The 72,089-nt window shown below is 44.2% G+C and overlaps 3 protein-coding genes across 4 annotated transcripts; 1 reads left to right on the forward strand and 2 right to left on the reverse strand.

Moving 5' to 3' along the window:
• Positions 1-2,208: 2,208 nt before the first annotated feature.
• On the forward strand, positions 2,209-27,331 carry ptprbl (protein tyrosine phosphatase receptor type B, like). Of its 2 annotated transcripts, none has more exons than XM_080842489.1 (33): positions 2,209-2,773; positions 5,968-6,241; positions 8,326-8,601; positions 9,638-9,898; positions 10,284-10,544; positions 12,380-12,643; positions 12,856-13,119; positions 13,346-13,606; positions 13,964-14,230; positions 15,101-15,364; positions 15,700-15,963; positions 16,376-16,639; positions 17,557-17,820; positions 18,007-18,276; positions 18,716-18,979; positions 19,230-19,496; positions 19,881-20,165; positions 20,514-20,792; positions 21,015-21,164; positions 21,307-21,553; positions 21,711-21,808; positions 21,978-22,083; positions 23,461-23,538; positions 23,722-23,739; positions 23,848-23,929; positions 24,147-24,237; positions 24,442-24,518; positions 24,609-24,743; positions 24,883-25,005; positions 25,183-25,346; positions 25,616-25,751; positions 25,870-25,990; positions 26,295-27,331. In XM_080842489.1, exons 1-33 carry the CDS (start codon positions 2,486-2,488, stop codon positions 26,315-26,317), a joined length of 6,486 nt encoding a protein of 2,161 aa, XP_080698615.1. In that variant the 5' UTR covers positions 2,209-2,485; the 3' UTR covers positions 26,318-27,331. The 2 variants fall into 2 exon arrangements, with proteins under 2 accessions (XP_080698615.1, XP_080698616.1); XM_080842490.1 differs by lacking the exon at positions 2,209-2,773 and adding an exon at positions 5,429-5,884.
• A 1,871-nt stretch (positions 27,332-29,202) lies between these two features.
• On the reverse strand, positions 29,203-33,912 carry LOC308368676 (metallophosphoesterase MPPED2-like). The gene is made up of 7 exons (XM_080842910.1): positions 33,829-33,912; positions 32,574-32,769; positions 31,758-31,939; positions 30,994-31,210; positions 30,580-30,695; positions 30,192-30,305; positions 29,203-30,038 (listed from the first exon to the last, which is right to left on the reverse strand). The coding sequence occupies exons 2-7, from the start codon at positions 32,735-32,737 to the stop codon at positions 29,920-29,922; spliced, it is 912 nt and encodes a 303-aa protein (XP_080699036.1). The 5' UTR covers positions 32,738-32,769; positions 33,829-33,912; the 3' UTR covers positions 29,203-29,919.
• A 6,545-nt stretch (positions 33,913-40,457) lies between these two features.
• LOC308368677 (metallophosphoesterase MPPED2-like) lies at positions 40,458-57,125 on the reverse strand. The gene is made up of 7 exons (XM_080842911.1): positions 56,988-57,125; positions 55,437-55,661; positions 52,949-53,130; positions 51,467-51,692; positions 42,902-43,017; positions 41,454-41,567; positions 40,458-41,235 (listed from the first exon to the last, which is right to left on the reverse strand). The coding sequence occupies exons 2-7, from the start codon at positions 55,562-55,564 to the stop codon at positions 41,117-41,119; spliced, it is 885 nt and encodes a 294-aa protein (XP_080699037.1). The 5' UTR covers positions 55,565-55,661; positions 56,988-57,125; the 3' UTR covers positions 40,458-41,116.
• Positions 57,126-72,089: the final 14,964 nt, after the last annotated feature.

Consider the following 72,089-nt stretch of genomic DNA (forward strand, 5'->3'; position numbering starts at 1 on the left):
ATACGTTTCATCTAGTTTTCAAGTATTTTTTAAAAAAAAAATGATTCTGGGCTCACTAAGGCTGAAAATTCATGATCACGGTTATTAACTGGTATATAACACGTGTAAGTCTGATTGATTTGATGGTTGATGGTAGCTTAACTGGAGCGTTTGTTTTCGTTTTTGCACCCAGTGAGTTTTCTTATTGCACACACAACGAAAGGATTGTGCTTGTCCAGGCTAAACAAGGGCAAAATTGTCTACCTCGGCGTGTGTGACAGTACTAGCCCCGCTCAGCAATGGAGGTGGACAGACGACATGAAGCTTTCCCATAAAAGTTCTTCCAAGTGTCTATGGGCAGACACAAACGGGGCGCAGTATGAGGCTCGCCTGGTCGTTCTCAACGACTGTGGCAGAGCACCTGCATGGAAATGCTACGATGAATGGGGGATCTTTGGGTTAGTGGACAAGCCACTGTACCTAAAGAAACAAGGCATACGAGTTGTTCTTCAGAGGGACCCTAGGTATTCTAACTGGACCAGAACCAAAATCGATGAAACAGGAAAACGGCAAATGACATCCCTTTGCCAAATCAAAGGTGAGTGAAGCCAAACGTTTACTCATGCAGAACATCTCACAACATTTCTGCTACAACTACTCTGTTAGAGTAAATTAGTGATAATTGAGCATACCCTAGAAATAGGCTACACGTTTCTGTTAAACACTCAATTTAAAACCACTTTAAATTAGTGTATGATGACCGGGGAACAGAAAAGGACAAAATCTCAGCATAGGAAAGCAGAGGATGACACTCCGGGTGTCAATTTCCTTGCACATTGTGTTCAAGGCCTCTGTCAGCCGTCACAGGAATGTCGTAAGCAGAGGTCTTTCCTGTATACTCTCTAGCATGCAACGATTGATCGCACTATGTTTAAACGAGCTTAAAAATTCAAAACATGATCTTCTTTGCGTAAAAGTTAAGGTTTATTGACTCTATGATGATGCGACCCATCACCAAAATGTCACCTGATACAAATTTCTTCTTTGGATCTTAGACCTGGTGAAAACCACCATATAGGCTAGGGTCTTTGGTAACTTAAATGTAGAAAAGGCATTACATTCGCCATAGAAACATTTCAAAACACACACACACACACACACACACACACACACACACACACACACACACACACACACACACACACACACACACACACACACACACACACACACACACACACACACACACACACACACACACACACACACACACATTTGGAAACTTTCAAAGCAACATATTACATATGCCCCAAGTAGTCAGACTGTTTAATTTGATGTCACTCCTAAGAATACCATCCATGAACTAATATCCATAAACATAATGTATTTCATATATTCAGAATATGCAGTTCAGTCCAATTATCATAATAATGTATAGGAAATGTAAAGCAAAATGACACTCTATTTTAAATAATTTCGCATACAGTATATCCAGTTGTGTCAGAACAGATTAATACATTCAGTCCCTAATACTTTTTTCTTTATAGGTCCCACAACAATCTCAACATCCACATTCTCATCAACATATAAATCTACTGCTTATACTGGCACATCTTCAGAAAGCTCCGAAACATCCCTCGACCCATTATTTATTACAAATACAAATCATGTTCAGAGAACTCACATATCCACACAGCAAATCACAACATTAAGAGCCCCTGTGACTGTTCAGGCCAGAGCGGTCACACACTCCAGTGACATGGCGAGGCCTCGGACTAGGAGGACTGTGACCAGTGCTGTCAAACCTGTGTCTGTGCCAATAACCCCTGATGCACTTAATGGAAGTGATATCACCACAACGGGATCTGATGCTTCATTTACTGAAGCTGTCAATACAGGTGACAAAACTGACTTCTCCACAAGCTCTGCAACTGTATTGCACCGTGGGTTTGCGGATGAAACAGTCTCGTCCGAGGCCTTTGCCTCCGAAACCCAATCTGCTGGTGTTCAGGAGCTGTCAGTTGCAGCTAGTACCTTCACAGCAGGTGTCCCCACCACACATCTTCCCATGGATGACATAGAAATGTCTCCCCTCACAGAATCAAAGTCTGATCCTGTTCCCTTCAGTCACACCGCAGGGACCACTTCTGCTACAGACTCCGTAACCACTAAAGCTCTGACAACAATGACACCTGAAAGCATCCCGCATACTGATGCAAGCACACAAACTGAGGAGGCATCTGCATCCGCTGCCACTTCTACCACAGTCTCAGAGACAACCACAGGAATATTCACCACACCAGTTCAGTCTACCATTACACCCAAATCCACTCTGACCACCAGCAGAGTGCCTCTGGTCAGAACTAGAGGTACTACACCCATATCAAGTCCATCTACCAGTACAGTTACTTCAGGTCCTCCAACCACTGCTTCAGCTCTTAGCACCAGTAGTCCACCTGCATCCAGCACTACTCGTTTCCTAATTCAAACTACTGAAACAACTGGGATGCCAACAAGCACTGTTGGTCTCATCAGCAGTATTCAGACAACCACAGCTGCTACTGAAACAACTACAACCACCGCTAAGCTAACCTCAACCACTGTTTTGACAACCACAACCACAGCGGCAACAACTAGCCTAGACAGAACGACCACCACAGATAAAACCACTCCTGAGTTAACTACACCCATTACTACCCTGGCCACAACTACCACACCGCCAACTACTACTACTGCTGCTACTACAACTCAGAGGAGCACAACGTATCCTACAACCACAGCCACAACAAAGCTGGTGAGTATGTCGAAATGCATAGCTAAGTAATAAAAGTTACCTGAGGTCTATTCAATGAAATCACAACTGACTTGTGGATAAATTGAGTTTAACATTGTTTTGAACCGCAATGCCCCCAAATTGGCTGTGTTGATTTAATACATTTCCATAGTGAATAGCAGTCTTGTATGGTTTTGGGTGGACTTGGCATGTCTGACTCTGTAGATAGGAGCACCATAACAGACCTATAATATCTTCACAAAAACAAATGTTCTTACATTATCCCAACAACATTAATAAATGACAATACCTATTAATATTGTAACATCATAATATTGAAAGCCTTCATGTGTAAAGCAAGTTGGGTTAGTTTGTTAGAGGCTTTGTAGCTAAATCAACCACAACGATTCTGGGCCTCGTTTCCCGAACGCTAAAAAGGACTTGAAATCGGTCGTAAGAGGGATCCTACGTTGCAGAGCGGTTTCCCGACGCCGCACTTAGCTTAAGTTTATCTTTCGTTGAGAAGAATTCTACGTGTGGTCAGGACCAGTAGTAACTTCACACTTAGCGATGCAATCCACCAGGGGCGTCGTTCGGCCTATTATAGAAGAAATCCAAACGATGTTTCTGTGTATAGCACATCATGAGAATGTCATTGTTTTACCTGCCTATTCCCATCAAAATAGAAATAAAGAATATTGAGTATTTGAAAATAAAGATTATACAAAATAATATGTTATTGAACTAAGGAGATGGCTTTTCTGACTGTGTAGTTAGGCTGCAATATTAGGAAATTGACATGTGATTGAGCCGGGCTGGAAATCAATCAAGAGGGTGGCACCCGCTAGCCTTTATATATTTATTGAGGTATTGTTCTTATGTCGACACTTGTTATATTGGAACTTCATTCATGAGCCTATACATGGGTTTCTTGTATACAAACATTGAAGGCTGATCCGCGCAGAAAGCCATCTACCCTAATACAAATGAATACAGAAAGCCCAGTTTAAATGTATTGTTTATTACTTATTTAGCCTATCGTTCCCTATTCTGTTGCCATGAATGCTTGCACACACCCTCAACATATTCCCAAACGTAACCTTGTACATTGTTGAGCCTTTTTCTATATTTGATTTGATTTGATATTTTATTTTTCCTGGCAAACGGATGCTTCCTCCTGGGTATACTGAACATCTTACCAACTCTGTTAGAGCAGTTCACCACACAACAACTCCCTGTCATGTTGCCTTCCTCCACAGCTTTCTCATCCACTTCAACGTTATCTTGCTTCTTTCTGCCGCGAGATTGCGCACGCAACCAGTGATGACGTAGCCAAGAAACCCATGTATACACAAGTGAGAAAATCGACTCGTCTGACATCGATGAACAGGCGACCTTCACCCTAAGAGATACTTAAGAACTCGTGCACGTGGCGCTCGTGCACCTGACTTTAAGATGATGTTCGGGAAACGCTCGTAAATAGAAAGTGTTACTGAGTCTACTATGTCGCCACAATCCACGTAGGCCGTTAAAATACGTCGTTATCGGGAAACGAGGCCCTGTTGGATTTTGGTTTTCAAAGATGGTCACTCAAAGGAGCTTTGAAGGAGTTGTCTGAGGTTGCTGAAAAAGCGAGCCAGAGGTTATGGCTGAGGCACTCACAGACTATTTGGGGACATGTGAAGTAACCGTATTATATGAAGAAACCTGTTGCTACATAATGTTTGGGAGCCAAAGGTGACCAGAGTTTGTACCCCATATTATTCCTCTACCCTAGAATCTGGGTTTGTATTCCGGGGGGGGGGGGGCTCTCCCACAACCGACCCCTTTCCTCATCCTATACCTGGGTTCGTACTCCCTAGGGGCTCATCCACCAGCCCTTCCAGCCCTTACCCTGGATAGCATGTGGTATGCCATAGTAGAGTGAGATTGAGGTTTACATAATTAGTCAGGGCATCATTCAGACACTGAGATGTGCGTGTGAAATCGTTTCAAAGTGTATCTTGAGGTGTATCTGTGGTTGTCCCTGGTATTGACATGTGTCCTCAACCATTGTGAGTATGGAGGGGGTGGGCCTGGGACACCAGGCACCACTGTTCAGTCTTCTGGATGTGCCGTGGGCTTAAGTCAATGAAACACTGATGAAGGAAGATGCCCATTTAACAAACCCCAGTGAAATGCTTACAAAGGCATCCTGTTGCTGTTTTTGTTGTTGTTGTTAGGTTTTGTTAAGTATCTGTATGATGATTGTAGTGCACCTTTTTGTTATAGTACTTATTGGGTATGAGTCCTTCTATGTGACAGTGAGAGGTTTGGCCACTGTGGGATTTTAACACTTTTTCTTGCATTTCAACAGATGTCATACAACAGAATGCAGGGTTCACATCACATACTTAAGATTTTGTGAAAAAATTGAGAAAACATTATTTGAATGTTTATAAACTTTACTTTTTGAACACAAAATTAGTTTTCACATAACCTTGCAGTCCGGCTTGCAGCCAAGCCCAAGACATTGTGTATCAGAGAAAGTCCACATCAGGAAGGAAAGAAGGGTGGGGTGACAGGAACGAGAGGGACTGCTGTAGGTGCTGGTGTCATAGAGTCAAGTGAAAGTTTGGGACCATGAACCTTTGGGAAACATGGATTTATCTCTTTGTAATTAACCCTTGACGAAGTCATGACTGCCATGAAAAAAAATGCTCCTGAGAAAGGATGTTTTGCACGCAGCAGGAATGTTCTCCCCCCACGAATGATTCTAATTGCAGCATAATTGAATACTTTTAAGATATCGTGATCGAAATTTTGGATACCGTTCAGGACTTTGTCATTGTCCAGGAAGTGTGAAACTAGGGCTTTGTTAAAAGTGGAGGACGAGCCGAATGACGATGTCGGAATCAGAGGATGGAAGGTTACAATCTGATCTCAGATGCGCAGTCATTTTTTTGTATATACGTAAGAAAATCAGCAACAGCTAAAATAATTTGGAACAAATACAAAATATGTAAACCAATTTTGAACTACTGATCGCTTATGCTATGCTGCGAACGCGAATAAACCAACGAAATGTTGACATGGGACGTATTATATTTATTTATGTTGCATTTTATTGTATGCATATGGAGTCAAGTCAAGGTTAGTCAAACATTTTTAAAAGCTTTACTCGGTGTTTGCATTTCGAACACGAACGGTAATGTGTAACTCTGTTTTACTTGCAGCCCGAAACGACGGAGGCAATCAGATGTTGGATAAATAGCACGGAGATCAGTGCCCGCACCGATATAATTGAGTTAAAATTAACCACCATACGAGAAGCCTGCAATTTCAGCGTGATTGATAGCAGCGTGTCTTCTGAAACGAACTGCCATTCAACGGGGGATGACAGTAAATATTTTCAGTGTCTAATTAAGGATCTGAATCCTGGCTCTTTTTACCAACTGGAAATAATTTCAACGACTGACGGAGAGAGAAAAAATGTTTCAGTGCAAACAGGTAAGACAAAACTTAATATTTGAAATTTGTATTATATGCTATCAGTTGAATCATTACTCTGACAGATTTTTGGCACTGATGTGCAGTAGAGACGCATTTTAACCAGAGTTATTTAGGGACTACTTGACCCTCAATAGCCTCAATCGAACGAATAGTCTTTTTGTGACATAGAATAGGACAACAATTTTAAAGGTTTTGCGCTATTCTTCTAGGCTAAAGAAAAACAACTGAAGTCTCCTTCGGTTCCAGTGACACTTATTATAATGTTTTCATTTGTCTTTGCTTTTTTGTAATTTAAATACCAAATGGTCATGCAAAGTCGCAGAATTAAGCTTTCAAACCGCCAGTTTACTTATACTATCAAAATCTACATTCTGTAATTAATATAGAATAAACTGCACATTGACAGAAGTGCACTAACAATGCCATGGCTTTTGCCTTTGTATATTGCCTTTTTGGCCCTGTTACAGAGTAACTTAAGTCCCATATAATGCATTAAGTAGCATACCTTACGTTCTTAAGTATTAAGTAAAAAAGTATTTTTAAAAAAATATGAAGTATTGAATATTGACTGCTAGGTTTCGAAACTCTGCACATAATGTTTACTGGAGTCATGAGTTCCACTTCCCATGTTGGATTGCATAATGAATTTAGAGATAACCTGTACAAGAACAAACTTATCCTATTTACATGTAAAAGGGTTGAATAACTATAGATGGATTCATTAGTCCATACATTGTCCTTTCAGTATGCATTCAAATGAGGTGGTTTACTGTGTTATTGCACTTTAAATGAACCAATTTCATGTATTCATCTATATAGATATTGTTGTTATGAAAAACACCCTTTCTCGTCCTTGTATAGAGGAAAGGGGAGGCAGAAGGAGATAAAGAAAGAGGGGTAGAGAGAGAGAGAGAGAGAGAGAGAGAGAGAGAGAGAGAGAGAGAGAGAGGGAGAAAGGTGCCTTGGAACCTGGTGATGTGCTTCTAGTGTTGGTAGAAATCAGCAACAATCCTGGGCATCTAATCTGAAGTGTTTGTTTCCAGAAAGATCTCCTTTTCCCCAGTCATTTCCCCCTTCTCATTGTTACCTCGTTCTAACGGATGCTTTGTTTTGTTTTGTGAGGCACATAGATTAGATAAAGTGAGCGGGTGTGAAATGTCCATTCCTGGCAGGTCACCTCTTTCTCCATTCTTCCTTTAGTACACCTCAGAATCAACCCAGCAACAGCAGACTGAGACGCCTTAGTGGCTATTCATGATAAAAAACAATGAAACATGAATAGAGATAGTCTCTAGTAACAAACCCTCTATATAACACTCTATATATTATGGGCATATACTGTATGTGAAACATATAAATAACTGAAGTTTGTTAATTCAATCACAGACAAATACAGAAAGACTGGTGAGCAAAAAAACAACAACTAAGTCTCTCTTTCTTCTAGGGTTTAATACTCCATATTGTTCTTGCTGTTTATGATAGCATTGGTAGGGCTGCTCTGTTGCTTTCTCAGGTCCCTGGAGAGGAAGCCGTTAGGGAAAGGTAGGGTCCAGCAGCCAAGGGATGATAGCCGCCTCTCTCCCCCTCTACCCAAGCTCTGTCCAAGGGTCAGGGCTCGATGTCCACTTCCTGCAAGACTCCCCTCTGGCTAGAGATGCACGCAGCCCCCCCCCCCCCCCCCCCCCCCCATGCACCTCCCCACAGAAGCACTCTCCATTCTCTGCAGCGGCCACACAATCTTATCTTTCTGAGCAATCTCAGCCAGTGCAGCCCCACGGCCCAGCACAAAGAGAGGAAACTCTTGAACCGCGTATTGTTGTGTAACATCATGAAGTCTACACTCACAAAGATTTACATTACTCCATAGTGACACATTGACTCTCACATTTATTAGAGTTTGTATTGCTGGACTCCGATTCCTTTTGTGGCTATTTGTTGGATTTTCTCATAGGCATGTTTGAAATTACAGCCTATACTGTCCTCTATTCATTGGTTCAATTTTTCCCTTTAACACGTCCACAAGTTTTATACTAATCTGACAAAGTGGGTAATCTTAAACCTTTCCCCTGTTCCTCTGACAGACCCAGAGCCGCCCACAGATGTGGTGGTCGAGCCTGACAGCAATTCCACGTCTGGGCTGCGTGTGCACTGGTCTCACCCGCGTGGCAGAGTGGATTGGTATGAGCTCAGTCTGGAAGACGCAGGCACAGGGGACCGCCGGAGCACCAGGCTGATGGGCTCAGCAGCCCCACAGTTAGGCTTTACGGCCCTCACGCCTGGGACCCTCTACACCCTGCATCTGCAGGCCACCGCAGGGAACAGAGTCTCTGCTCCAGCACTGAGCACCGCAGCCACAGGTACAGGCACCCAGAACTCGTGACAGCTGGTTTCAGCCAGTAGTTTTTAACCTGTCACCGGATATAAGTTTGTTTTCATTGATTCAAAATGTAAAGCCATACATGCTCTCAGACGCAGAATCAGCCTTGTCTTTAAAAATTACTAGTGCTGTCAGTTTAACGCGTTATTAACGGCGTTAACGCAAACCCATTTTACCGCCGTCAATTGTTTTATCGCGCGACTAACGCAATGTTTTTTTTTCTAGATTTACGTTCTTTTTGGCCTCGCAAACTGTGTAGTAGGCTAACGTTATGTTTGAGTGAATGGTGAGCGCAATACGGAGAAATGGATGATAAAAAGCTTCTGAATATAAAGTTTACCTTTGAAAGTTGTGTTGTGTTAAAGAAGCGAGCTTCACTGTTGTCTGAAAAAATCAACAGGCAGCTGGCTGAAAGCACAGAAGAAGTAGGCTTACCTTGTATTGGTATCTGACTGTTACGGTTCATTGTTTTTTAAATAAGAGGCCTGACCTCTATGTTCACAGCAAACTTGAAAAAAATGTTAAGCCATGGTCTAACTGCACTATAGGCTGAGTCTTTGTTTATCTGAAATGTGGACTTTATAATTTTATTTTGTACCGCAAGCCAATCCACTTTTCCATGTTGATAAGAGCATTAAAATTAAATAAAAATGATGGAAAAAAAATTCAAGGGACACTTAGAATAGATAAAAATGTGCGATTAATCGTGATTAAATATTTTAATCGTTTGACAGCACTAAAAATTACCCGTTAATGTTTATTATTTGTAATGACTGTACACATGTACACTCACACTGTCTACTGAGCCACCTATAAAGAGGCCAGAGCAGTGCTTTCACTATTTAACATATATACCTATAGAACAAATATAATTATGATTATACAGTATATTATGATGAAATGATGTTTCCTTATAAGATCACACATGGTGTCAAGAACTTCTCTTTCTTGACATTATTCATATTCCTTTATTTTGACTCCTGTTTTCATTTATATCCCTTTGTTCACCTCTTCAGCTCCATCTGCCATCAGGGGCCTGAAGCTCTCTGCATCCTCCAGAAACCTCAGCGTGTCCTGGCAGCCCGGTCCTGGCCGGACAGAGAACTTCTGGGTGCTGCTGATGGAGCAGGAGAGCCTGGTGCAGAATGTCACTCTGGGGAGTAGGGTCACCTCCCATAGCTTCACTGGTGTGACTCCAGGAACTCTGCACAGAGTAGTGGTGGTGGCAGAGTCTATGGGCATCCAAAGCAGTCCAGTGTCTAAAGAGGTTCTCGCAGGTAAGACATAATTACAGGAGGCTGCTTTCAGGTCTGTCAAATTAAAGGGTTTTGTTTAGCATAAGTAAATATTCTTATCTAAGTTTAGATCCACTACCTCTCCAGAGTCTCCTCAGCTTCTCAGACAGACCTTATATACACCTACAAAACTTCTTCAGCATTTGGCTCTGAGTTGAAAGCAAACGATATTCACATATTCACCTAAGGCATTAAATATGCCAGTTTCTAGTATATTAGATGGCATTTTGTCATAATGTAAAGCAATTGTATAGCTTTGGACCAATCAACTCAATGATACACATTAGACTTCACAAATGTACAAAGTTCAGTTTATGACATTATGCACATTCAAATAATCAGAGTATGCCTCTGTTCACCTCTTCAGCTCCATCTGCCATCAGGGGCCTGAAGCTCTCTGCATCCTCCAGAAACCTCAGCGTGTCCTGGCAGCCCGGTCCTGGCCGGACAGAGAACTTCTGGGTGCTGCTGATGGAGCAGGAGAGCCTGGTGCAGAATGTCACTCTGGGGAGTAGGGTCACCTCCCATAGCTTCACTGGTGTGACTCCAGGAACTCTGCACAGAGTAGTGGTGGTGGCAGAGTCTATGGGCATCCAAAGCAGTCCAGTGGCCAAGGATGTGTACACAGGTAAGACTTAAGCCATCTCGGGTGCGGTCAGATTCTTTCTTGATATGTAATGAGTGAACCATTTGTCTTTGGACATAAAGTTCGCATTTTGCCATGAGGCATCACATTTACTTTTCCGTTCTACAAATGACAGTGGGAATTATAAAGCAAAACTAAGACAAAAACACACACACATACAGGATAACACATACAGGAAAACATCATTCCAGCTGTTGCTTGGGATCTATGGCACCGCACCGAACATACTGCAATTCAGCAGTGTTTCAATTTGAAGTTTACTGTAGAATTCTGTAGAAAAGTTTGAAGGTTTCAGAGTTACAAGGTGTTAAGAATGAATGACTGCTGTAAATGCTAAAGAGTGTAATACTTTTGGTGTTTGTGTAAAATCACGGCAATTCTAGATTTCTCATTGTGGACACTGGCCTGCACTCTCACTCCATATGGGCTTGTGGGCCATTGTTCTCACTGACCTCATCAAAGCTGGCCATGAAAGCATAGAAAGGAGAATAAGTAAAGTGTATTGTCTCCCTTTTAATGTCCAACATCCTGTGTTGTGACATTCGAAGGGGAAGCTGGCAGACCTTGCCCACCCTCGCTAGCCCTCAGCGGGTCAGGTGCAGGTGTCAGGCCCTGCTGGACACAAACGGAGCGTGTCTCGCCAAACCCTTTGCTCTTTTGTTTGACTTTCCACCGCACCTCGCCACCAACGAGCACCCCCCCAGCAAGTGCCGCCATTTTTATCATTCTTTCCAGGATATTTTCAGCCCTCGGCCTCCTCCCTTCCTCAGCTGCAGTATCTGGCAGTGTTCAGGCAGCGTCATCACCCCCCCTCTGAGATAGTTACCCTCCCCCACCCATCTTCCCCATCCAGCTTTCTTATCATCTGTTCTTTTAAGGAAGCCCTTTAAGAATGACATGTGTACGTGACACATTCAAGTCACAGCTGTTCCTCCCTTGCCGAAGTCAGTATAGCTTGGGTGACATTTAAATGATCACAGCTCCTCTTATGCTTCAGGTTGTTTTTGTTTTAAGATTTAGCAAAAAGAGCTGGCAAAAACGGCGGTTGCACATGGTCAGAGGTCTGTGCAATTTGCATAATGGAACACATTTGCAAAGGAGCTGGGTACTGAAACAAGAAATGTACAGCTTACATCTTTGCTAAAATGTTAAATGTTTAAGCAGCCTTTCGGGCCTTTGTGAGCAGGCGAGCTCGCTATAATTTCTAGTAAAAGTTTTGAGGTTTTCTGAGGTAAGGGATAATCCCACGGGTGGTGTTCGGCCGTAGGCAACAACACCCATGGGATTATCCCTTACCTACCCCACTCCCACGAGTGCTATATTGCTTTTATAAAACAATTCTACCGTCAACAAATTAACATTTCAACACAAAGTTATTGATTAAAAATGGTTTATTTCGCCATTGTTTCTCCGCAACAAAAAATTGTTCCATTGTCAACGTCTTGGTTTGGAATTTTAAGAATTTTGAATAAACGGTTATCATCAATGCGAATTTTTCATTGCGGAGTGATTTATTATTAGCTGTGAAAAGTCCCGTAACTGTTGGTATGTTGACAAATACACCTATAGCATGGAACGTCTCTCGTCCAATCAGAAACAGCTAAATTACGCGATTGTTTTATAAGTAAAGATATAGGCCTATGCTAGGGCCCATAATCCTGACAAAGTATTTTGATGAAATTGATGTGACATTCTATAGAAGAATTTGAATTTGTACCAGACCTGTATTAAGAACAAGGGTTATGTAAGCTTGCATAGCACCAAAGCCATCCCATGACTTAAATGTTAAATGTAGCATTTCTTGGATTCCCTCTCAGCACCTGCTACTGTGTCAAACCTGAGGCTCCAGAATAACGGCAGCCAGGACAGCCTAAGAGCCTCCTGGGAGACAGCGCCAGGGAACGGGGAATCCTACACGGTCACCCTGTCCAGCGGCAGCATAGTGAAACAAATACCTAACGTCTCTTTCACCAACACTGATTGGCTTTTCACTGGACTGATCCCTGGGAAGACCTATGATGTCTCAGTCAAAACCCAGGGCAGAAAGTTGACCAGTGAGATCAAAGCCAGTGGCCAAACTGGTGAGTTATTTTTGCCGGTGATTGACTTGTTGTTCCAGAACATTCTAAGGAACACAGATGATGCTAAAAGCTTAGAGTAAACAAGTTAACTTTTTCGTTTGGCTATTTCTCCACTCTAGCATTTTAGTATTCATTTTATATTTGATGCTTGATTTGTTTGCTTCAGTAGAACACTTGAATGAATGGATAAATATATCTTTACCCCTCCCTAGTACCAGGCAAAGCTACCCAGCTGGTGATGCAGAAGGTCAGTGATCAGAGAAGCCTGAAGCTGTCATGGTTGCCCCCTAGAGGAGAATGGGAGCGCTATCGCATCCTGCTGCTCAACGGCTCGTCTGTGCTGGTGAACAGGACCGAGGGGAAGACTGTGCGGCAGTGTGTGTTCCCTAGCCTCACCCCAGGCAGGCTCTACAGAGCTGCGGTCGCTGTGGAGAGTGGCCTCCTGTCCTCTACTGCATTCACAGAAGGAAGACTGGGTATATAATATGAGCATTAGTTCAGTCAGTAACTGCTAGACTGGATTGTAGACATCTGATGAAACTGAATTAATAAAACCTGTCAAATTAGTAACCTGATATTATTGTTTTGGTCTTTCAGATTCAATCTTTGAATTATATTCCTTCCCATAGATGAAGTGGAAGTTTTATATTACCTGCTTTCTTGTGCTGATTGAAACCCAAACCTCTCCTTTCTCCATATCAGCACCGAGGTCTGTTCAGAAGCTGACCATCCACCACAGTGATGAGACGTCCTTGGGGGCTCGGTGGAGCCCTCCTGTGGGAGAGTGGGAGAACTACACTGTGCTGCTGAAGTTCCAGGGCTCTGAGGTGACCAGGCGGACACTACAGGCTGCCTTGACAGAGAGCACCTTCAGTGGGCTGACACCTGGAAGACGATACGCCATTGTGGTGATAACCAAGAGTGGAGAGCTAAGCAGCACTGCATCAGTGACAGGACAAACCAGTGAGTCATGTTATTACACGTGTTAGTGGATGTTGTTAAAAGTGCAAGATACTGCCAGACATGCAACTAAACACTAGACTTACTACTACTAACGACTTACTGCAGGTGGACATTTCCTCTGTATGAGACTTTGATTCATATTTTTTTCAGTACTTCCACACCATGCAGTGTAGTTAGGACCATGACAGCGTAGGCATGGTATCTCATGGGCTGGGCTGATTTATAATGTTGTTATTTCCATACTCTTTAACTAACGTAAACAATAATTATATTGTCTTTGTCTGTGTGTGTGTGTGTGCGTGTGTGTGTGTGTGTGTGTGTGTGTGTGTGTGTGTGTGTGTGTGTGTGTGTCTCCAGTGCCAGCTGAGGTAACCAGCCTGCAGGTGAGCAGCGAGGGCAGCACAGACAGCCTTCTGACCAGCTGGGAGCGTGCGGCAGGAGAGATCGACTCGTACCGAGTGCTCCTCATCCACGACAGCATCGTCATCAAGAACGAGAGCGTGCCTGCAGACACCTCATCCTACCACTTCCAGACCCTCAAGCCTGGCGCCCTCTACAGGGTGGTGGTGACTACTGTCAGGAATGGCCAGTCCTCCAGACAGAAAGTTGCAGAAGGGCGCACAGGTATGAAATGTTCTGCATATTGTTGAACACATCTATTTCTGCATTTTTTTCTACTTGTTTTTTACTGTTAGATTCAGCAGTGATTTTAAATTATCTCTAGATTTATATTTGTATATACATTTAGAATGTTCTGTGAATATTAGCTTTCAGCTCTGTGGTATTTTGAAAATAGTGTAGTGGAAAGAGAAGTTACAGAAGTTTGGTGCACATATTTTAAATAGATTTTAGTAGTTCCATTTTTGTAGGTCATTGTAACAATCTGTACAAAATACTTTCAAGGATACATAGCTGATTGGAAGGTCTTTATTTCTTCCTCTATCCAAGAGATCTCTCTAACCGACCAACTCTTGATTTCAAGAGAACCCCTGAAAGAATACCGCAATATAAAGACTCTTTGGAAATCTTTGGAAAATGGGGGGAAAGTTGAATGACACAGTTAAGGAATGTGTTTGCCTTTTCAGAATTGGAGTAGAGAGAAACAGGAAGAAACCATAGGGTAGCCTTCACAACTTAAATGCCTTTAGACTGTGGAGTTCACAACGGTCATGTTTTCTCTGGGGTGAAAAGGAGTTTGTTGAATGCCACTGGAATGCTGCCGGAATTTTCAGGAAGCACAAAGTACGTGTCACAAAATGCCAAGGTCTTTTTGTCGAGGCTTCCTGTTGGGTCTATTGTTTTTTTTCCCTTTGAGGAAGGATGTTATACTATTTTGAGTTGCATGCAGGAGTCTGTTGAAAGTTTGTTAGAGGACCTCATCTTTCTCACTCTAGGTCTCAATCTTTCTTTCTGCTCTCTGTCAGTTTATTTCTCTTTAGTATTTGTCTCTATCTCACAACACTTTCTCTCTTTGACCTTCTATCTCCCCCTCAGTGCCTGCTGCTGTTCAGGCGGTTACAGTGAGCAACAATGGCCGAACTGACTTCCTCAGCGTTTCCTGGTCTCCATCGCAAGGGGAGGTGGATAGCTACCTCGTCGCCTTGAAGGACCGAGACAGGACGATACACTCTGCTGTGGTGTCCAAGTCTAGTCCTGAATGTGTCTTCAAGTCGCTTGTGCCTGGACGTCTCTACAACATCTCCATCACATCACGCAGTGGCAAATATGAGAATCACACCATGGTGCAGGAACGCACACGTAGGTTATACCATCAGGGTCAAAAAGATGCTTTGTGTCACTTCATACTGCCCTTTGTTTGGCCTTTGGGTCATTCTAATTCTGTTTGTTAGGAAACTTGAACATTTTTGCATTTTATTTCCTTAAAAGACATAGTTCATATTAGCCATTCAAAAATGGCTTGTGTTTTAAACAGGCAGTCTAGGTAGACTATGTGGACTAATGACTAGTCATCATCTTTTAAATAGTCTGATCACATAAAAAGTCACAAGACATTGGTTCCTGCAGTCTATGGACAGGCAAGCTGTACTCTTTACTAAATCATTCTCTTGTTGCTCCCATGATCTCAACCTCAGAGCCTTCCAGTGTGCAGATGCCATCTGCCATCCACGGTGCCCGTGACGACTACCTGAGAGTATACTGGGGCCATGCGGCTGGGGACTTTGACTTTTACCAGGTGGGCATCAAGCACAACAACAACCTCATCCAGAACAGGACAGTGTCCAGGATCCAGAACGAGTGTATCTTCACTGGGTTGGAGCCGGGCCGCCTCTACACTGTGATCGTTAGCACCTGGAGCGGAAAATATGTGTCCAGTGCATCCACAGATGGGAGGACATGTGAGGCCACCATTTTATTTTCTCTGAATCTGTTTTTAATAGATGCAATATAACAACAAATTGTAGATGCAAAACACGTAAACAAACACACTTACCTGTATTGCATTTCCCTCTCTTTTACACAACACACACACAAATACACAATACACAGACACAGACACACACACACACACACACACACACACACACACACACACACACACACACACACACACACACACACACACACACACACTTTTCATTGTTCAAATGGAACAACATATAGCAAAGAGAAATATTGTACATTGAGGAAAGAGAGCACATTACCTCACATACAATACCAACATTGAATGAAAGCTGATTGATATTCAGTTGATATTTTTTTCTGGCATTTGTCACCTTACTCACTGACCTCTTCTTCCCCCTCCTTCAGTCCCTGCGGTAGTGAGGTCTCTGACTCTAGCTGGCCAAGGCACCGAGGAGCTGCGCGTGACATGGGCCTCGGCCCTCGGTGACGTGGACCACTATGAGGTGCAACTGCTCTTCAACGACATCAAGGTGTTCCCCCCCCTAACACTCAGCAGCACCACAGCCGAGTGCCTCCTCCCCTCCCTCACACCGGGCCGCCTCTACAAGATCGTGGTGTCCACCTTCAGCGGCCCCAACCAGAAAGCCAAGTTCATCGAAGGCAGGACAGGTAAGGCAGTCAGGAGAACCTGTCCACAAAGCACTTAGTTTATGGCTCAATACTGGGCTTGTTTGTGTCATTTTTCCTCACACTCCTCAGAAAAGAATAGCTTGGGTACTTGACTTGTGAGAAATTCTATCCAGTAAGTCGTTAATGGTAAATACTTACTTACAATAATTACTGTAGTTAAATCTTAAATCTTCAGGTAAATGGAGGTACAGTAGAACGCTAGTATCCAGAGTTTTGTCTATCTGCAGTTACTGCGGCTCAAAAATATGAGGTGCAAAATTACCAAAATGAACGATTCTTAGGTTTGAATTCTGCAGCCTGACTGCATCTTTGCACTTAATACATGGTGTACTGTATGTCTTTAAGCGCATCTCATCTCTTTTAAAGTGTGTCTGTCCTTGATTCTTCCATCCTTGTTGCATTCCGTCTTCATTTCTTTCATGTTTTTGTCAAAGTGAAGGGCTAGGATGTAACAAAATGAAGGAAGGGAGGAAGATGGAAAAGTTTACAAAGTCTTGTTAAAGATATTTTTCATTGCTCCATCGTTTGTTGAAGGTTTAACGTCAGAAAGCCATTCATTTCAGAGAGCAAGACTATATTCACATAACCTTTTATTACAGTTTATTGTTATAATTGTTTTACATTATTATCCGATTTTCTTGTTTTTGATGTCTGTGTCTAATTTATAAAAGTTCATCATAGGTATGAATGTACCTATTATCAGCACTTTTGGCTACCTGTGGTAAGTCTTGGGCCGTATACCCGCTGATACAGGGGCACTATTGTAAATGCCTCATACTATTTGTGTCCATTTAAGAAATATCCTAAAGAGCAGCACTGCTCATTCCACCGGGAGCTCTGCATGCTTATAGCTATGAGGAGCTAGTGTGAGTACTGACCATGAACGTCTCCCTCAGTGCCCAGTAAGGTGAAGAGCATTCACATCAGTAACGAGGGCCAGAGCACCAGCCTTAAACTCAACTGGACCCCCGGGCAGGGTGATGTGGACAGCTATAACGTGTCGCTGTGGGGCCCTGGCCGGCCAACTGACACCAGGCACCTGCCCAAGCACGTCAACCAGCTCAGCTTCAAGGACCTGCAGCCGGGCCAGAAGTACTCCATCACTGTCCAGTCTATCAGTGGCTCCCTGCTCAATAACAACACAGCCACCGGGCGCACCAGTGAGTGTTTAGCAGTCTTTATTTGCTAATCGATGATGATGAAAATTTTAGAATTTTTTAGATTATTTGTCATGGACAGGGCAGATAATTGGAATCTCTTCAACTGTTTAGATGTAATACACTAGTTATAAAGTTACCCTTTCTCTCTCTGTCTCTATCTCTCTCGCCTGTCTCTCTCTCCCCTAGTCCCCTCCTCTGTTACAGCCTTACAGGTGGATAATAAGCACACCACCGGTAGCTTGCTGGTGTTGTGGCAGGCGGGGTGGGGAGTGTTTGACGGCTACAGCCTGCAGCTGCTGGACGAGAGGGGCTTGCTGGTCACCAACAGCTCCGAAGACGCCAGCTCCACCCAGCACCGCTTCGGCCGCCTCACCCCGGGGAAGAAGTACCGCGTCCTGGTCCACACCCTCAGCGGCGGCATCCTAAGCACGGGCATCTCTGCTGAGGGAAGAACCCGTACGTGGTCATCCGCTAAATATCCCTAATGTGTCCATGAGTTCAGACGAGAGCAGTTTAAACAAAGGTCTACCTAATCATCAAGTTATCAAGTTATAATAATTATAATAATAATATCATTATTCATTTAATTAACTTTAATACTTTCAAAGAGCTCGCCATGTCTTTGCATGCTAACTTAAGTTGTTGGCTTGATGAGACAAAATTAAACTACTGCGACATCATATGTCAAGGAGCTTGTGCGCTCATTGACATATAGATGTGATGGGGATGCATACTGAGAAACTTTCTTGCTAATCAATAGCATGTGATGCATCATTTAACTTTGCTTTTTGATAAAAATGGTTTCTAAAGTGAGCAAGGGTAATTGTTTTGAGTTGATATGGTAGCCTACATGTACATTGTGCATGATAATTAAAGACCATTTGTGTGGTTCCAGGTCCTTCGGCTGTCAACGATATCCTCATCAAGGCCAATAGCACCAGCAGCCTGTCCTTCCGTTGGTCTCCACCAGAGGGCGAGTTTGATGGCTATGACATCTACCTGTACAGCAGTGATGAGGTCCTACATGACCGCAAGAATGCAGAGGCCAAGACGCTTGAGTGCTCCTTCCAAAACCTCAGTCCTGGGGCACTGTACAAGATGGTGGTCCTGACCAGGAGTGGAGACCAGAAAAATGATTCCTCTATCTGGGCCAGGACGGGTGGGTTATCCATAGTTGGTTAGTGTGATGTGGTCAGTGTCAACATAGACACTGGCCAATACTGCCTAAAGAGTAAACAAGATAAAAAACACTGAAAACTTGAAAAACTACACAAACTACACAAGAGTAAGTAAAGGTGCCCGTGCATCTTTCATAACAGCCATTGAAAAGCGCTATATAAATGTAATGTATTATTATTATTATTATTAATAATATTAATAATTCTCTGCTTTGTGTGGTGTGTGTTCAGTCCCTGCTGCGGTGACAGCCCTGCAGGCGGCCAGCGGGAACCAGACCCAGGGCCTGTGGTTGGGCTGGGAGAGAGCCGCCGGTGAGCTCAGTGGCTACGTGCTGTCCATCTACAACCCCGACGGCTCCCAGCATGCCGAGCAGCAGCTGGAGCCCGAAAGCCACGAGCACACCTTCCAGGAGCTGGTGCCAGGGCGACTGTACGCCGTCGTCATGCTCACCCGCAGCGGAGAGCTCACCAACCAGGCGTCCACAGAGGGCAGGACAGGTGAGAGGAGAGAGACATGGTGGAGCGGTGGGCGCTATCAACGTGTACAGTTTTGCAGAGAATCATAAGCTCATATAATCATAGCAGAATCATATTTTTGTAATCTATGTGCAGAGGAGACAGTTACTAACACAAGGCTAGACCCTCCTGTCCATCTCTCAGGATATCAAATGCTGAAGTGAAATTCAAGGACGTTGATAGAGAACACATTTCCACATAACCTAACAAAGGATTGTTTCACCATGAATGTCATGGTTACATATTTTATACATTCTTCTTTTCTTTGAAGTCAACTTCATCCACAGGATATGTGATATTACTATGATAAATACTGTGCCAGAAAAGCCAGTGCCATTTGTTCTAAATGTCCTCCAACCTCCACAGCGCCCATGTCTCCAACATCCTATACCTTTGGAGGCATCACCAACACCTCGCTGGAGATCACCTGGAGTGGCCCAGTCAACACCGACTACGATGACTTTGACCTGCAGTGGACTCCCAAGGACCAGCTGTCCGTATTCAACCCCTACCACATGCGCACCTCTGGCAGCCGCATCCTGAAAGGGCTATACCCTGGTCGCCTGTACACCTTTAACCTGCGCACTGTCAGTGGGTCTGGGGCGGAACAAACCACCTACAGTGCAGCTATCTACAAGAGCATCAGAACCAGTATGTGGTGGTAATGGGGCTAGCTGGGGGGGTTTGAAGGTGCAATGTTAAAGATACAAATCATAGTTTCTGCTCAACCATACGCTTTTTTTTTTCAAGCTTGTGTGATTTCCCTACTGTAGTCTGTAGGTTTGCAACTGTGATTGTGACATTTGAAGATTTGACATTCATGGTATTCTAAGGAGATTAAATGTCATATTATCAAGGGATAATTTCTCACTCTCCTTGCCAAAAAAAGTTATCTTGTAGAATATTACTGTGGTGTAGTACAGGTGTTACATACAGTATGTAGACCTCATCATATGCCATAATATCCCTCCCTGAGGTTGTACCCTCTCTCTCCTGCAGAGCCTCAGCGGATCCAGAGCCTGCACTGCCGGCCCCAGAGCTCCACGGCCATCTCCTGCTCCTGGAGCCCCCCGGAGGCCGACTTCGACTCCTACACCATCGAGTGCCTGCGGCAGGACTCCCGCCGCCTGGTCTACTCCCGCCGCACCGGCCGCGACAGCACCGTCTACCACATCGTCCAGCTGGAGCCGCACAGGCGCTACATCGTCTCCATCAAAGCCGTCTCAGACAGCATGACCAGCGAGGCAGCTGAGGAGAGCGTGGTCACCATGATCGACCGTAAGAACGCCTTCCTTAATATTACAGTCCTTTTAAAGCACCTGGCTTTAGATAATGTTCATAATAATCTATCATGTTCTGAAGTGTGTCTGTTACATCTTCTTAGCAATATTTTATGCAATGTATGTATTCAGTTTGTAGTGGGATTCGAAGGTGGTAGGATGTGGTGTTACTATGGATTGACATGACTTCCATCCAATGATTGAATCCAATGTTTCTTAGGGCCTCCTGTTCCTCCACTAACCACTCGAGTCAGCGAGAGGTCAGACCACATCACAAAGTCCACCATCTTCTTCAAGTTTAACTGCAGCTGGTTTAGTGACGTAAATGGAGCTGTGAAGGTCTTCACGGTGGTTGTGACCGAGTCTGATGGTAAGCACTGTTAAAATAAACAATATATAATCATATATATAATGATATTTAGTTTGATTACTATCAAATAATGCAGTGAGCTGAGATGGTGTGTGATTATTACAGTACAGGTGCTTGAGTTTCTCTGCATTATATCTTTCAGACAATGAAAACGTGCAGCCTTGGCAGCAGCATCCTCTGCCCTCTTACAAAGAGTACAGATTCAACAGCTCTGTGAAGACCTACCAGACCAGTTACTTCCCCAGCCACTGTGTGGAGGGCCCTGACAGCTCCCAGGGTTTCGAGATCAACCTGGGCTCAGGAATGCAGAACCTTGGTGGGAGCTGCTCCCCAGAGCAGGATCCAAGCGTCTTCTGTGACGGACCACTCAAACCAAAGACCGCATACAGGTAACTGAGACAATGTACCTACGCTGTGCAGATGACCTGAGCCAAAATGGTGGATTCAGCCACTCTGATACTCATAAGGGAGTTCTCCCAGAACACTGAGTTTCTGAGTTAAGTTCACTTTTTTTCTGTTTTGTCTCTTTGTGTCTGTTTGTCTCAGGGTCAGTGTGCGTGCCTTCACTCAGCTCTTTGATGTGGAGTTCTCCCCTCCACTCTACACAGACACTTATCTGTCCCTGCCATTTGTGACAGAAGCAGGTGAGTGAAGCGCTCAGGATTTCCATCAGTTGTCACAAATCACAGATATGATGAGTATTTAGCATAAGTTTCCAGAGTTTCGTAATGATGTATGTTAAAATGTTTGATATTATGATATGATATGTGTGCTGGTTCAGTGGTGTACATTCATGTTTGTCTCTGCCCGCAGAGCCTCTCAGTGGGGTTATTGAGGGCGTGAGTGCTGGATTGTTCCTCATTGCCACCATGGTCGGAGTGGCTGCCCTGCTCATATGCAGACAGAAGGCCCGTAAAGTGTGAGTGTCCTCCACTGGTTATCTGCGCCAAGAAAACCTAGAATGATGGAAGTTCATGAAAGAGTCCAGCTTGTTTGAAATTCAGTAAATTTGGATAAAGTATATTTTATTGTATTATTTTATGGATAAATGCGAGTCTCAAAATATGAACTACTACTCCCATTGCAAAGTGTGGGTAGATAAACTGTGGGGAGAAAAACGATTTTATAAAATCTTGTTTCTTTATCCATGAAGCTTAAGTCTGAGCTCCTCCCTCCAAAGCCTTCACCACGGTCTGCATTTTAAATAATAGTTGAATTAAAAGATTTGTGTCAGACAGATAGAGAGACAGGTTACTTTTGTGTTTAAACCGCTCAATAGCAGTGTTATAATCTATTATGAATATAACATACCAACATAATAACCCTTGATGCTAATACTGCTACTAATAATGAAAAAGCACTGAGCAACAACACTTCCAGGGGAAACACTGTTGTATTTGTAGGTTGTAGTTACTGTTGTATTTCTAATTTCTGCAGCGTGATACAGCTTCCACTTGGATTTGACATATGAACTAGCCAGTCCAGTCCAGTAATGGACACAATGTTGTATATGTGTAGGGTGTGAAAGGTCATGGGAAGGTCCTTGAATAGTCAGTTTGAGAAATGTTCTCAACAAAAATGGGTGGGAACCCTGCATGAAGGTTTGTGCAGTTCAAATGCCTTCATCAGCGTCATTTGCCCTGCCCATCGTGCGTTTTATGTGGGTGGAAAGGCTGTTCTGAAGAAGGAGGGTTCAGCTAAATTATCTGAAACAGGTTGGGAGGGTGAGGTGAGGTGTAGGCATGCCATGAGTAAAACAGTAGCGCTGCACAAGTTATGCAATATGCAACCGCAATAGAGCACAAGGTTATTCAATATGCAACCACAAAAGAGCACAAGGTTGTTCAATATGCAACCACAAAAGAGCACAAGGTTATGCAATATGCAACCACAATAGGGCGCAAGGTTGTTCATTTTAAAGGGAGGGACAAACCTGTGAGGGCAAACAGGAGCAACTGCATTCCTATCCCTGACTGGGTGGCAGGCAGGACAAGGGGTGGGGACAGTACTGTATAATAGCCCTTACCTTACCGCCACACACTTCCATATTAGTGTGTGTTACCTGGACTTGTGTTGTCTTGCAAAGCTTCATGCCTACTTCCACCTCTGCTCAGTCACCGCATTTCTATAACTTTAAGCCGAGGAACAGATTTTTTACATGGGGCAAATCTACTGCCAAACACCTATGGTTTGTAGAAGTCAACTTTTTAATCGCGATTTAGAAAAATGTTCCTCTGTATAAGTGAATGATCATTTATTTAGTGTACTAATTTAGTGTACTTGTGTGTTGTGACAGGAGTGTGCAGGAGCCAGTGGTGAGGATGAGCATGAGGAGAGAGCGGCCAGCCCCTGGAACACATGTAGCCAACCGAGGGTAAGGTCATGTCCTTCATTCTCCTGTGACGACTATCTCAAGGTCACAAGACGTTATTCGGTAGTCAGTACAGACAGTTGGTTGGTCAGTGAGTGTGGGTACAGGGATATTTTTTCCATGTGGTTGAGCATTGTGTGGAGGTAAATGGCGGATAGTGAAAAATGTTTTCCATCTCTATTTCAGGAATCGACGTATTTCAAGGTACGGTTTTTATGATTTGATTTATTCTCATTGGTTTTGTGCGACTGGTTTCATTTTATTTGACTAATACCAGTGTGAGTGTTAAATCTCTGTTAATCCTTTTTACAGCCCAATCAAAGTTTTGAACTTTGAGATACATCTTACCAAGTTACAAGCAGACTCCAATTACCTCCTCTCAGAAGAATTTGAGGTAGGAGCGCACTGAAAATGCAAACATTACCTTGGCGTAAACATCCATTTATGTATGTCCTCTGAACACCTAACGTTATCTCAAGTCACTCGTGGCACAGCTAATACATACAGATTATGAAGCAGTCCTGACTGAAGTCTGAGTCCTGACCCTGACACCCCATTGCTCCATCAACAGTTACTAATCCTGTGTCTCTCTCATGCCTTCTCTCCTTCAGGATCTGAAAGATGTTGGCCGCAATCAGCCAATGGACACAGCCTTACTGCCTGAAAACAGAGGGAAAAACAGATACAATAACATACTACCCTGTAAGTCCACATACAGTGTTATTACGCGTGGGGATAGGGTAAAGAGAGCTAACGCTTTAGTACACTTTGGAAAGTGGGTCAAAATCAATGTGAAATGAATAAAATACCAGGACATTGGAGCTTTGCTCTGCATCTTAGTGATGTGCTATAGCAGAGGTTGCATGTTAGCTGGACTTTGCTGAACCTGTTATGTATCTTGAATAGATGACTCAACAAGGGTGAAGCTCTCCTATGTGGACGATGACCCGTGTTCTGACTACATCAATGCCAGCTACATTCCTGTAAGATCAAATTGCAATTACTGTGCTTGACTGTGTATGTGTGAGATGTGCTGGGACCTATCCATTTCACATGTCATGTTTCTGTTTTAGGGCAATAACTTCAGACGTGAGTATATCGCCACCCAGGGACCGCTGCCTGGCACAAAGGATGACTTCTGGAAGATGGTGTGGGAACATAATGTACACAATGTTGTCATGGTGACACAATGTGTGGAGAAAGGAAGGGTGAGGGAAAGATTCTCTGTACCCTTCTCTTTCTTTAAGCTCTCTCTCTCTCTCTCTTTTATCTCTCTCTCTCTTTTCTTTCTGCCTTTCATGGCACCAGCCTGATTTAAATGTTCTGTTCATGTCTGTTTTTTAACAGGTCAAGTGTGATCACTATTGGCCTTTTGACCAGGACCCTCTCTATTATGGAGATCTTATTGTTCAGATGTTGTCAGAATCAGTTCTTCCTGAATGGACAATCCGAGAGTTTAAGATATGCAGTGTAAGTAATGCCACATGACCTACACAACTGTTTGCCTTTCAAACATATTTCTGGCAGAATCCTCTTGTGCATTGTCACTGAAAATGACAGTCTGTCACTGATATACACCATTAGTCATAATCATCCTCATCATCATGTTGGTATACTGTTAATCCTGAGTGGTGATTGCCTGATTAGGAGGACCAGCTGAACTTCACCAGGGTGGTCCGTCAGTTTCACTACACTGTCTGGCCAGACCACGGCGTCCCTGAAACCACGCAGTCCCTCATTCAGTTTGTGAGAACGGTCCGGGACTACATCAACAGAACTCCTGGCTCCGGGGCCACAGTGGTCCACTGCAGGTTGGTTTAGAACACTAATGATCATCTGAGGAGAACACTCCTCTTCCTGTGCCCACAATAGCATAAGCAGTTTAGTATTAGTATCATGAACTTTAATGTTATATAATTTCAGAATATGTTAGAGATTATATGGGTGTGTTAAACATTAAAAGGAGATAAATGTTGACGGTTCTATATTGTCTTTGAGTGTAGAATAAGTTCTCCAATTTGCTTCGATCTGAAAATTACCTCAGAAACATTTTGTTGATTGTGTTGTTGCCTCATTGCAGTGCTGGGGTTGGCCGAACTGGAACCTTCATCACCCTGGACAGGCTTCTTCAGCAGCTGGACTCCAGAGACTGTGTTGACCTCTATGGGTCAGTGTTTGACCTGAGGGTTCACCGCTCTCACATGGTGCAGACAGAGGTGAGTTCATGCATTACAACACAACACAGTACAGCATAGTACGGCAAACTATTACATTTTTTAAAGATATTACAATTTCAAATTTGTGAATTTGTGTGTGTGTGTTTTTGCTTTTTAGTGTCAGTATGCATACCTCCACCAGTGTGTGCGGGATGTGCTTCGGGCTCGTAAGCTGAGGAACGAACAGGAGAACCCTCTGTACCCCATCTATGAGAATGTGAACCCAGACTACCACCGAGGTGAGCATGTTCTCTAGCTCAGGCTAATTTGTGCCTGCAAAATAGGAAATATCCCACACAAGACAAGAGGGAGTTTAACTGAACCAGTCAATGTTGAAAAAACACAAACCTGCATGATACAGACTCACAAGTTACAAATAGAATTACAATAGAAAATACATTATTATTATATATTTTATTTTTGAATAGTGTGTTTCAGTTTGTGTCATACCTTATCAAATCTTTATCAAAACATAACAATCCAGGAGGATGGCAAACTGGAATGTATTAATATTCTTTTTTCTTTTCTTTTCCTTGTGAACAGATAAGGTGTCCACCAGACGTTAAGGATTGTAAAGACTACTGGAAGAGGAAGAGAAAGGAAGAAGAGGAAGAGAAGGCAAAGTCCATGCAAATACTTAATATGCAAAGCACTAAAAAAGCTATCAATTCTATTTTTATACTATGTGTATGATTTTTGTAATCAGTATTAATTATGAAGGCAATTTATTGATATTTAAATAGATCTTTGTATATACTTGTTTTCCTTAAATGTATATACAAATGTACCAGTTCCTCTTGCACAATATATTGGTGATAGCTTGGGAGTAATTTCTTGTAGAGACTTTTATACTGTTATAAAAAATCTTTTCCAGTTGAATACATTAGAATAATCTAATAATAATGACAGATGGTTTAAACTGCTATGGACAGGATTTTGCTGTCTATCCTTAAATTACAGATTGTGATGGGTAGCTTTGCATTTGAGAATTAAACCATCATTTTCAACTGTCAATTGAGTTTCCTACCAACGTCCATTATTTTATCCCGTGGATAGTGATGGGATATCATTTATCGTATCTCATTTCAGTTATTCAGGGTTTATTCAGGGATTTATTTGGCAATTTTGATGAAAGAAGTGAACTCCTGTCAACTCCTAAAGTTTAGTGTTATATCAACTGGATAGTGTCATTTGAGAATTTAGTGGAGGAGAGATCAGAGCCATATGATTGTATTTTACACTGTTGTTGTTTATCAACTAATTATTGACTTTTTGGTAAATACTCTCTTTATATCTAATACATATGTATTTATATTTATATTATTATTTTACACCGCCTGGCTAGACTGCTGCCAATTCATTGAAAAGAAAGGAGCATAAGACATTTTTCATCCATTTGTCATTACAGGCTAAGTAAATATTGCACATGTCACTGAATATGTTTTGCATTGAATAGTAATACCAACAGTGTTGTCTTGCAGTAACTGAGAATGTACTTTCATTATTAATAAACCTGTGTTCTTTACATGACTTTTAGGATGCCATCATACCACATACACTGTATGAGCAGATCCTTTGGACAGGACCCTATAGCAACAAATTCCTTTGGCATTTGTAAGATGATAAAGAATGACTGTGCATCACAGCCAAACTGTTTCACCAAATAAATATGGTGCTTTGGAGCCTGGATTGCTCACATTTGTCAGATGTAGCCAGGAGGAAATGTTTTGATAGAATATTTTGATGATGGATTAGGTATGTAATTTTAGATTTAAATTTGACTTTAAATTACATGGGTTGGGTAGTCTCAATCATTGTCTTGCAGACAGACATAGAGAGAGCTAAATACTTGGTGACTTCCTTTTTTAACTGAGCTTACGACATGAAAACTTATAGTAGTCATTGTTCACTGCAGAGGTGTGTGAAGGACATGTTGATGGATATGCCATGTCGTCTGATAGGCTTGTAAAAGTGTCTGGCATACCCCTGAATGTGGTGCATTCATCCCACTGACAAACATAAGTGATAAATGATTCATATGATTCAACTGGACAATAAAGCACAAGAATTAAATGATTCATGTGATTCCACTGTCTCCGGCTCTGAGGAGATGCAGTGAAGTGACAGCTTCAGCCTGCAGGCTGGGCTCTGCCCTGAATTTGTCCTTTAACTCACCTGGCTGTGACACCACCACAGGGAAGACTGTGACACTCTATGCCCGAGGAGCTTTAAGTGGTGAATCATTGCCGCAAGACAGGAGGACCAGTTGTGCCCCTACAAACAGACAAACATTTGTCTCTCTCAAATCCCCTCATTTTAGGGGAGTTCATTGGCTGGTCAGCTAAAGTAGTATACAAATTATTCTGGGTCTAAATGAGATTGAGATATTGTCTGGGAATTCCCCGCCCCTTCACTGCATTTCATTTGCTCAGTTAGTCTGGCGAACTACGCAATGGCGGTCCACTTCAGTCACGTAATTTGACACTTCTTAACCAATCAGACCAACGAAAAGCCGGTCGGTAATAAAGCCAAAAGCCGATCGGTAATAAAGCAAACACATCTTTTTTTCTGTATAAATTGTTCCAGGGCAAGTTTCTGTTCTGTTTTCAAAGAAAACTTGCCTTTGAAATCATCCAAGACAGCCGCGAGAGTATCGAAGTTTTGCTGTGCTTCGGAGGCCTCCATGTGGAATGTTTTCAAACTCTGTTTGCCGTCGCTTTTGTTACGTAGTTGTGGTTAGTTTAAATCCACCAATGGCGCGCCAGGTCATAGCCAGGTAGCCAATAGCCAGTTTGTGATTGCTTCCAAGGATCCTTGCAGTTCCCCATAAACCTGGCATATAAAATTTGCCAGACCGATACTGGAGGCAAAATCAAATTGGCCGGAAGTAGAGGGGCGGGACTTCCCAGACAAATTAAGATAGGTAAACAGATTTTTTTTTGTTGCAATAGACAAACTCTTTGTCAAAACCTTGCTAATTGAAAATGTTGCTTTGACCCAGAACTCCATGAACCGCTAAGGTTTGAATTTCAGGGAGTCATACATCTATAAAAAGTTGTGAGAAGGATACAGAGGAGAGGGTGGGTGTCTGTTCAGTGTCTACTCTCTAGTCTCTATCTAGTGAGTCCCTTGGTGACTCTCTTCCTCTCAGTAGGGCAACGATCGGCCATTATTTTCCCGTCCCTCACATATCTTTTCATCTAAATACAAATGCTCATCAAACCGTTTTTTGATTCCCTTTTAGGTTGAGGTGAGGATATAATGGAGTTTTTAACCACACAAGGCAGGCATTACAACACCAATTTATTTTACCACAATAAATAAACTAAACTAAAACCAATGAGAAAGTATGTGGATGAGCAGAGGATGGCTTCGGGGAATATTGCAGCAGTGACAACCGTTTTTTCCAAGTAAATGTTTTTATTTTTTATAACAATCTTTATTTTTTATAACCAATTATCAAACCAGTAGTGATCAAGTCCAGGGACTGATAAGCAATAGCTATTAAGGCACAAATGGTAAGTCTGAGGTAAGGAAATTAATATAAGACTGGAGTGAGATATGGAGTCGGGGGCAGAGGGGGGGAAGCAAAGAGAAGGAAAGTGTGTTTGTGTGTGTGTGTGTTTGTGTGTGTTTGTGTGTGTGTGAGGTGTGAGTGTTGTCGGTGTAAGGGTTAGGTGCCCACAAGAGTGGGTCGTGTGCAAATTGAGAGCGTGCCCATGGGTGAGTGAGACAAAAGCTTATACGAGGCCCTAACTCTCTACCCACACATAAGATACAGTGTGCAACTATACGTCAAGCATGAAATACAGTAGAACAACTACCTCATATGAACTAACACACAACTCTCAGGCTAACTTTACCCAAAGGCCAGCCTTACTTGAGACTGCTCTAGCATGGCCTCCAGAGGTGTGTGTCTACTGGTGTCCACACTACCATGTGCATGTCTGGCCCAGAGAACACTTCTCTGTCCTTCGTCTTTTTCCAGCTCGTCAAATTTCCAATCTTCAGTTTACCATCCAACTGGACATATGGAGTTATGCAAATGTTTATCAATATTGAACGACTTCTGGGTCCAGAGGTTACTTCTCCATTGCTTCACTCTCCATTGACATGACGTTATTATTGAGTTTATGTTCATGTAGACCAAAGACAGGGTGGTGGCATCTCAGGAGCACTGTGGGTGGGGCAGGTCAAAGACAACTGGGGGGTTGGTTGGCTTGTACTTGATTGTACATGTGGAGGAGTTGATGAATGTTGTGTAACCGTCTGACAGGATACCATATCCTGGTGTGAAAAGGGAAGGAGATGAATAGAGATATACATTCATAGCGAAAGAGGGAGAGAGAGAGAGAAACATAAGTATGAAATATGAAGGGCATGTTCCCTAGGTCAGTAACTCCCACAATCAGTATTAGCGTCACAAGATGAGCTGCTCACCCTCGTGGATGTGGCCGAATGCGTGCACCTTTGGACGAACTCTCCTCTGCACCGTGTTGAGGAGTTCCACACAACCCACTCTCTGCAGATTCATCCAGATACAGTCCCCAAAACCTAAGGACATAAATATGGCATGGAGATAAGTGATTCATAATTAAAACAGCAGTTTTGGTCTAGGCCAAAATTAACAAGCTAACTATACAAAAGACTAAATCATTGAGAACAGCGGCCACTAATAAACACTCACTAGAACACTAACTGGTGCCTTCTAGTGATATAGTTGGAGACATACAGTACTGTATATAGTTTGTACTGTCAAAGCTTTCCTTACAATTGTATATAATGTCAAGCATTATGACGCTTTATGACTACCTAATGAATAACTTACCAAGGGGGGGCCCATGAGTCAGGAGGATGTCGATGCCTACAGGGATCTGGTTCCACTTGTCCAGCAGAGCCTGGCCGCGTGACAAGTTGAAGCCCCATTGGCAAAACCAGGGAGTCCTATGGAAACACAATTGGAAAAAAGGTGGGTGGTAGATAAAGGTTATAGTGTAATTTCTACTGCTACTGCTACTACTTCTACTACTACTACTTCTACTACTAGGCTTACTGATGAGCGTGGGGAAATGAGTGGAGTTGCTGGAGAACCAGTTACTTAACTACAAAACCATCCTGTTCAAAAGCATTACACATGTGTAATTAACCTGCTATGCCTCAGCTAGTTCAGCTAAAGCAGTGGGGTGATTGCAGGTGTCCCTTTACCTTATGGTATTGGAACCAACAGCTTTGATCTACTCACCAAGGAGTACCGTATATCCGGAAACCTTTGACTGTGACTTCTGAGTCTTGGAGGTAAATACAGTCTGTGAGCAGAGACTGCACATTTTCACAGTCCTCAAGCCTCAACTTGGGAAAGCGTGAGTGATTCTGCTTGACCATCTCAGTCATCAAGTCCTTATCAAAGGTCAGCTCGTGGTTCCCAGCGATGATGATCTTGGTCTCATATGGTAGACTGCCTGCAGGCCATTTGAGACCGAAAAGGTAGAATATTTCAAAATGATTTTGAATGTTATTTTTGAACAAGCCAGTGCCCCTTGCGTAAATATACCCGGAGTTAAAAGCCATGTCTGTGGCCAGAAAAGCCCTCTTAATCCATAGCGAATACTACAGCTGCAGTGGCAAGACTGAGTCATATAACCTGATTATGAAATAGATTATAATTAGAACCCTGGTTTTGTGCAGTGGTTCAGAAACTCTAGACAGCCCTCCCTGTGAGCAGAATAAGGACATAGGATTATATATTACAAAGAGGACTAGAGTAGGCTACACTTCTTTTGTAGGAGCCATGGGGAATGGAAAAGTACAGTTATGACACAGATCTGTTGAGTCCTTCATTTAAGAAACACTTGGTCAAACACACTATACATTCCAGTGGAGCAATACCAATGGACCAGTATTACATCAAAACATTACAGACAACATTAAATCATACAAAAACATTCAGTCCTCTGCAGATTGATGGTTATCAGGTGAGCATGAAGCAGAGAAGATGGAAGTCCTTACCTAGCCAGTCATTAAACTTCTTAACCTCAGATGGTAGGCCCAGCTCTGTGAAGTCGCCCGTGTGGAGCAGGACGTCACCGTACGGCATCTGGATGCCATCTGTCCTTGAGTGTGTGTCCGAGACACAGACAAAACGAGTGTGACCTGCAGGTTTGGGGGCATCGTAGGGGATGGGCTCCACCCTAGTGTAGACCAAACAAACAAAGACCAACAACTTAACATCATGACTGATTTTCTATTTCCACAGGACTTTCCAGCTTCCTCAGTTTTAGACCCATGTGGTACAAGAGCTATAGATTAATGATGTCTGAACAATATCGATTTTTACACCTGCTGGCTTACCATGGACACCTTTTCATTTAAAGTTTCCTTTGGCCAAGCTGAATTACACAGTGATTCTACCTCATCCTCCATAGATAACCTGCTTATATTTCAATTGTAGCAGGCTGCTAGTGTAGATCTATGTACCTTACATACTAACAGAGCAGGTGGCCAATACCTCACAATTGACTGGTGATCCCACAGGTCAGGGACACTGTTGAGAGGCTAATCAACTGCAGTTCCCTCTGACCTCCGTAAGTGCGACAGAACATAGAGTTGCACTTGTTGCTTGCTGAAGCCATACAGCATTAGGCCAGAGATGTAAAGCGTTTACCAGTTCTGAGGGTCACATACTATACAGGGATATCATATGCTGTCAGACAAACACAAAGCTGGCTTTGCAAAGATGTTCAGGTAGGCTTTGCACTGGCAGTCTGTGTGAAAGACACACAGAGAAAGAGAGGGGGGGAGATAGATACACCATTTCAAACGTACACATTGACATGTGGCGGCAGGAAACGGCTTTGTTTGTTGTTGTAGTGGGTGAAAGCTTGTGTTGGGCTGGTGCTGTACTCATGCACCAAGATCGTATTGCTTGGCGAGGTGATCCTTTGACCCATAGCTTGGTTGAGCTGGTCCAGCTTCCAGCAGAATATCATCCAGTAGGGCTACTCCGTCTGCAAAACCACACCTGTCCACAATGGAGACATCAATGTCAAACAAGATAACTACAAAGAGGACTGTCTTAACTCTTAACTAAATTTCAAAGCATCCAGTTATCTCTTAAGTATCAAGTCATCATCAAGGCATTAAATGGCTTAACTGATGTAGGCTAGATTGTTCACTTGTTTCATAATACAAATGAGTAAAAAGACTCTAAACAGGTGTTCAATTCACACACACACACACACACACACACACACACACACACACACACACACACACACACACACACACACACACAGCCAGCTTTCACTGACTCGTCTGACAGCACATCTGAACTTAAACTCATCTTGCGTGCATTCAGCGGTTAACCACATAACACTATTCCCATTTGCATGATCACTGCTCAATTTTACCAGGCTGTACCCTATCGCCCAAATAACAGTAGCGTAGTTGCGTAATCTTGTCACCCATTACTTTTTCCGAGTTTTTGCCGAGACAAGGTCAAACACTTCAACTAATTGAAAGACACTGTAGGACTCCACTATTTCGAGGTGCCTACTCCGAGCAGTGCCCTGAACTCGCGTCGATTTAGGTTTCATCACAGGAGGGACAACTGTTTAGTTATTTTAACTCTCTTCACTGACAAACACCATGTTCCCTAATGGTACAGAAGGGGAATAAACCACAAGGAAAGACATTTACGGAAAATTCCTCCGTGGCAACAGTGTAGCTACTATTGACATAGGAAAACCATTACAGACCGAAAATATTCAAGCTTCCGTAGCAATAGTGGACTTATTTTAGTTCCGGTTCCGTTACCGTAGCCAGTTCCTTTGAAAAACCACAACTGAACCCCGAGATAAATATGTTTATTGCAGACACTACGCAACTGCCGACAGACGTGAAAAACTAGTCTCTGTAGTCTTCCTTCTAGATAGCCTAGTGCTACTTCACAAACCATTTAAAACTTATCAGTATACGATTTCAACCGCTAAGTGCAACCTTACAACCATTTCCCCCCCTCTGAAACGGTTGGATACCCACTTATGCAATACGAAATATTTATAATAACATATTTTGATACCTTGACAGGTCATTCCAACAAAGAAAAACTTTCAATCCCTCTCTTTTGTCTGGCCATGGTCTATCAACAACACATCATGACATGTGACCCTTCCAATAACTTTGAGGGAGCGTCAGACTTATCTTTAGTTTGGGTCTTGGGAGGAGGTGCAGCCGGAGGAGTCGTTTTAAGTGAAAGTGAAACAAAATACAATGAAAACAAGGGTATGCATGAGTTTACCACTTTTAAAGTATGTTTATGTTGACAACTACTTTTGGTTTCATCTTCAGATCAATTTGGTGAATTTGATCATTTCAAGGAAACAGACCTGTCCACGAACTGCCCAGGACCATCCAAAAATGGAAAAAAGGCTAAGAGGAATAGTTAGCATGATATTTACCAGTGCCAATTGTGCTGTAATTTGCAAGTTTATTGAATGTATTTAGGGAGCTCGGTAGTTTTAGGCTCCTTAGCCTACTGCTAATTTAAGTGTCATTACAGTTTTCTACACACATCAATCCGTAGGCTACAAACACAACGTCCAGGTCAAAATCAAACGTTGCTTCATACAATACACACAATACACTAAAACACACTGCAAAGCCTATACCGTAACTGTATCACAGGGATATTATTTAAAAAAAAAAAAAACATCAACCACATTGTTATGTTTTTTTTTCTCTCTCTGAAATGTAAGTTGTTTTGAACTTCCTTCCAGGCCTCTTTCTTTGCCTCTAGATATTTTCCCTTATTGAAGGCTTCTGTCGTTAACCCTCCACCACCATGCAGGACTTGTAAACCTGGGATAGGATAGTCACTAAACCGGATGTAAACCAGAGCAGCCTAGTTAAAACAAAATGTTTCCTTAATGACAACATACTGGAACGCACTGGTCGCTAGGGACTTGGATTTCCCACATGTAGATGTCATTGTTGGCAATGACTGCTGGTGTATTAACTAATCCAGTGATTGGCTAAGACTGAGATCAGAACACCAGTGGAATGGGCACTGCAACCTCCCTCTGGGTCTTTTTTCAAGCATGAAAAAGTTACTGTCTGGCCCTATCGCCCTCTCTCTCTGTATGCTTTCTTCGTACTGCGTTTACTACCTTGCAGGTCTAGACAGCTAGCTAACACTTGTCTTTGCAGAATAAAGATGATGAATTTCATGTGAATCCAGAAGTCTTTTTTTTCTCGAGTTTACTTTATCTTAAGTTATCAGCATGCATTTATTCATACAGGATGTTTCATTTTGTAAAACTGTCTTGAACAGCACCGCTGAATCCGGGGTATGTTCCACGTGCCTCGTTACTGCACTTCACTGGAATAAAGATTGCGCAGATTTTGTGGTTGATGCAGTAATCTGTCTTTACCCCAGTGAAGTACTGGGGTAAAGACAGATTGCTGCATCAACCACAAAAGAAACTTCCCTTTTCTTACAAACACAGATTGCTACATCAACCACAAAAGAAACTTCCTTTTTTGACAGTGACTATTATTCCTGTCCTTCCAAACTGTTTATTCTCATCTCAATAAATGAAATATTAAGGTTACCTCATGAAGTGTAATTTTCTAGGGGGTATCATGATTTTTTTAACACTTAAAAAACACGCTTATAATTAGCACCGCTTGTGTTGTCTGGCTTCTATTTAATATTACTATGTTATTCAAAATTATTTATTTTATGATTGTTGGGGGGGACTCCTGAGCCTATGGCAGGAGTCCGTGGTCTTCACATCTGCAGCCCTCAACCTGGAATGGGAGCTGCACACCCCAGATCATCTTGTCTTTGGTTGACCGCCTGAAGGGTACCCTTGATTCCATGAGTCCTCAGATGAGTAAATCCTATTGGCAGAAGATCAGCTGGTGTCCTTTGTTATATTTTAAATAAATGAGTTATAAGCCTGCATGAAAATGACTGTGATATTGTTTCAAGAAAGAATTAAAAGATAAGAGCTACAGAACATAGATGCCTTATATTTGTCAGTGTTGAAATATGGCCAGAAGGGGGCACAAGTGTCACAGTTTTACCGGTTTCAGGTCTCCTGGATGAATTCTTTCACTGAAGAGGTGTGTGAACAGTGGTGTAGTGGTCCCTGGAGAAGTGGGTATACGCAATGCTGACTGAAAAATAAGTGGGTATACTCCGTATACCTGCGTATACCCTGGACTACACCACTGTGTGTGAAGAACACGTGGGCCGCTCCGCCGTACCCTCTGATAGGCCTGTGAAAGCATCTGCTGTTCTTCCTCCACAAAGTTTCCATTCATCCTTCTTACAAACACGAATGATAAATTATTCATATGGTTCCACTGCAGTTCTCCACCTTTGAGGAGGTGCAGTAAAGTGACAGCTGCAGCCTCTGCCCTGACCTTGTCCTTAAACTCACCTGGCTGTAAGTATGGAGAGCACTGTGACATGTCATGCCCGAGGAGCTCTTGTTGAGTGAATCACTTCCACATCAGACACTCCAGTGGTCCACTTGTGGTGCCCCTGCGAACAGACTGTTTGTCTCTCTGCAAATCCACTCATCGGAGAAGAGTTCACTGGCTGGTCAGCTAGAGTACTTTAACAACATAAACATGTTTCCTCTTGGGACTTCTGGCCCGGCTGGAACCAGCATGACAATGGTTGTTTTTTTTGTTGCTGGAAATGGTCAGGAAATTAGTTCACAACCCATCTAAGGAAAGCCAAGCAGCCTCTACATTGCACTTTAAACTCAAGATGACTGTACTTACTGAACCACTACATAAGGAGGAGATGCCATAAAATGCAGCAAGTTGCCTGGGCAGAAGTGAGGATGAGCTACTATCTCATTTCACATTCTCATTTCTTTGTACCCTTGGCAGGACTTTTCTACCTTCGAGACGTCTGGACGAGTGAGCGAGGAGTGGATTGGTGCAGTCAGGTTTATGGAGCGACATAAAGCTGAGCTTTTATGGCCTCTTATCTCACATGCCCTTGCACCTGGGCTCAGGAAGTGGATAAACCAGCGGGCGCATCCATCCGGGACACACTCACAGGCTGTCTTAATGGTCCTGCCCACGCCACGGAGGGGGTCAAACGCCACGTGTAAATGGTATCGCTCATGCATGCTCTATCAGATTCTCCCTACAACTTTTAGCAGAAGCCATCTCCAACTTGCTTTCACATGGGAAGGGACACACCCTCGCGAGCGCTTGAAACGGAGAAAGAGATGAATCGACAGGCAGCGAGGAAAGAGCGGGTTGTGAGCAGGGAGCGTAGAGGAGAGGACGGGAATCTGCTCAGTGTCAGACTCGATGCAGAAAACGTCGGCAGCCAGGAGACCCTGACACTCAATGGACTCCAGACGACCTCTCTTCCTCCTCTCACTCTCTCTCTGTCTTAGTCTACCTCTCTCTCTCAGACGTGTAATGATGATGAGTTCAGAGTCCAGTGCTAAATGAGGCCTGCAGTCGGCCTGCATGTTTCACTGCTCAGCCTGGCAGCCGCTTGCTGACTCACTTCCTCTCAGTAAATAAGCGATGGGCCATTACTCACCCAGGCTGTCCCTTGCTCGCAAAAAAAAAAAAAAAAACGTTTCATTTGATTACTGATGATAGTCCAGCCATATTCTGGTTCATCCTGAGGTTGAGGTGAGGATATACCAGAGTGGTTTTAACGGCACCCTGACAGCCATTCTCATTGATTTCACAAGCTTAAAAATGTCTGAGTTGTTTCATGGGCTGTGGCTGGGGGCTAAATATTGTTTCGCATTTCTCTCAAAGGTCATGCTATATTAGGTCTGCAGACACTGGTCTGTGATCTGTGACTGTAACATTTATCATGATCACCAATCTACTTTGCCTGCTACCTTACATATTAAAACCGCAGCCGTAGCAGAGATATGCTTATTTTCCGCAGATTTAGCTGAAATGTCGTTGCATTATAATAGAGGACAACCCTCTCCAAATCGCAGAGGTATACAAGGAAAACCATTAAAGCTGTCCTTGTGTTGTATGCCAGACAAAAACAGCATTCTCCCATAGAGCTTTCCCCTGCGTGTATGTGTGTGAGTGTGTGTGTGTGTGTGTGACTGCCACACTCTGTGATGACAGACAACAGCTCGGGGCCCTGAGAACTGAGTGTCAGGGACAAATGAGTGTGGCAGTCAAACAACAGACATGGGGAATACAAAACAGACTGAGCGAGAGAGAGGGAGAGAAAAAGAAGAAGAAAAAAGCCCTAGTGGAAATAAGTAGCCTGGAGTCTTCTGTGATGATTGTACCGCAGTGTACCATAAAGGCAGAGGACCCAAGGCTATAATATTCAGACAGAGGAGGGGGGTCACAAGTATAGTGTTTACAGGTAGGGACGGGGAGTACAGAGTCACAATGCATGTCTGGGAGACATTGAAAATAACTGTTATAACCAACTGTTTCTCCATTAAAAACTACCGCAGGAACATCAATGTCTACTGAAATCACATCTAAAATAATCAAGTCTTAAGAGACTGCGTATGACTAATGATACATTTTTTATGCTGCTTTCAAAGACTGGAAACAGTTAATTCTAAACAGAAGGGGAACCAGATGGGCCTAGCCCCATTTCTTGCACTTGCACCTACACAGAAGCACTTTTATGACATAGTCAGGGGTAGACAACAAGATGTCCCTTTTTTGGACAAAGCCGTTCAGTTCGAAACCTAGAACACTAACGTGTCAGTTGTTCACCTTCTCCTCCTTCCCAAAAGAGGAACCTTAAGAATCTTAAAATGCACTTTAAGTACAAGTATGCACAAGTATGAGAGATGAAATTAAACTTAACATTCCATATAAAGGTATAAGTAGAGTACATGTGCCAATGTGGGAAGTAAAAGTAGGGAAGGAGGTGGCCGTGCTTCAGATGACATAACACATAGGAAATAAAGGGGAGAAGGGGCATGAGAGTGGTGCTACGGAGGTATAACAGTATCCAGGGGTGGGACGTGATTACCCCTGTAGGCAGATGGCTCTTGGGTGGATACTGCCCACATGGCACTTGCCTGACAGAGAGCATCAGTAGCTCAATGCAATAAGGAAGCAGCCCATCTCCTGTGAGTCACAGTTCCGAGAGAGCAATGTGGATAACAGCAGCAGACCCTCTCAGTAAGACTTATGCTGCTCAGGTAGAGACAATGACTAAGAGGGCAGAGGGAAGAGGATTTGATCAGCTTCTGATTAGCTTGATGCATGTGTCTTTTGGGTACTGGTTGCTACTGTGTATGAAACATCAAGATACTGTTCATGGAAGCAATTACACTGGCAGCCCCTTACAGGGTTGAACATAGCAACTCTGTGTCATTATCACAGTCATCACGTTTGCTAATTTGGACACTGTGCAGATGTGAAGATTGAGCTGCTAATGGCGAGGCAGCACAGCCTGATGCCTCCGGCCTCCCTGACAGAGGTGGTGATTGAGCCGTGGCAGTCGCAGCTCTGCTGTCACCCCAGACAGAGGGGGTCAGGGGTAGGGGAGCCCTCCACCGAGACATCCCTGACATCCATCAGGGACCGGGCCAAGGCCGCCATGACAAATATCCACAATCAATAGCAGCTGTCAGGGGCAACGCAGGACCACAGCTATGCTTGTCAACAGTGTCTGTTCACTCGGGGTGTTGACAGTAGCAGGATAATTAATAGACTTGATCAATCAGGTGGAGAGCGAAGGCCAGTGCTGGTGCAATGTGAGTAAGGCAAACCATTACACATGCAAATACAGAGACAGAGTAGTCATTAACTGCCTATTAACTGGAGAATGGGCTTCTGTTCATTAGTGGGAAACTGAGGAGTAAAGTAAAGTAAGAATTTTGCAACTTTATTTGCATATAAAGTCAGCTAGATACCATGATGAATAAAAAAGGTCTCATAAACATGGGTACAGAGTATTAAAGGCACCCAGTGCAACTTTATGTAAACATTCAATGAAAAATAAACATTCAATTTCTAGTCTTTTTTACAAGTAGTAAGTTTCAATAACTCCATACCATTACATATCGACATTCAAGGAGCAAAGATGAGACGTCGTTGTGTGGTGAGAACTGATAGAAAATCGTAAACAACAACAATCGCCGGTGGGGAGAAGCCATTTTTCCATTGACTGGAAGCCTGCTTTATTTATTGTAGGTTACAAAAAATAAAGAAAATGGCGGCGATTGTTGTTGTTATCGCTTTTCTATCAGTTCTCACCACACAACGACGTCTCATCTTTGCTGCTTGAATGTCGGTATGTAATGGTATGGAGTTATTGAAACTTACTACGTGTAAAAAAGACTAGAAATTGAATGTTTATTTTTAAGCCTCGAAAGTTGCACTGGGTGCCTTTAAGAGCAACTGAAGTGACTTTGACTGATGGCTATGTTTTTTTTTCGTGCGAGCAAGATTGCATGTCAACACAGTGCAAAACAAAGATTACAAGCGCACATATAGTTTAAAGATAATAATTATAATGGCATTTTACACCACAAAGGACAGAGAAGTTCACTAATGGTGGTGGTTTGGATACAGAATGTTGACAAGCTTTTGTTTCAATGGACTCATCTTCACATTTCATCAATTGTCCTGGATTCCATTAAATAAAAAAATAAAAAATGCATCAAATCAAATTGGTGAGTTGATATTATACATCTAATGTACAAACACACACGCATACACGGACACATATCCTCACTTTTACAGTGATTACAATTCTGAACTGTCATGTCACCAACCATTCGAAATTGAATTTCAGTTAAATTTTACTGAGGAGGGAACCCGATTGAAGCTGTCTTTGAACACATAAACCTGCTAAATCATAACGAATGACCCATGCGTGGCGAGTTTAATGGCTACGCCGGTCAGGAACCAGCAGAGTGGAGTTTATACAGGGGGATTCTAGACCTCTCAAATTTGAGCACTATAATAATACAAAGACCTTAAATAAATAAGTAAATATACATCAAGAGAGCCACTCTTAAATTAGAAACGTAGATCAAGTACAGTATTGCTGACATGTTTGAGTACCCTTAAATGCACTTTTTTGATGAGTCTTTCAAATGAGAAGCTTATGTGTTCTGGTACAAGAGCATATGACACTGGTAGCTCCAGAAGTCTTTTAAACAGAGGTTCCTACAATGTAGTATCAATATGGCTGGGTCCAGGAGTTCATTCTCCAGTTTTCCAAGACACGCTCGAATGGACGCTGGACAAAAAGTTCCGAATGATCTATAGATCCGTTCATGATGCAGTCTTCACTTAAGTGACACATTTTCTTTGTAAGAGAAGTAGACCAACGCCAGGGTAAAGTCTGGTGATGAGGTGTTGGGTCTCGCTCAGGAGGTCGGTGGGTTGGGCAGGTCAAAGACGATCGGGGGGTTGGTGGGCTGGTAGCTGGCTGTGCAGGTGGAGGAGTTGATGAACGTTGTGAAGCCGTCTGTCATGATACCATATCCTGGTGTGAGGAGAGAAAGAAAGAGGCAAAGAACGGAAAGGAGATGGAGTTAAAAATGTAGAGAAAAAGAGAGAGACAAAGATGGACAGATAGATAAATAGACAGAGTGTGAGAGCAGAGCAGAGCGTTGAGTATGCTCTCATGTTCTACTCCCGTGGTATAAGTAGATCAATGCTAGTGTCAGGCAGAGTAGCGTCAGCACAAGATGAGCTGCTCACCCTCGTGGATGTGGCCGAATGCGTGCAGCTTGGGACGTACTCTCCTCTGCACCGTGTTGAGGAGTTCCACACAGCCTACCCTCTGCAGATCCCTGGGGACCCAGTCACGAAAACCTGAGGACATCAACATGTGAAAACATGGCTTTAGACTGTGTACAATATATTGATCAGAAAAACAGTCACATGTGAATTAAGGAGCTGTATGGAAATGGGAGCTGAGCCAGAGGCTGGTAAAATGCAGCTTCAGGAACTGCCTTGCAAATACCAACTACAGTAAAGTTGGCACGAGTAAAAGCGAACAAGCTTGCTCACTCATGAATTTTGGAAGTATAACTGGCAATGAGCTCTTTGTGGGGTTTCTGACCTAGAGCACAAAACTACATCGCAAATAGCGATTTGTGTAGGCAAATGTAGGCTGAAGTATAGGGTGACATAGATGCAATCAGACCAAATTGGGGACGAGTAGCAAGTTTGTGTGGAACAATGTTGGATATGTTACCAATTCTGAGAGGTAAGCTAAAACTTTGATATGCCTATCTGAATAGGAAACATTGGCCTTTCGGCTCTCATATTGTGCTATATGAAAGATATGTTTGTCATCCCAAAGGCACACTCATTTTGCAACGTAGCATGTATGTATTGATAGACATTCAACATGCATGGGCCATTACAGGCCTATCAAAGGGAATTATCCTTAGACGAAGCAGTGGAATCATGCAGCTCAACTGCTGTATTAAAAAAGGCAGCACACAATGGACCCATGCAAGTCAAGTCTTTACAAATCCAAGAGATAAGAATGAAAGAACAATTATACAAGATTAAATAAACTTGAAAACAAATAATTAAATGCATATTTACACTAACTTCATCAGGCTCTGATAATTCTTAGAAAAGAAGGCAAAGAATTGAAGCCTAATAATCGGGATGCAGGAGAAAGGGTCAAAATGCTGTGCTGGACACCTTGTCACCCTACACAGCATCGACCACTTTCAGAAACAAACGAACAAGCAGTGATTCTCTTTGCTACAGCGCATAACGATCAATTATATTGAGGAACATGGTTTAATGTAAATCCGTAATGAGATTATACAGTAATATATTTTGGGTAATATATCAAGGGTCATTCATGTATACTTTAAGGAGGCTTTATGTCTACCAGATAAATACACATATTTGCGTCTATGTCACTGAATAAATAAAGTGTCTCACAAAATTCTCAAATAATGTTTTCATACTTTTATGGGGTTTCCATATCTGAATCTAATGCATTTGCAAATGGTTAATCCTGCATTAGCAGCAGACAGAGTGGCTGAAAATACCCTCTATGGATTTGTCTGCAAAGTACAGACAGAGTACTTTACTGTGAGCTTTTTTTTTTTGCATGAGAAGTGATGCAGACCGGCTCGATGCGTAGACGGCCGCATGAGTCATCAGGGAGGGTGGCTTACCAAGCGGGGGCCCGTGAGTCATGAGGATGTCGATGCCCACAGGGACCTTGTTCCACTTGTCCAGTAGAGCCTGGCCGCGTGACAGGTTAAAGCCCCAGTTGTTATACCAGGGGGTCCTATGGGAAACAAACACACAGACACACACATACAAAAGCACATGAATCTCAAAGCAACCTCACATCTCATCTGGCCAAGCCAACAGTGCACTTCTGTAACTGAAAATCACTGCGGCCACCCCTTCAACATGCTGATTACAAATGGAGGAATGTCAGTGAGGCTAGAGCTGGCAGCCAAAGGTCACCGGACATTTGACCGGCAGACTATTCATTTTTAGATGCTGGCTTTGGCAAGGCACAGCGAGAGGTGAGAAGCGGAGGAGGAGGAGGAGGGGCAGGCAGATTGATCAGGCCTGTCGGTGGCAATGAATGTGAGCATGTTAATCAGAGTTTTATTCTCCCTCCCCCTGGGATACAGCTGCTCGCCAGCAGCCTGCAGAAAACATGACCAAGCACTCGCTGACGTATTTACAGAGAACTGAGGCTCATGCGCGGCTATTGCCGGACAGCTAAGTGTCATATTTTGACGCGTGTGTATGCATACGTCTGAATGTACATAAGTGGGTGTACGTAAAGGGAGAAGGCCTGACTCCTTCTTGGGAGCAAAGCACATGCTAGCATGGGTGGACAGGAACAGGCTGGCAGAGGAAGCGCTCCATTCTGTGGTTCAGAGGGACGGAGCTCTGCCGCAGGTGTTGTGGCTGAGAGAAGACCATAGACAATCACATCCAGTCAGAGCTAACCCCAATCACTCTCACTGCTGGAGCTGCAGAGGGGAGTGTCTGGAGCACAGGGCGGCTGCACAACAGGTGAATATTTCCGCAAAAATGAAACAAAAAGAAAATGCATTCTCAACCTAACTAGTTGCGCCACCAATCATTTTTATGGAGACAAAACCATGAATCGCATAGTGAAACTTTCATATTAGGCCCTGCAGCACAATGGACATCATTTGTACCAATGATGCCACATTCATTAGCGCTGCCCATATGCTGTACACAGACACATCTGAATTCTCCTCATGCCATATCCCTGCTGCCTGACTTTCTCTGTCAGATGTGGGCCCCCCCCGCTTTACACATCATGTACACCAGGCAATATGAACATGGGGGCTTGAGAGCAAGGGAGTATTGTGAGGGGGGCTTAGGGATGCCCACTCAGGCAGGAAGTAGAGGCTGGAAGGGTTGGAAGTCTGGAGGCTTTCCCAACAGCCTCTCTCAGACCTCAAGGCTCCCATCAGTCTCTGCAAACAATCTTTGAGCAAGGATGCTTTACACAAAACATCCACATTCTGAGGAAAAAGAAAACAGACCACAAACAGAGGAAGCACCACTCATGCCTGTCGAAAGACAGCAGAGCGACAGCTTAACTCTCCATTCCTTGTAAAAAACCTTTCTACATAATTTACTCGGTGACATCCAGAACACACACAATGGGGGCATAGCAAAAGGTTTGGGCACGGCGCCATGAACAGATGAACACAGGGGAAACTGGGACACAAAACATCCAGCTCTTCCAGGTGGTATTCACAAACACACACAGACTCCCACAGACAGAGAGGAATCAGCACTCTGCAGCAGGCATACTCTAAAATGATCCTTTAAGCCACAATGGGAACTTAGGCTGCATCTCAACACTGAAGGGACTTGAGTTCTATCAACATAAAGAGGGTTTGTTGTTTGCTGAACACGAGTCGCATTCAATTCATGAGCTGTTCAAGTGTTGGGTTGTTGTATTCAAATCTTCAAGTTCCTCTTCTGGCTCATCTTCAGTGGCTCACAAACAAAAATAATGGCTTTTCTGAATAGCAAGCCATGCCTGAGGTCTGAGGAGAGGTGTAGATTTTTAATTTTATTTCAATGTATGGAGTGACATGATAGCTTATGAAGTGTGTGACTGAGCACCACCGGATTGATACAACAGGTCAAAGGGCCCTATTCCAGTACCAACATCTGGTGTCAGGATTCGGGTTGACTTGGGTTGGCCATGTTCCTTAAGCAAAACACTACTCTCCCCCGGAAACCTATTAGGCTGAACTCTAAAAGCTCTTTCTTCTGATGTACAACAGGCAATGTGTTTACAACGGATAACAACAGAAACATGGGGATAGTATTTCCACAATTAAAAAGGCAAATGGAGCGAGAGGGAGAAAAAAAAAAGCCCTAGCAGATTCTATCAGCGCAGGGCACATCCGGAGATGATATATCTGGCCCCTATCGTTGCGTCCCCTGTTAAAGCCATCCTGTGTTTGTTGATCCATCAGGAGCCACGACTGCTGGGGTTCCTGCGAGGGGTGATAAGGAGCACAGGGCTACCATGACCAGGGCGGAGGAGAAAGACAGAGGGAGAGAGAGAGTGGGCGGAAGAAAGGGGGAAAATGAGACAGAGGGACAGAGAGGTAGAGATAGGTAGAGATAGATAGAGAGAGCGAGAGAGCGAGCAGCCTGGCTGGCTTGCTGTGGGGTTTTAAGTGGGGCTGGCAGACAAGCTGCTGGGCTGGTGATTGATGGCAGGGTAAATAAAGCTGAGTGGCTCCTTTAGAGGCTGGCGCGCCGGCCCGTCCTCAGGGGGGCAATCCTTCACCGGCCGTTAGGCTCAGAGGCACGCGGGGGCAGCCTCCGCTCCGACTCTCTCTGTCCCACCTCCCACCTCAATCTCAATCTCAGTCCCACCGCCAGACCACCTTACAAAAGCCAGACGGCAGCTACCGTGTCACTTGTCTGTCACTGGGCTGTCACTGCACCCACACACACAGACACACACGAAACCCATGGACCTTCTCACCTGAGGAACAGTTAAGAGGACTGAATTCCAGTTTGGTTCAAAGAGATTAGACCAGAAAACTAACAACTGCCAAAAGCTCAACCATGATCTCAACTTTTGGGAAACCGATCCAAAGACGTAGGCCTAACCATTCCACCCTTGCCATCCAAACGCCCCACCACATCTGCCCTGCCACAGGCCTGTACAGAACCCATGCAACCACCCCTTACGTACACGTGATGTCTGCTTCAACCCCAGCACAGGCAGTTGCAGCGGTGGGCTGGGCAGCCAGCTGTTCCAGCTCTGAGAGGGCTGCCTTTTCAGGGTTATTTATCACGCAGCCCATGGCACAGGCGCTGGGACTGCACCTCCCTCCCCTGTGCCCACAAACCTTGGAGGAACATTCAAATACCAGACCTGCTCTGGCACTGAGAGGGCGGAGAGGAGAGCACTGAGACGAGAGTGGTCCCATGCTCTTCAGAAAAAGAGGAAGAGAAAGAGTGTGTGTGAGTGATTGTGTGTGTGTGTGTGTGTTTGTGTATGGAAGATACAATACCCAGTATGACAGAGAGAATGGGACTCATCATCAGTCCGTGGTGTGTGCGCACATACTGTGTGTGTGTGTGAGAGAGAGAGAGAGGGAGGGGGATGGGGGGCATGGGAGCGGGAAAGAGGCGAGAGAGAAACAGACAGATCTCGACACCCCTGGGGGGAAAGCCGGGGAGAGCTCAAGTGCGAGACGCGGAGTGACAACGCAGGGTCTATCAGTGCACCGCCGGGGCTGTGAGCACCACACCGCAGTGCCGGTGAAACACACATGCTCACGCAGTCACATAGGCTTAACATGGAGAGCCTGAGCTGTTGAGGAACATACATCCCTCCAGCTCTCCCCTCCTTCCGCTGGTGACGGCGTCCATCCCCAGCCGCCGAGCTCTACCAGCCTGAAGTTAGCTGCGCTCCCCTGGCTCCTGGCTTCCTGGTTTCTCCATCAGGGGCAAAACAAATCCACCCACCCCTCCCTTTCTCCCTCTTTCTCTCCTACTTGCACATTAACTGCAAGCCCCCACAGTGAAATCAATCACCCCACTTGTTTACGAAAGGGCATGTGACTGGCTCCTTCATAGGTCATTAGAGTTGTTGTTGCTGGGCTGATGCTCATTATAAAGCACTTATTTTATGTCATTATGCTGTAAGGCTGCTAATGGCGTTGGGAAACAAACAAACACATGCGCAGACATACACACACACACACACACACAAACACACAGACACATGCACAGATACAGACACGTACACAGACACCCACACACACATCCACAGAGTAAGAGGAGAACTGGTAGGACCAGCTCACAGCAGCAGTGGTGACTTCACCTTCCCAAGCCCCCAGCGTATGCAAATAGAGAAACCCAGCGGGGGCCGTGGAGAGGGAAAACATTTGTTTAAGCCTTGCTTCCTGTTTGAAGGTCCTCTCTGTAGAAGCAGCGGTGGCTCACCTCCTAACTCATGTAAAGCCGCCGGGAGCCTCTACCTCCCTCGCTCCGTTCCTCCGTCTCACCCTCCCTGTCTCTTTCGCCCTCTCCCTCTCTGTCTGTCTGTCTGGCTGTCTGTCTCTCTCTCCCTCCCTCCCTCTCTGTCTTTCTCTCTCCCTGTCCCTCTCCCTCTCTGTCTCTCCCTCTCAGCATACGCATATGGAAGAGGGACTCTATTGCTATGTGTGACGTACTCACCCAAACCAAGCCAAACAAAACAGTTTTGCCCCCTCTGTCCTCCCCACATGCAGTCCCTACCCCAATCCCCTCCGTCTGCTGTGCCCTGGCAGAGGGGCCCTCGGCTGTTCTCTGCTCTGCCTGGGTACCCCTCTCGTGGTGCCTCAGCGTGCTCCTTCCTGGTCTGGGAACAGTTGCCGCTGCTGCCAGTGATGACAGCACTGAGTGGGAGTAAAGTGGGCTGTGTGATGGGGTGGGGAGGGGGGACTGAAGTGTGCATGAGTTCCCAATTAATGATGAAAAAATTACGACACCTCAAGGTAAGGGGTCACTTCACAATCGGGTTTGGGGGTTGGCCCACAGCAAGCAGACAATCTGCGGATGTGAAATATTCCATAGGGCTAAAAACTGGGGAGTTTAAAAAAAAAAAGAAGTGAAAAAACAAAAACATGATCAAACTAAATGAGGTCTTCCATTTAGTTAGTTCCTGTGGTTCCTGGACGCACTCATGGAAGCACAAAGAGAGCACTGTGTGCTGAAGTTAAAAGAACTACACCTCACCTTGGCCATTTTAAACTCAAGACTGTGGTCTGAGCAGTTGGCCACAACGGTGTCATCACATGCATATGCCTTGTCTGGCACAAACACTGGCATTAGATCTGGGCAGTGAGATTCACTCTGAGCTGTCAACTTCAGTCCTAATCTGACACTCACACACACACACACACACACACACACACACACACACACACACACACACACACGCACACACACGCAGACACACAGAGAGACACACACGCACAGACATGCACACACACACACACACACACACACACACACACACACACACACACACACACACACACACACAGAGGCACACACACACACACACACACACACACACACACACACACAGAGGCACACACACACACACACACACACACACACACACACAGACTCACTCACACAGACACAGGACACACAGACTCACTCACACACACACACAGACATGCACCAGACTGCAAAGCCTAACCTCTGCACCTCTGGCTCTGTTCCAGTTCCCATCCATCTGACTGACACACCAAAATCGGACAGGAAATCTACCATGCAGATGAGACTGAGACAACGGCCAGTTTCAGCAGTCGATAACTGCCGCTGCCCGTGTGGGTATTTGGGTCGAGTGGGATTGAGTCTGCCTGTGCCTTCCCACACGCCAACGGACACAGATGCGCTGACCGCGGCGGCAAGCTTTTTGGTTTCCTCCTTTGATCCGTTTGAAGTGTTGAAGCCTGAAAGCCGGCAAAACGGTATGGTTTCTGAGGCAACCATGTGACCACGCCCTCCGGCCCCCTTCCTCTTTTCCTCTCTTTCTCTTCCCCTGTGTCCTGACAGTCACCCAGACTGAACTCGTCGGGTCACATGACCAGAGTCTGCCCCAGGGGCGTAAGAGGATTAGGGGAAGTCTTTGATTCTCCAAAAGCCCAGCTCACCAGCACCCAGCCTGGCCCTCCGAGGCCTTAATCAAACCAATCACGGCCTTTCAACGGCTATATGACACACCGTGGTTATGGGGGATATGAGGGGATATGGGGGGGGGGGGGGGGGGGTGATGTCTGCCAGAAACTCTGAGGGATTATCAGATATCTGATGCAACTCTGCAGAGCACTATATAAGTCTAACACCAACTCTCAAGTATGGGATCCAAGGTCAAGGTTGTCTGCTGGTATTAGAAAGAATCAAGTCAAGGCAGAAAACAAAGTCCCAGCGCATAACACTGCATATGACATTGGTGTAATCTGGACATGAACATGACTTGTCTTGAACTGCAGACTGTCTGTAAGCCTGGGACTACTTTCACTGGGGGACGCCGTGGGGCCCTGGACATGACCTCTGTGATGACTGGGGGCCCAGGGTGGCAGGGGTCACGGCGGCTTGCTGTGAGCCTGCCCTCAGAGGGGCTCTCGGGGGTCAGGCCCCCCGTTTTGATCGCTCGCTCATAACAAAGGGCCAGGATGTGTCGGGACAAAGGCCACATCCTGCCATAGGGGCTGGGAAAAAAAGTGCGGCAGCTCAGAAGCAAAAGCCGCAGACCTCCCATCATCATCTTTCTCCTCTCAATGCCTTTCCACTCGCAACGGCTTTGACTCCCCACCAAGATAATCATTCCACTCAGTGGCTGAAGATGGAGATGAAACATGAGGGTTTTCTTGGAGGTTTTTGTCCCATCATTTGAAAACTTTTCAGATTTCATAAAAATGTCAGAACTGCCAAAAATACACCTTTTGAAGGGAGAGATGCACTGTTTCGACTTAAAGACCTCCAGGTGTCTCTCGCAGAAGAAACAGACAGACAACCACACATGCAGGCAGCTCCTGCCAGTTGCATGAATCGCGTATTTGAACAAAGAATTATCTTGTCTGTCTACCTGCAGCCGATCTCCAATGATGGCAAGGCTCCCAAACTCACATACGATTTCAAGGTTACGTCAATCCCCCTCACTCTCCTAAATGACTTTCTGCGAGACATCCATCTACACGTACGTTGTAACTCAAACTGCTGCCAGACGCCTCTCCAGAGGAGACAGTGTGGCTGTCTGCGTATGTGCTTGTGTGAGAGTGTGTGTGCAAGAGAGACAGACAACTAGGGAATGAGGGGGATGGGGGGGGGGGGTGTGTCCTTATGAAAAGGAAGAGACAATCTGCATGTTGCATTTTGAGGGGTTTATTATGTTCTGAAAGATTACAGGCTCTGGTGTAATTGAAGGATGTGGCTGTGTACACTCTGATTGACAAGTCTGGCCGGGAGGACTCTGGGAACGCTTGGCCCTGACGTGTAGAGACATGCTCACGTCTATGAGGAGTGGGATAGTTCGAAGCACGGTTGTAACAATCTAATAACCTCAAATAAACCTCCATTTAATGCTGTGAACTCTCACACCTGAAGGGACACATGCGCAGCTGTTGCATGCATGCTTGGCTGACTCAGTGGTGGTTGAAGAAGTAAATGCAAATCCTTAGACGGACTCACACAGACTCCATTTCATGGTGTATGTGACCGTCCACGCATGAAGAACACAGACCGAGCTGTTGCTCGTGTGTGTGTGTGTGTGAGGTCGACCCCGCAGCGAGTGTGACAGACAGCTCAGCCCTGGCTCATCTTGCACCGTTAGCCAGCCATAAATCAGGTCAGACTGTCAACAGTTAGTGTACTGGCTGCCCAGACATATGCTGCGGACACTCGACTCAGCATAAAAGAGACGAATGAGGTCAGTCCGATCTGACCAGAACCCCCAGAGCAACCACACATCTTATTACAGACTTAAATAGGTCCATCCCCAAAATAGGCCTAACAAAATAACCAAGCGGGGCACAACTTCACAGGATGGGTCAGCCATTATCCAGTGTTAGCTTTATGCCTTGTGGGAGGACACGGAGGCAAACTGCTCTCACATGGCCCACACAGCTGAGCTCGGTCTGGAAGTACGTTTCAACCAGACGAGCTGGAGGCTGAAAAGCTCTCTGAACCTAAGTGGAGAGGGAGCAGGGGGAAAACATGCGGGCTGAAAACTCAACAATTAGAAGTCAATTGCACTTGACAGTAGAATAGCCCGACAGAGCCTTTCTGTCCCCAGTGAAGCTTACTCGCTTTTGAGGAACACTTATCCCTTTCTGCCAAAGCCGTTCAACTACATAACAGTGAGTGCCTCTATGTTTCTGTATAAATGCATTACATGAGAAATGAACCTGCTAAATCCAATCTTTTACGAGGCCTTCTCAAAACAAAGCCAACATGAGTGAACTATCTAGAGTTTGACTCATCTTTTCATTTACCTTTACTTATGTTTTATGCAATTCATACAAACGTCTACCACATTTTGAATTTCAAAGAGATAATGGAAATCCTTCTGTAAATTGATACAAAACATAATAGGATGGACCTGTGTATTTCAGAACTCTGGACTCACGTAGTGGTTAATCGCAAGTGTTCCATTCTCTCGTGAGTATTAATTACATTAGAACAGCAAGGTTTGAAATACTCACCAAGGTGCACCATATATCCTGAATCCCTTGACTGTGGTTTCTGAGTCTTGCAGGTAAATACAGTTTGTGAGCATAGACTGCACATTGTCAAAGTCCTCAAGTTTCAACTTGGAGATGGAGGGAAAACGGTAGTAGTCCTGCTTGACCAGCTCTGACATAAAGTCCTTATCAAAGGTCAGCTCGTGGTTCCCAGCGATGACAACCTTGGTGTCGAATGACTGACTACCTGCGGGTAAGTGAATGGACAAAAAAAGCAGAATTCATATTTGCAAACCATTTGGAATGTTAAAAATGTTATAACAGATTACCGACACAGACAAGAATGTCCTCAAATCGAATGTCCAGAGAAACTGTGGAACAAAAAGCGACAAAGCCAGCCGGAGACATGTAATTACGCTTGCATATATTTCACTATCTGTTTCCCAAGTGAACCGTGATCCAGAGAGGGAGTCTGGTGAAGGATTAACCACTGGTCATTAATCATGGCCGTCCCCTCATACGCTCACCCTTCCCATTCATTCCCATCCCTGGCAGGAGCTCCACTTTCAGATCATGGTCACAAGCCAGTGCCCCTTGTGTTAATAAACCTGGATTTAAAAGCCAGGTCTGTGGCCAGAAAAGTCCTCTTAATCCATAGCGAATACTACAGCTGCAGTGGCAAGACTGAGTCACGTAACCTGAATATGATAAGGATTATAATAGGACCCTGGCTTTGTGCAGTGGTTCAGAAACTGTGGAGGCTTTTTGTGAGATACGAAAAGAAATGTAAATGACTGGCTTTTCAGGCTCAGGAGAGCTGGCGGATATTTCAGAACATGGGAATGTCGTTCACATTTACATTACACTATGAGCCCCCACCCTGCCTGCAGAGTAGGCCGAAGGGAAAATGCTTTGACATAAGTTGCTAAGTTGTTCGACAGGTTAAAAGGGGGCTGGATTGAGGAACCCTGATGGACTGTAGGGCGTCTGTAGTCAAGAGACAAACGTTTTAAATGAAAGCCCTGCTCTTGACTCATGACCTTTCATGAACCAATCAGGTGCCTTTGTAATAGAGAATTCTGACTGTATTTGACATCCATATAAGCCAGTATCTTTTCACATATTTCAAAATCAGCAGTATCCTTACACTAACCCTCAAGGAAAATAAGAAGGGCCTCTTAACCTTGTACCTCAAACATTATACTGGCAATAAAAGTTTGTTCGAACAGTGCAGTACAGTACAGTTTTTTAAACTGATGTCAAAAGGCAAAGGAAAAGACATTTCTTCAAACAAAGAGGGATGAGAAATCTCCTTTTGTATGAACCTTGGAACACAAAAGTACGGTTGAGACAAAGGGCTGATGAGTCCTTCATAGAAGGCTTGGTGGAACACTCTAACAGTAAAACACAAGGACACCAGCATTACATCATAACATTACAGATTATTGTTTCACACACAAAACAAACAGGTGAGCATGAAGCAGAGAAGAGGGAAGTCCTTACCTAGCCAGTCATTAAACTTCTTAACCTCAGATGGTAGGCCCAGCTCTGTGAAGTCGCCCGTGTGGAGCAGGACGTCGCCGTACGGCATCTGGATGCCATCTGTCCTTGAGTGTGTGTCCGAGACACAGACAAAACGAGTGTGACCTGCAGGTTTGGGGGCATCGTAGGGGATGGGCTCCACCCTAGTGTAGACCAAACAAACAAATACACACAATTTGACTGATTACCCATGTCAAAGTTATTTCTGTTATTTTCTGCACAGGCGAACAGCCACAGGACTTTCCAGCTTCATCAGCTTTAGACCCATGTGGTACAGGTCTCTTCTGGCAAATTCAGGTCAGGAGGATACATCGCCCTCTCAAGAGCTATAGATTAATGATGTCTGAACAATTTGATTTTTACACCTGCTGGCTAACTGTGGACACCTATTCATTTCCAAGTAAGACCAGTGTGCATGTGAAATCTATGAATAGCACAGCCCACTTCAGTTTTCTTTTCACCAAGCTGTTTGCTGCCATAGAGAGAACCCTAGTTACCTCAGCAACGTATCACACAGTGATTCTACTGTGGAGCCCACAAACCTAACTGTAATTGTGGATACCAAACCTCTCAACATAATTTCAATCTCTTCAACAACACAACATACCCAGTCTGAGTCCCTAATCGTAGGCATGAGATCCCAAGTGACAGGACTGGATGGCTGCCTAATGCAGATGGATGAACTGAAGACACAAATCAACGATTAACAGAGGACTTACTCTTGGCTTCCAAGACGTGATTCTGGAAATGAATGTACGAAAAAGTACGAAAATTCTGTATGATCCACAATCAGATTACTGCCTCTCCTGGTTAGTTGCCCATGCAGAGTACTTCATAGATAGCCTGCTTGTAATCAGTTTGCACTATGCTGTAACATAGCTTTGGGCAGCTTGCTTTTGTACTTAGTTAATGCATGTTGTGAGTGTGTATAAACTTCAGATCCAGAGAGACACCTGCCTCCACTGCGCAGGAGGCCGAGCTAATCACCTTGCCTGGGCACTCATTACATCTTAATCATTACCAGTCAATAGCCCAGTTCCTCACAATTGACTGGCGACCCCACAGGTCAAAGAGACGCTGTTGAGAGGCTAATCAACTGCAGTCACCTCTGACCCCTCTTCAGTTAATAAATACAAGAGCAGACAGAGGTCTGGCCCTGTACCTGTCAAGAAAATGGCAATTCGGCCTTAAATGGCTTTTGAGGAATAAAAGAGGGCAGATGTCCTTGTTGCTCACTAAAGCCAAACTGCATTAGGACAGAGATGTAGGGCTTTTGTCAGCTGTGAGGACCACATACTATAGAACATAGTGACCTAATGACCACCACAACCATGTTGCAGAGACTTAGACACTCACATATAGGCCACCTGTGATTTTACTTTATATACACACACACACACAAACAAACACATATATACTGTATGTCCATCAGCTATTTCATAACTTTTCTTAAACATGGTTTCTACATTTGGACAGTCAAAACATTTTTTTAATTTCATTTCATGTATGAGTTAAACTTAAATATTTTATCAGTAAAATATTTTATATCATCAGAACTATCTAGTTATAGGCTACTCTGCTGTAAGAGCCATGCAAAATGAGACATGTTGTTGTGTAGGATTCTTATTCAGTTTTTTCAACCTTCCTTTTTGTCTCCACCAATTTGTTTGGTTTTGCAATTGTGTTGAGGTAAGCTATGTATTTCAAGTAAGTGCAGATGAAAAAGTCTGGAGGTATGATGAGGTTGAAATGAGAGCAGAGGAACTATATTCAATGCAGATAACGGTGAGCTGGGAAAAAAAACAGAGGAATAAGCAAGAGGACCTTGAGGGAAATCTGCACAATGTTAGCTGTCACTTTAGTCTTTATATAGGAATTTATGAAGTGTTTTTTCTCTTTCACAGGTTAAACAGCATGACTATGAATCGAATCAGAGTGGGGCAAAAAATTCATATTAAGACAAGGAAGTGCAGCACCTGAACCTCCAAGCTGTAAATCTTGTGTTAAAATCTTATATTCATAAAGTCTTAGTATTTCAAAGGCCTATGGTTGAAGCATTTTACATGAATCAGGTTTTGTATGTCTTAATACATTCTATCCCCCCGAGAGTAGAACATTTAACAGCTACAGATGTTACAAGAAATGTGAGGCCAGATGTCCAAACTCTTTGGTCTTTGTTTTCTCCAATCAATACAACAATCAATCGGAGAATCAAACAATCCATCAATATCTCTATTTTACCAATTACCTACTTGTGTTAAGTACTCTGCCAACGACAAAAAGGAATGAGTCATACGAGGCAACAGAGAAAGTGTAATTACACACACACACACACACACACACACACACACACACAGAAAGAGAGAGAGAGGGATAGAGAGAGAGAGAGAGAGAGAGAGAGAGAGAGAGAGAGAGAGAGAGAGAACGCACACAACTACTCCATACTCACATGTGGACATGTGGCGGTTGGAAACGGCTCTGGTTGATGTTGTAGTGGGTGAAAGCTTGCGTAGGGTTAGTGCTGTACTCATCCACCGAAATGCTGGCCTTGCTCTGCGACGAGATCCTGTGAGCCATGGCTTAGTTGAAGGGGACATGAGCAGGTCACAATGGTCCAGGTTCCAACTCACGTGGCAAAATCCTCCAGAGGAATGGTGAATCAGGACTGGTCCATCTGAACAGGCAAGCCACAACACGTTAAGTATATGTAAACTCATTATCGTTTTCTCAATGAATTTGAACACAGAATCGTGGTCCACAAACAGCAGCAATACTGTGATGCAGTGAGAAGAGGCAAAGGCCACACCCTCTTAACTAGTTCTAACAGACGTTCAGGCATTCAGTTATCTCAGGAGAATCGCATCATCTTTGCAGTCAGCAATAGCAAGCCTAAAAACAATAAAACCTATACAATGTAAGTTAAAAAAAATATTAGCATATTTAATTTCCATGAATACAATTATAAACAAATGTCAGGGCTGCAAACATGCAGAAAGATCAATATCTTATTAAAGGTGTAGTTGGCAATTCTAATCCCAAACTCTTTTTGTCATGCAGTATAATTATATATAATGCAATATTATTTTTGGGCCCCCTTTAAGACTGGGCCCGGGTGCGTCTTCACCCCTATATCGCGGGCCCTGCCTACACCTTACGGCACTGAACTTGACCTTGCCCGTGCATACCTTCATCGATAATCGATTAGCCTCAACATATTTACTATGCATATCTGTTCCTCATTACTGTGAGCAATGCAATAATATAAATACACTACATAATCTTGATAGGCTATTTCTCAATATTTCGCCTAAGCCTACATCTGACTCTTTAACAGCGTTAGAAAATATAAGTGTAGGCTATATGCTACAGTAGTCGAACGTTAAACAAAACTCCCCTTATATACTTTCAGGTTATCTTACCACCCATGACTGAACTTCGTCCTAAGTACCTGACTTACAGTCTTAAAGAAAATATGGTTCAAACATGAAACTTGACGGGGCTAACATCAACCAATTGACCGACACTGAAATACTCGACAATTATAACAGCCCCATACCTAAACTCACTGTAGAGTTTTTGTCATTTATCAGGGAAATCCACAACCAGGTTTTGTTTACTTGAATACACATGAATAAGTTTCTGATAAGAAACGACAACTTATTTAATACTTTCAAGGAAAGGCTTCTATACACCAAGCTGAACCTTTGACACATGCATTACACAGACCGATGGTTTACCACTTCTCCAATTGCATTGTAACGTGCCGCGAATCGCAAGAAACGACTGAATGGCAAAATATAAAACTACTAACATTGCTATAATCTTATGTCATAGCTATTGTAGCTGATATAATATGGTACGTTATTGCAACTGACAGACGATATGCGACGGCCGACAGATGTCCTAGTCTTTCTCCCTTGTACATGACAAACCGAATCAAACCCAAACGCTTTGTGCCTCGTTATACGCGCGATTTCGTTCTGAAACGGCTGCTAAATACCTTCTTCCGCGGTCCGAAATGTGTGAAGGAGAGCTCTCTGCGTGATCTGGAACGATATTCCGCGGGAAATAGGTTGGATTTCGATACCTTGACAGGCTAAGGTCGTGGCGGGCAGGGCAGAACCTTCGACCCCGAGGGTCTCTCCTCTGGCTTTCACTGAAATGCGACAGACGAAGTGGGAGGGAGAGATAGAGAGACGGGGAGAGAGTAGCTTCGGTGTGGGAGGAGGGGGAGCCCGAGAGAGCAGCTGTAATGAGCGCGAACTGCCACTGGGGTCAAGGAGCATGGTACAGTAGCAGCAGTTAGCCTCAAAGGACAACAATGCATACGGATGGTTTCACTGCAACTGTTGTTGGCCTCGCGGTGTGCGGTGAATTTTAAAGTAAACCATTGTCTTTGAGGTGAAAACACTAAGGTAACATTGTAGCCTACACATTCGACAGCAGTGATACACATAATCCACCCCAGTCAAGTAGGCTACTTTCAGGCTTCTTTTGGCAGAAGTCATAGCTTACATTATTCCTATTTTATTTTAGAAATGAATCTTACAATTTCACAACAAGGAAACAGTGGTCTAAGCAGCCTATGATCCTATTGACCCATGGACACTGTACTGATCAGGAAACTGAAAAATCTTTTTTGTTGTGATATGACAGGACTGATATGATTTGTAACAATATTATGATTAAATCCAGCATTCGATGATAAAGACTATTTATATTTTGTTTTGTTGGACTTTGTGGATGTGTAGGCTTTACATGCATTGATATGATTTTAGCAGTCACATTTTAAAACACTTGGTATCCTTTTATGCTTCTTTCACTGATATGTGCCTTTTGAATCAATGTATTGACTCAAATCTATCAGTTATTACACTCCTGGTAGCCTATTGACAGCTGCCTAAGCTGTTTGCAATCCCGGAAGTGTAGTTGTTTTACAGGATCGCAGATTTACCTCAAAGATCATGGTGACAAGCTGATTGTCTAAGCATCTCCCACATGTTATTCCTGTGAGTTTCCTCCATTGAGCTCATAGTTTCATTGACCAGCTCCTTTTAATGAAATCAACTCTCACATGAGCTAATTGATTCAAACCATGTACGCATCTATAAGATGTCTTGCTCCTGTAGCCACTGAAACTGCCATCCACTCTATTATCTTATCATATGAAATAACTGAATATATGTATTGAATTTACATTTATTTTGAAGCTTTTTGTGTGGAAAAGCTGTTGTCATTTTGAGAGTGTGTGGGTTCATTTTTTCCTCACTCCGTGCCACTTGAAGAATTCAGGTATGTGATTCATGTCAGAACACAAGGAGAAGGAGGAGGGGGGAGGACAGGATGACAGAGGGCTTCACTTCCATGGCAACCAGACTGTTCAGTGTTCCATGCCGTCTGTCCATGCTTTGAGCTCCTCCACGGTAGGCTGCAGGAAGACATGCCACCACCAAGGCTTTCATCTGAGTCTGAAAGGGTGCGTGTACAAAGACATTCAGATTGGAACAATAAGCAGTGCCTCTGTGACTTCAAAGACCCCTCTGCGCTCTCTTTATTAAAACTCTAAAGTTGAGGCATAAGGATTTCCTTGGTTGCCAATTACTTCAGCGGTCAGAGGAAGACGCTTTAATCTGCCATTGTATCATTATTCTCATCGAATACAATTCATGACGCCATATGGCCGCTGTGTTGACACGACTCGTTTATTTTGTCTCCTTCCAAAAAGGGCAGTTCTTGTGAAGAGATCTCACAACTTTAGTACATTCTTACCCACAGAATAAACGACCGTCAGCTGACCTCTAAAATAATGATTAAGGGAAGAGATCCATATTCCAGGGGAGATGAATCAATACGTGCTTATTTGACAGAATGCTTGGGGGACCAGTCTCAGCGGCAGCATCAGGCCACTGGGTCGCGGGCAACCCCTGTTGGGACAGAACAATTGCAACAGCCTGGCCTGGACCCTCCCTCTGTAGAGTATTGACTGGGCACAGCCGCCGGGGTAATTAGTTGAAGGGGAGACTGGCCCTCCCACTGCTCTAACTCCCCAGCTACCCACCGCCGCCTGCATCCAAACTATTCTTAAGCAGAATCATTGTCTGGGCTGCCAGATGAAGCTTTGTGCTTCCCCTTTAGCCCTCCTCTGTAGCAGTCTGTGGAGCGTTTGGCTACCGTGGAGAAAGTGTACTGTTTGTACAATGTTTCGGTATTGGCAAAAAGCCTTCCTTATGTTGTATTTCCTTTCCTTCCTTAAGTATGATTTCAGGCCACTCTCAAGAGTCATGTTTAGGATGCATCAAAATGTACATGCAGAAAAATATATGCACTACATTCTACATTTCACAATATAATTTCTTGGTAGGCTATGCATTTAGTCTGAACATACACACATTTAAAAAGTATGCTATTCCTTCATGATTTATGTATTATTCATAATCAAGGGCAAAGTTCATTTTGCTCCTGTTTGAGGTTGGTGGATAGAGGTCATGTATTTCTGTGTTAATCCAGTCATTTGAAATGTGTCCAGACTATGATAAAGAACACGATTCCCTTGGCCTCTGCTGCATGGATTTAACCTTTGGCCCCTCTTAAGAAGAAGTGTTTGTCACCTTTGACCCCTTCAATTATTACAGGAGGATGTCTAAGAGAATTCCAATGCCATCATTGACCGACATAGCCTATCTTTTAGAAAGGATAAGATTTGTTTGGGAAGGAATAGTCGCTTTCTCCCCATATGATTCTTTTATAGCTAAAGGTAGTGTATCAGATAATACATTTCTATGGCCTTTTGACTTTTCTATGAAGTATTTCATGGCATGTAGATTCTGCACTTACAGCTATGACAAAAAATACGGCAGGAAGACTCAATTAGGTCACTTCACTCTAAAGCAAGATGGTCACAGCTTTAATTGATGCATTTAATTTCAATCGGCAAATAATGCGTCAAATATCATAGTATCCAAACAGTGTTAAGAGCCAGCTATATTATACAAGACACGCTATACAAAGAAACTGGAACATATTACTGTTAAAGGTGGTGTCGTCTTCTCCAAAGGCTGCCAATGACAGCTGATACAGTGTCTTTTCAAGTCTTGCCATTTGCACCACCCCAAACACAGAGTAGGAGCATGAACATGCCCTAGCCTCCCATCTATCAGAACAATCAAATTAAAGTTGTAGCCACACTGTGTGCAGGCATTCAGTACAGGCTTGTATTTGAACAGTTTGTCAGTGAAGCACATGTCCATGTCGGCATCAAAACAGAAGCCTATGTCAAGAATCATAACAGATTTAGCATTTCATTTATCATGACACCAGGAGTATTGGGTATCCATAAGAACCTTAACTACACTACTTGAGTTGTGCTAAACATTAGACAACCAGTCCATTTGTACAGCTTTGTTACTGTACATTACACATGATTCATTAACTGTGCACAATTTTGCCACAATTACGTTGACAATACGATGGGTGATGTACACTCCTTTCAACATGGGGCAGCAATTCACAATATGAGATTCACACACACATGCACACACACAACTTGCAAAGAGTTCAGGAGGCAAAGCTCTTTAACTCTTAATGTAATGGTAAAATTCTCCCTGTAAGTCCTAGAGCCAACTTTCTTCGACATACCTGCTCCCAGAGTTTAAAGAGAGACAGAACAGACAAAGACTCTGAATGCAAAACGTGAACATTAACATATACAGGCCATGACCTGGAGAAGGTGTGTGGGAATTCTTAAGCAGGTTTTGTCATCTTTAATGTTCCAGAGTCTCTAGAAAATGAGAAACCTTCTGCTGATTTTCTCTCTTTTTTTCAATCTATGAAATCGTGCTTCCATTCTTCTCCTGTTTGGAGCATGCGATGAGGCAGATACAGTGAAGGGAGGAAAATCTCGCTCGGCAAATGAAGTATTGATCCGTGACTCCCTGGCCTTGCCGTCACCTTGTCCTGATGCGGTGAATTACAGACCTTTTTTCCCCAGACGGCCTCAGAAGAGCGATTGCAGAGAGAGACGAGGGCGAAAAGAGGGGGCATGTCACATCTCTAGGTAAAGATGTTATTCAGGACTCAACCTCCCGGGTGCCTGTCATCTCCTGCCCCTTGTCTCTCTCAATCCGGATTCAATTATTTCTGCTGTCATTAATCATTGATGTTGTCAGAGGGGGTTTATCAGAAGTGTGAGGTTAGAGGTGCTATGTACATCCAGGATGGCACGCCAGAAATCAAGAAGAAAGGAAGAGAGAAAAAAAATAAAGATGTAGGTAGAGAAAGACCAGAGTCAGAGGGGGGGGGGAATAGACTCAGTGAAAGAGGATTTTGAAGTTCCTGTTACCAGTGAATTCATAGAATTTATTTTCTTCCCCGACATATCAAACACAAAAATTGGCTTGAAGTGTCATCCCTTAATGACATCTTGCTGGGTGTTCTGCACGACCCGTGTCACGTGTTTGCACACAACTCTGAAACGCTGAATAAGGACACCCTCATGAATCTCAAGGCACCTCTCACACAGCACTCCCATAATGCTTGGTGTGACGAGATGCATCCATTCTGCCACAGATGGAGACTCAGGGTCGTAAATTTACTGCTGGGGCTTCTGGGATTGTACCAGGGCGGACGATTCCGTGATGGCTCTGGCAGCGGCTTGAAAGAGGAATTATGGCCTCCGATGTCCGATCCGAGACACACACTCACACACTCCTTGGGAGTTGTAATAAAAAGAAAAGATGACAACCGATGCGGTTTTATGGTACCTTTTCTCCCTCAACATCTTTCAGACTGGTCTTATGAATATTGATGTAGAGGAAGGGGAAGAAGGAAAGAAACACACTTGGCTTTGTACATGCTCAGTTCAAAGTAGCTGGACCTGAGATTCATGCTTCAGGTATCAGTGTCATATCAACAACACAAAAAGCACCCACATAAACCAAATTGAAATGCCAGTGAATAGAAACAACTGAGTGAGCCACAGCACTGTTGTGGCTTGAGCAGCAATGTGCTGTTTACCTACTTTTGCTGGAGTAATTATATACTCATACAGGGGGGAATACCGACCAGCGTGAGATCAGAAGATTTATGCATAGTGGTCTCTGGAGGCAAGCCTTGACCTCATTGCTTCAAGATACACACCTCCATCTATTGCTGCCTACAACAGGGAACATCTTAGGAGCACTAAGAAGAAAAACAAATTGAAATCTTTCCCACCATGTATTACACAATTAACCCAGGCTTTTCAAATGTTAGGTATCAGACGTTGTCCACCTGGGCTAAACAGAGCAGGCCACATTTGTGAAGTGAAAGCGTGGCAGTCAGCATTCAAGGTTAATTATGTTGGCGATGGGGTGAGGGACTGTGGGTGGTTATGTCCACCGCGGACTCAGTGGCCTTATCTGATCAGGAGGCCAGCGCTCCCGCTGCTGTAGCTAGCCTTAATTAGCTCACCACCGAGAGGGCAACCACTCGATCATCTTCAGCCATTGGGCTTCTGGCAGCTATGTAGAGTCCTGCCATGTGGATGCTGGGCTCAGTGTATGTGTGTACTTCTGTCTGCTCGAGAGTTCAGGTGTAGGTGTGAACTAGCTGTGCAGTTACCATATGGACAGCATTGTTACAACCAGTCCCTCTCCTCTCACACACAGTCGGAATGCATCCTCTGTGCTGTGTCAGTCTTTTGGCTTGTCCACAAACTTAATTATCTCGATGAAAAAACAACAATCAATCCATACACAGACTTTTATTTCATACCACCATAACATCGAATTTAAAACCACTGAAAACATAGACAGAGCACAGCAACAAGTGACGAAACTATCTAAAACCCTCAGTCCAAAAGCCTTGTTAGGTCAATTGATGCCCCTCCCCCCCCCCTTATTATTTGCACAAGAAATCAATCTCCACATAAATCATTTATAAATATTTATTATCAGGGATGATAAGACTGATCGACAGATTATAATGTGTAATCCTATCTAAAGCCAACGGTAAATATCACACTTCTGGTCCCCCTGAAAACCATAATCCTCAGTCAAATCCAAGAGCATGAAAATGATTGCCAGCGTTCCCCACAAACTTCGCACAGAATGACTGTCTATTTCATCTAATTAAAAATGAGGGTTTACAGAGATTGATGGTTATAATGAATTTCCCTCGTCCCCCAGAGAGACAGGATAACAGGGCAAAGAGACTGGGTGATAACCAACAGTTTGCAGGTTTAAATAATTGGCAAATGATTCTTTGCTCTACAGCATTGCACTTCTCTTGACATAATCTATTTTGCATTAAGGTGAAATAGCTGTGCTGAATCTCTACAAATGTATTGTTGTTTTGAAAACAAACCTTTTGTTTGAGAATGCACACCATCAGTAAAACAGACTGTGATTATTCGGTTTTGCAGTTATAGCATCTACCACACAGGCCACATTACCGGCTGAAACCCGATGGAGTGCAAATCACCTACCCATTGCTGTAAATTACGCATATGAAGGACTGTCAACAACCCTCCATCAACATATCAAATGACATAACAGAATATAAAATGGCTTCCCCCTGCAGGCCAGCTTCCTGGTATTTCAACAATAGAAACATTGAATGCTGTGTAATTGAACTAAATGAAATGAATATGTTTCAAGGTGCTTTACAGAGCCTTAGGCCTAAACCATAGCAGGTTTCACCGTCTACACACATCCACACAAATAATGGAACACTAGTGCAAGTGAATTCAGCTATGAATCAGAGTAAAGTCAAAATCATTTTTCTTATCATTCAAAAAATAATTCATTGCATAGTTTTGAGATGTGACATTTTAACATTTCACAAAGGTAGATATGGCACCTGGCCACTTAAGTCCAATGGGTCAGAGGAGACACTTCAGGCATGACACACTTTCATTTCCAGAGGAACAGGACTACCCTCCAACATATCACACCACATTTCAAACACTGCAATGAGGTATGTCTTAAGATGATTAAATACAATTTCAGATGCACAAACGCATACATACTTAATTGAGTTAATCAAAAGTAAAATTCAGCAGCAACCATTGGACCAGCTTGATGGTTGAATTCAGTTCACACTGGTAGCAGAGGTACTAAATATGCAGACTTCATTGTTCCCCAGTTATTTGCACAACAGAGATAAAAAGGGAAAAATAAACCATCTAAACACCTCAGCACCATCATGCTATACATACTGTAAGAGAGGTTGCACTCTATTCATAACAACATACTGCCCTCTAATGGCTGCACAGGTAAATGCAGTTTACAAACACTAGATTCAAGTGGGACTTACACACAAGTGAGGCATAATATGAGTCTGATTCTGATGTTTCTCAAACATAGAACATAAGAATATGGATTTGGATGGGAAACACATGCTCTTACAGTTGAATCCCTGCTGAATCACTGGTTACCTGACTAGATAATAGACACTAGGAGTTCCCTGGTGCAACTACTGTGGTCTCTTACACTGATTTGTCATTCCTCCAGCTCGACTGCCATACTGCTGGCGGTATGGCGATGATGCCTCATAGCTCGGGCAAAGCTGGCTTTCATCTCTATTCTGTCTCGACAGTCTGAGGAAAGACAGGAGAACAAACAATATCAAAGCATCTGTGTGAAAGCTTAACCATGTGATACCATTACTATTACTAAGCTACCATTACTAGCTTAACCATGTGATACCATTACTATTACTAAGCTACCGTTACTAGCTTAACCATGTGATACCATTACTTCAGAAATTAACACAGCCAGTTGTAAAGTAAGCATTGGACTCCTGAGTGGGTAAGTGGGAGTCTGGAGGAGGGGCGAGGGTGGACTCACCTTTGGGCGTGAGAAAGGGCTCTCCTGCTGAAACACATAGGAGGGTGTCCCTCTGGATTTGGGCCCAGGAGGTAACGGGCTCCCCCACTGCGGAGTACAGCACACTGGCTGGTCGCAGCAGCCCCAGCCTCTCAGTGCTGCCGTGCAGGAGCTTCAAGAGAGCAGGAGTCACACAGCCTCATCACTCCAGTACAATAAACTCACAGCCTCATAACTCCAGTACAGTCACCCCACAGACACACAGCCTCATCACTTCAGCACAGTAAATCCAAAGAAACACAGGGAACAGTTACAGTCTGGTACCGCTGGAGCAGTGCCTTCCACTGTTCCTTTCCCCACCACTTCTGAGAGATCTCATAGTGAATCCACTAGCCACAAATAATATGTTAATTTGCTTTGTTTAGGAAGGTTTGGGAGTATGTTTGATGCACTGAAAGCCCATGAAAGAGGGTGGTACCTCTAAGGAACGCTAATTCTAAAACTAAAAAAAAAAAAAAAACGTTTTAAAATGATATATTAAAAATATTCTTCTAAAAATGATACCACGGCTTTGTGTTAATTTGATATGTTCAATCTCTTTCAAACCACTTTAGAACTCCTGGCGATGCATTAGAGAGGAAATAGCATTGGTATGCTCTACTTTTACAGTCGAGCTCATTAATTATTGTGGGTTCCACATCTCTTGGAGGCATATGCAAAGAGTTACCTCATCAATGGATCTGCCCCAGACATACATCGGTTGGGTGATGTCCCCGCCGTTGCAGTGCACCAGTACCCTCTTGACCTTGGGCTGATGGTAGAGGTCGTGTGTAGCGCTCAATGACCCCTCCTTAAGGAGATCTTCCTTACATTCCCGCTCCAGCACCGACTCCTCAACACTGATGCGTGTCTGAGACAACCAAAAGTGGTTAGGGTAGAATAACATGGCTTTCAGTGAAAAGCAAAAAGAAGAGCAGTTTTATTAAGGGAACCTTGGAGGAGTTGAGCTCAGCTGTTGTTTCAGAGGCCCTTTGGATAGATTGGGAGATCAGGCTGGATGAGTCTTGGCTGGGTGGCAGTCGGGCTGCGTTGAGTGAAGTAATCATGGAGAGGTATCAGAGAGCATGTGAGCACTGCTATTACAGAGAAGGCATGGGGCATATGCAGGGTAGAACCAATATTACCATTATTCTATTACTATTACCACATATATTATTATTTTTAACATATATTGTGATTATTATGAATAATATGGCAGTACTAGTAGTGGTATATGGTCTATATTGTCCTGTGGCATCTTACCTTTCTGCTGCCTTAGTTTGTGCCTCCTGATCTCCAAGTCCACACACAGCTTCCCCTTCTTCATCCAGCGAGCCGCTCTTTGCCTCTCGATTTGTTTGACAACTGCAAAAAACAATAACTAATTGTAAATGCAAAGTATTTGATATATGGCAGTTCTTACCTAATGTGTTATACATGAGATCTGTCTTGTTATCTGACTCAGTGTGTATTGTATTCAGAAGTACAACAGACATTGTCTTTACTCTGACAGACATCTTTAAGGTATAATGTACCATAAAAACACAGTACCTAACTTGACCAACCAGTTGCAGTTGGCACTACTGGTAAGAGGGTACTTGTTATCTTTTCCAATATATCCTGGCATGTACGGATGGCATTTGGCAAACAGTATGGATACACCACAAAGAGAGCGTGAGTACCATCAGGCGGCCGGAAGGGCTCCCCACAGGACATCCACACGGGAACAGGCTCTCTGAGGACCAGAGCCAGCAGAGCCTGGTCCACTGTGTCCACATCAGCCTCTGTGACCAGGGGAAGGGCTTGGGCCACAGCAGGGTCCAGCTCATCCTCAACACCTGGCTCTGAAGGTCAGTAAAAGGCCAGACTGTGTGTAAATTAACGTATAAATATCAAAGATTCTCGAGCCTCTACCGAGTCCAGTCATGGGGAGGATCTGTTTACTGTACCTCCAGAGATGGTGGCATCTGTCATGTGAATGTCAGGTCTGGTGTCCGTGTCTTTGAGGGGGTGGTGCTCCCGCAGGCTCTGGTTGAGGGCCCAGGCCTTGAGCTGCTGCATGGTGAGGATGCGGGTGCCGTCGGTTGTGTAGAGGTGCTTGACAGCCCGCTGAAGACCCAGCCGCCTGGTGCCCTCTGCCAGAAGCTGCCAACGGGCAGGGAGAAGGGGAAGAGTGGGATACATGGGGGGAAGTTAAACCATCTTATTTAACAAGAACAGAGGGGCATGCACAGGCTCATACACAGACAAATCTGCACGTGCTCACACACACACGCCCACACACGCAGACACACACACATGCACGCGCTCGTGCACGCACTCGCACACACACACGCACACACACACACACACACACACGCGTGCACACAAACATGTGTCTGAAACACACACATAGTACATATCTAAATAGAACTCAGTTTATTTAATTCCTTTGTGTGCTGTATATAATTCATTTGCAGGCAAATACTCTGTGCTTTCTGGCAAAGAAAACCTTGGGGTTTATTGTATTGTTATGTATGTATGTATGTATGTATATGTGTGTGGTTGTGTGTGTGTGTGTGTGTGTGTGTGTGTGTGTGTGTGTGTGTGTGTGTGTGTGCGTGCGTGCGTGCATGTGTATCCATGTTTATCACCAGGGGCATGGTAGCTGCTGTGATCAGCTGGGCTTCCTCTCGGCTCTGCCCATTCCTGTGGGCCAGGACTTTCACAGGCGGCTGCGTGCTGCCCGAGCTGCCGGCCCCTGGGGACTGCGTCTGCCCTGAGCCCTCCCTCCTCAGATGTTCCAGACGCTCCTCTAGACGGCGCAGAGTCACGCCTGCCGCCTCAGTGCTGAGATCCGTCTGACAATGCACACCACAGCTGGAGATTTAATCCTACGCTTACATACAGGTACATGCTTTCACACACACAGACACACACACACACACACACACACACACACACACACACACACACACACACACACACACACACACACACTTATACAGACGTAAACAAATTAAATAAATAAAAAACAGGAAAATAATGCATATATGGAACATATAGAGTTGTTACAACCCCCTTAGTTTAAATATTCATATCTTTGTCAAGAGACAGACAAGCATAGCTTTACAATACAGATGTAACAATTAGCCTATTATTATGTAAGACAAACGTTACTAAAAACCGCACAAGAGGTTCTTTAAGAGATGGATGAATTGCCGAAAATAAATAAAGCTCCGCCTTATTCGGAGTCACGCTAAATAACAAAGGGAACACCAAACTTAGATCATTGCGCGCGCATAAGGCCCTGTATTAGTCAACACAAATTATCACAATCATAATTACACACAAACCCCATACATTTCCCCAGCCCTTAGTCCACAAAATAAACTCAAAAAAAGTCTAGCTCAACAGAGCAATGTCCATGCGCAACTCAGGCGCAGATCCGAGGAAGGAGGCCTGTACCTCGTAATTCCCACGGTGTGGTACAACGTGAGCCAAAAACAACAAATAATCCAGCACACCGTCAAAAAAGGCAACAAGAGGAGCAATTGCACCCGGCCGGGTATATCCAACACAAAAAAAGGAACGAAAAAAGTTCGGTCTCACCAGATGAACGCTTCTTCTTCTTGACTCCCGCAAATGCCGTTCAGTGCTGTGTATATTAATGATATCCACACTCAGACGCGATCATATTGGTTTTTCTGCCGTCTGGAATGTTTTTCATTTCAATGGCTGCAACATTCAAATGCTGGCGCCACTCTCAAGCACACACTTCCTACTCCTAACTTCGGAAGAAGGGGGCCGCCCCTAGTCAGACGCGCACCTCATATACACCGTCAGGTGCGCAACTATAGGTGCCATAGCAACAGAAAATAAAAGGAGCATTTTAAATGGACAGACCCCCCCACCTTATTATACATATACAGGTATTTGACAGACACCAAAGGCAATTTAGTACATACATTCAGTACTTTACATATACATCATATGTAATTTTAAAACCTTTGGGATCTTTTATATTTCTCATGTTGCAATATGATTCATTAATGTGACGGTGTCACAGATCCCCCCCCCCCCCTGCCGGAGGCACCTGAGGTTGAACCCCAAAGTAGGGTTTCAGATTGACCACATTAACTACATCTGTCTTCTTGTTTTGGTCACTTCCCTGTATAAGGTAGTTAATGGGGCCCAATTTTCTCAACACTGTAGCTGGTCCTGACCATTTAGGCGCGAGCTTGGCTGAGAAGTATTCGGACGCTTTAGAGAGTGGGTGAGTGCGGACCCAGACCATGTCTCCCACCAGGAGTTGTACACCTCTCCTGTGGGCATTATAATACCTGGCTTGTCTGGCCTGGCGTTTCCCAACTCTCTGTTTGACTTCCACAATGAGTTGCTTCTGTCTTTCTAATAGGGTATATGGAGCTTGATTTGGTGTTGGTGACATACTGATCAACCTCTCCAGCGGACCTTTCAGGCATCTTCCAAGTGCCAGCTCGGAAGGGGTATGGCCTGTGGTCTCGTGATAGGCTGCATTTATGGCGAATTGGAATTCCCTAATCCACTTGTCCCAGTTCCTATGGTGACCTCCCACATAAGAAGCGATCATCGTTTTGATGGTACGATTTGATCGCTCTGTGAGGTTGGCCTGCGGATGATAACTGGTGGTAAACTTCTGTGTCACTCCCCAGGTCTTACAGAGGTTAGCCATCTCATGACCCGTGAACTGAGGTCCCCGATCTGAGACCATCTCACAAGGAACTCCAAAACGGGTGAAGATGTCATCTTTCAGGATGGTCACCAGCCGGTGAGCTTTACTGTCTTTTAGCGGGAACATTTCCACCCACTTGGTAAAATAATCCACAACTACGAAAAGGAAAGTATTGCCCTTCTTGCTGCGGGGCAATGGGCCCATTAGGTCCATTCCCAGCTTCTCCCAGGGGTCCTCAGCTGGGGTGGGCTGCATGAGCCCCGCTGGCTTTTGATTCGCAGCCTTATATGCCTGGCAGATGGTACAAGCCTTGACATGGTTCCAGACATCAGAGCGGACAGCTGGCCACCAAGCCACCTCAAGGATCTTGAGGAGGGTCTTCAGTCTACCCAGATGCCCACTCAGTGGATGGTCATGGAAATAATTAAGGAATGCTGGTACAAGAGACTTGGGAACCACCAATTGATATTTGTCACCCCCCTCTTTCACAGGCGATCGACGGTACAGGAGCCCCTGCAGTACCTCATATCCCACCCTGTCTGGCCTACTACTTTTAGTAGCCTCTTTAGCCATATCACTGACTTCAGTGTCCTTTTCTTGTTCCTGCTTGATTTCAGGGAGCGTTGAAGGCAGATCAGCAGAACAGCAGGAGGAGTTTATGGCCACGTATGTAGCTGCTGAAGAGGGTATGGGTACCGCTCTGGATAGGGCATCAGGCACAATATTGTGGAGGCCCTTTCTGTACTGCACCTTAAACTGGAACTGTTGGAGCCGCAGGATCCAGCGGGTAAGTCGTGAGGAGGTTTTTGGACAATTGAAAGCCCAGGTCAAAGCAGCATGGTCTGTGTATACGGTGAACTCGCCACCCTCAAGGTAATGTCGCCATTTCTCAACAGCCCACACCACTGCTAGACACTCCTTTTCAGATGTTGAGTAGTTACACTCAGCCTTGTGCAAACCCCTGGAAGCATAGGAGATCACTCCCTCCCCATCATCTGTCTTCTGGACCAGCACTGCACCCAACCCCACATCACTAGCATCCGTGTGGACCTCAAAAGAAAGTGTGTGGTCTGGCTGTCTCAGGATAGGGGCATTCACCAACGCATTCTTCAGCTGGTCAAAACTTTCCTGGCATTCCTCTGACCAGTTCCATTTCACATCTTTCCTCTTCAAGTAATTTAGTGGGGCTGCCAGGTCTGCAAAATGGTCCACAAACTTGTGGTACCATCCCACTAACCCTAAGAAGCGCTGCAGGCTTTTGAGGTTTGTGGGGGTCGGATAGGCTGTGACTGCCACGGTCTTCTCGGGGTTTACCTGCACACCCTCCCCTGACACTACGTGACCAAGGAACTTAAGCTCTTGCTGGAAAAAGACGCACTTTTTTAGGTTTAGGGTCAAATTGGCCGCATGGAGTTTGCGCATTACAGTGTCCAGGTCTTTAAGATGTTGTTGGGGCGTGGCTGAATACACGATGACATCATCTATGTAAACACAGCATATCGCTCCCCTAAGCTCACCCAGGACCTTCTCCATCAACCTCTGAAATGTCGCCCCAGCATTCTTAAGACCAAACGGCATGGACTTGAATTGGTATAGGCCCATTGGAGTTATAACAGCAGTCTTGGCCTTGCTTTCTTGGGACATGACTACCTGCCAATAGCCAGACTTTAAATCAAGCGTACTGAACACTGCTGCTCCATGCATGGATTCCAAGAGATCATGTATGAGAGGCATGGGGTAGGCATCTGCATGAGTCTTGGTGTTGAGTCGACGAAAGTCAACGCAGAATCTTAAGGAGCCATCAGGTTTGTTCACTAGCACCACAGGAGCACCCCAAGGAGATTGAGAAGGCTCAATAATGCCGTCTTTGAGCATTTGCTCCACATGATCAGCAATGATCTGACGCTTGAAAGGGGAAACGCGATATGCCCTGCACCGGACAGGCACCTCATCTTTTGTCAAGATCTTGTGCACTTCAACAGTGGTCTTCCCCAGTTGTCCTGAGCACACACGCGGCCAAGCTTGCAGCAATTCTCTGACCTCTGGGGGCAAATCCGAGAACGAGGGTGCTGCCACGGTTATCGAAGGAGGTAGGGTAGCAGGCATCACAGATGGAACGGCCACATACAGTGTAGCCCTAGAAGTGGTCTCCGTGGTCGGCTTCAACCCACGCACAAGTGGGTGGGAGATGAACGGATGGAAGGTATACCCCCTAGGCCCTTTCACCCCATAGGTTTGTTCACCCAGATGCATAACAGTGGAGGTCTTACTCAGGAAATCTAATCCCAGAATGATGGGGAATGCCAGATGAACATCAGCCATGATATACGTTTCAAGTGACCACATCATCTCATGCCAGTCATACAGGATCTGAGCTTTTCCTATGGCTACATATGTCTTCCCATCTGCGAGGGCAAAGCTTTGGTTGTCACATGGCTTCAATTCTTCTTCCTTCCGAGCCACCTCCAGCCACATGCTTTGTCTCATCAATGAGTAAGTGCATCCAGTATCAAATACAGCATAGCACCGCTTCCCTCTCACGCCAACTGGAACATGCAGGAGAGAC

This window comes from Sprattus sprattus (genome assembly GCF_963457725.1).
Source record: "Sprattus sprattus genome assembly, chromosome: 7".
Classification (NCBI taxonomy): Eukaryota; Metazoa; Chordata; class Actinopteri; order Clupeiformes; family Clupeidae; genus Sprattus; species Sprattus sprattus.

Excerpts from the sequence above, each read along its gene's own strand:
- ptprbl (XM_080842489.1), top strand. The coding sequence starts at position 2,486 with ATGCCAACAAGCACTGTTGGTCTCATCAGCAGTATTCAGACAACCACA. Across the intron at positions 9,899-10,283 it reads GTCTAAAGAGGTTCTCGCAG|CTCCATCTGCCATCAGGGGC; the intron begins GTAAGACATAAT and ends TCACCTCTTCAG. Across the intron at positions 20,166-20,513 it reads CTACAAGAGCATCAGAACCA|AGCCTCAGCGGATCCAGAGC; the intron begins GTATGTGGTGGT and ends TCTCTCCTGCAG.
- LOC308368676 (XM_080842910.1), bottom strand. The coding sequence starts at position 32,737 with ATGATATTCTGCTGGAAGCTGGACCAGCTCAACCAAGCTATGGGTCAA. Across the intron at positions 30,696-30,993 it reads CGGATATACGGTACTCCTTG|GACTCCCTGGTTTTGCCAAT; the intron begins GTGAGTAGATCA and ends GTGTTTCCATAG. Across the intron at positions 30,306-30,579 it reads GACTCATGGGCCCCCCCTTG|GTTTTGGGGACTGTATCTGG; the intron begins GTAAGTTATTCA and ends TTATGTCCTTAG.
- LOC308368677 (XM_080842911.1), bottom strand. The coding sequence starts at position 55,564 with ATGGCTCACAGGATCTCGTCGCAGAGCAAGGCCAGCATTTCGGTGGAT. Across the intron at positions 43,018-51,466 it reads AGGATATATGGTGCACCTTG|GACCCCCTGGTATAACAACT; the intron begins GTGAGTATTTCA and ends TGTTTCCCATAG. Across the intron at positions 41,568-42,901 it reads GACTCACGGGCCCCCGCTTG|GTTTTCGTGACTGGGTCCCC; the intron begins GTAAGCCACCCT and ends TGATGTCCTCAG.